This window comes from Lytechinus pictus, chromosome 10, assembly GCF_037042905.1.
Source record: "Lytechinus pictus isolate F3 Inbred chromosome 10, Lp3.0, whole genome shotgun sequence".
NCBI classification, from domain to species: Eukaryota; Metazoa; Echinodermata; class Echinoidea; order Temnopleuroida; family Toxopneustidae; genus Lytechinus; species Lytechinus pictus.
Genome location: NC_087254.1, coordinates 15236916 through 15297863, shown reverse-complemented (window position 1 = coordinate 15297863; position 60948 = coordinate 15236916). Strand labels below are relative to the sequence as shown.

At 36.4% G+C, this 60948-nt stretch overlaps 2 protein-coding genes across 2 annotated transcripts; one reads left to right on the top strand and one right to left on the bottom strand.

The window, feature by feature from the left end:
- The first annotated feature begins 9185 nt into the window (after positions 1–9185).
- LOC129269879 (uncharacterized) lies at positions 9186–17790 on the top strand. The gene is made up of 4 exons (XM_054907335.2): positions 9186–10239; positions 10658–10979; positions 15070–15746; positions 16112–17790. Exons 1-4 carry the CDS (start codon positions 9208–9210, stop codon positions 16565–16567), a joined length of 2487 nt encoding a protein of 828 aa, XP_054763310.2. The 5' UTR covers positions 9186–9207; the 3' UTR covers positions 16568–17790.
- A 1937-nt stretch (positions 17791–19727) lies between these two features.
- LOC129269877 (palmitoyltransferase ZDHHC4-like) lies at positions 19728–32459 on the bottom strand. The gene is made up of 6 exons (XM_054907333.2): positions 32403–32459; positions 29571–29758; positions 28577–28662; positions 28004–28308; positions 25679–25923; positions 19728–24347 (listed from the first exon to the last, which is right to left on the bottom strand). Exons 2-6 carry the CDS (start codon positions 29697–29699, stop codon positions 24012–24014), a joined length of 1101 nt encoding a protein of 366 aa, XP_054763308.2. The 5' UTR covers positions 29700–29758; positions 32403–32459; the 3' UTR covers positions 19728–24011.
- Between the last annotated feature and the right edge of the window lie 28489 nt (positions 32460–60948).

Genomic DNA, 60948 nt, shown 5'->3' with positions numbered 1-60948 from the left:
AAGAAACTTGCCTAAATAGATGGATACAGGATTTTTTATCCATGCATAATCAAAAAATATTAAAAGTTGGCGTTATCATATATACAATGAGAATATTAATAACAAATAACAAATACATACACAACTCGCTCTTAATTTAAAATCGAGCTCAAAATGTCCTTTTTTCAGATAATATAAAATTTTCGGCTCGCGCTTCGCGCTCGCATCATTTCTGTAGCAAAAAACCCATACTTTTCATGATTAAATAGGTGAACAGAATGTCCCGTTTTCCGTTCTAAACCTCAAAATAATCTTTAGTTGGATATATATCTTGTTTATTAAAAACGTCCATTTAACTTTCAATTTTTTCAGATCGCGCTCGCATCTATGGTTCTTTTAGATACCAATCTTAATCAATGGTACCAAAATTTCTTTGAATATCAAGCTTTCAGGTCAGAATATAAAGAAAATTCAGCTCGCTCTCGGCACTCGCATTATCTGTTTAGTGAGATATGAATCCTCCTCATGAGTTACTACAAACAGTCCTAAACAGGTACATTTTTCCTGTTTTCAGGTCAGTATACTAAAAAAATTCAGCTCGCGCTTCGTGCTCGCATTAATTTGTTGGTGAGATATGTGTCTCTTTCTCACGAGTCAAATATATAGGCCTAGTGTATGTTTGTGTGTGTGGGTGAGTTTGTTTGTTTTGTTTGATCGAGCGCCTTTGGAACGTTGATTCATGATTTTGCCCCCTCCCCCATCTGAAAAATGGATCGACGCCCCTGATTGTAACTAATGAGAAAGGCAAAATTTTCTAGCTAGATCGCTGCCCTCCTTGAACCTCTTTTTTGTAAATACGAAACTTCCTTGATATCATATTTTCATGCTTAGTATAAACGCTCACTTGGAAACACCTCTTAACACATTAACTCGAAAGTCTTATTGTGTTGGAGACAAAATTTGATGTATCACAAGTATTGTTTTCCTGCTCTCTCGCACGATTGGCTGGATTGTTTTAGTGTTTATTGTGTTGGGCTCAAAATGATACCTTTCTTTGGTGTAAAATACTTTATTATCATGTTTTATAAGTTCAAAATGCTATTTTTTTACTGTTAAAAGTACCTCTTCACTGGAATATCCAATTATTTCCCTGGCGTATATACAGTAGAAAGTCTTGCTTGATTGACAGCCACCCATCACTTTAATTGAATTTCTTATTGCATATCCTATTACAATACCAAAATACGAAGTACAAGATGAAAATGACAAATTTCCTTGCTCGGTCGCTACGCTCCTTCGCATAATTTTCTAGGATAGGCCTACTGTCACAAGAGACCTCGATCCTGGTTGCCGTTCTCTTCTCCCTTAATCGTATCCTAACTTGAAAAACTCAATTCAATTCAATTCAATAATGGTTTATTAAAAACATGCCTCGCAGCCAAAGGCTGAATAAAACATGTGTACAATTTACAACAATAGAATAATTCTCAAATACAAACATGAAATGATATAAAATTACTAGTACTTCGTATTATTATACAAGGAAATCACACATTTTCTGAGAGAGCTAAGAGAGGGCAACCTCCATAGGTGCCTCAACACATAGAAGACTCCAATAATGTGTACGAATTTATGTTACCCCCCCCCCCAAAAAAAAAGAAGACCTACTGGGGGCTACTGGGGCATACCTCTTCCACACCCTCTCACCGTGTAAATATTTGTCTCGAATCCTAGAATTGACCCCCTTCTACCATCAAAGGTGGAGGTGACTAGATTGATGAACTTGATTTTTTTATTCTGGCAGAAAGAATGACAAGAATGTCGCAAATATGGTGACTCATTTTTTTTGTCAGACAGAAATGCCCCCCCCCAAAAAAAAGAACTCTGTTTGGGCCCCTCCCCTAAGATAAATTTAGCCACAGTTAGGTTTGGTATTAACAAGGAAACAAACTTTTAGATACTGCATGACTTTATTTTCTTCCGATTTGATAATACCACGTGATTAGGATGGATTTCCTTTAAGATTTAATTGATCAAGTAAACTAGATCGCCAAGCAAAATAAATGAAGAAGATTTCTTTAAAAAAAAGGAACAAAAAGTATTACATCGTTTCCATGTGCGCGTTTTGCTGGTTGTGATTTGAAGCAATTAAAACAGCACATTGTACAGGATCTAAGGGCAAAATGAAAAAATGTGTTATTACTAACGATTGTTTAAAGAAACTTGCTCTATTCTATTGCGACAATATGAAACCAAGAATGAAGTTTGAGTCATAAAAAGCGTAAATTAAGCACGGAGTGACTATATTTACACATTTCCTCAATAATTAACCCTCAGCTCGTTTCAATGAAATCAAATGGAGGCCTGTGATATATTTTCTTACTATATATTTTTTTATTACTTTATGGGAAATATTATAAGCAGGGATAGTAGACAAATAGTATAGGTCCTCGAGGCTACGTACGGGTTGCGATTTATGTGTGTGTTTGGGGTGGGTGTATGCGTGTGAGAATTAGATATAAGAAATCCCCAATTTCATTCAGAAATGATGAAGGTTTGACAAGACTTAAGGAAATATCGTTATTCTGAAGAGGAGGTTAACCCTATTATATTCAATAATCAACATATTTGTATAAAAGGTAAAACAATTTTTGATAATGATCTTTTCAATAAAGGAATATTTAGCGTTGATCAAATCTTTGATAATGGCCACTTGAAGCCTGTGACTTTTTTTCAAAATCTCAGTATTACCGCAAATCAACTTCTCCAAATAATAGATATTGTGCACGTTATACTACCAAGTTGGAACAATTTTAATGGTTCAATAAAGTTTTAAAAAATTGATTTCGTAGACTTTGGGATAAGTATGAATATTGGAAAACAGGAAACAGCTTTGAAGTAATTAAATCAAAAACAATTTATAACTTGTTTATTACCAATCTACAACTTGTTTATTACCAATCTACAAGAGCTGTATAAATTAGCACTCAAGGATGGTCACAGTGATTTCAATTTTACTTATGTGAAAATTTGTAAATTATTTGGATATATCAGGAGTACAACTCTTATAAGAAAACAAAGGGAATTTCAGTTTATGCTTTTACATGGAGCAATATATACAAAAGAACATTTGATGAGATTTGGTTTCGTGGGAGATAATTACTGCTCGTTTTGTTGTACAAAAACTGAATCGTACTTTAATATACTCATGGATTGCATAAAAGTTAAACCTCTGTGGCAATTTTGTATTGATCATGTTTGTTTAGCTGAATTAAGAACTTTGAATTGGAGGGAAATATTTTTAGGATTACCTGGAAATTCTTGTAGAATTAAATGTGTCAATTCTGTTATTCTTTTTATTAAATATGCAATTTTTAATTCCAGAGCTGAAGGCCGGGTACCTTCATTCATTAAAATACACAAATATATTACGGGTTGTATAGAAGGAGAAAGTCGCCTGGCAACGAAGTCAGGCAAGTTAAGTTTAAATTTACAGAAATGGGATGAACTGAAAGTGAAAAGAGATTTGAATGTGAACAGGTGGGATGTGTCTAGTGTGGTGCGAGTGTGAATCCTGGTGTGAATGTTGATGATTTTCTTTTTTCTTTTTTTCTTTTTACTAGTTCCTTTCAATTTCCCCTTCTCTTGTATCAATATGATTTGCAGGTTTCTTTTCTTTCTGTATCCTATTTCGCCAAAATGTTAAACGTTCATATGCAGATTTGTATATATTATGTTTGTTTACGTATGCATGGTATGTGCATGTGTGTATGGGTGTTTGTGTGTGTGTGTGTGTGTGTGTGTATGTGTGTTAATTATGTAAAGTTATGTTGAAGCTTAATGTAAAATGGGATGCAATAATAATACATTTAGGTTGATTTCTGTTCTCCTGCAAATCATTTAGTCATTTAATATTAATTATTATTAAAATACATAGAGGGTTTGGGGCTCAGTTAAGTAAGTTTTTTTTTTAGATATAAAAGTATAATTTTAAGGAATTTCATTCCGTCCTTATTTGCTTCAGTTTTTGGTAAATTATATATGTATTTTTTTTTTGCATATCCTTGTTGATATAAAATGAAGATTTTATTTTTTTTGGTATTTTTTTGGAGTTATGTAATTCATTTGAATGAAATCCGTAATAAAAACATGTTGCAAAAAAAAAAGTGAGTGGGTGTGGGGTAAATGTGTGCACGCGCGCGTTGGATAATGAAATGCTATTTGATGAATGTTCTATTGATTAAAAGAAACAGTGAACATGGTGAAACTCCCCCGATTTTCTTCCAAACAAATTTGATACAATTATGTGTAACATTGGCAATAACAATTTTCTTTTATGGAGTACATATGTATTTCTCTGTTTATTTCTCTGCCCTCTATGTCATTCCTCCTACTCCTAAATATCTGCTCTCCCTACCCCCCCCCCTTGCAGGTAAATTTGACCATTCATCTTTTGCCACTCATCACATAGTCTACCTTCATTTACTCTAATGCCATTCCGTCCATCAAAATTGTGTCTATCAACCATTTGGTCCAATCATCACTTCGTCTAATCACCAGTTCGTCTATGACCATTTCGTCTTATAACGAGTTGATCTAATGTTCATTATTTTCATTCACTTTGTCCACACTGCAAAAAACTCTGGTGTTGATTTAACACCAGCCTGGAATTTATGTATGTCCACACCAGAGAAGTGTTAAACAACACCAATTTCGTTTTGGTCTAACACCTATCAACACCAATTAGTATCAAAACAGCATCGGTTTGATTCCAAACTGGTGTTGTTTCCATACTTCTCTGGTGTGGACATAAAAAGATTCCGGGCTGGTGTTAAATCAACACCAGAGTTTTTGCAGTGCAATAAAAACACTCAGTCCAACTTTATTAGACGAAAATGTGAGTAGATGAAATGGCAATTAGACGATGTGGATAATGGACGAACTGATAAGAGACCAAATGATAGTGCACACGTAGGTAAATGGACGAATTGGCATTAGACTAATTGAAATTAAACCGTCTGTAAGGTCAGATGATGGGAATTAAAGACAAAAATATGCCAAAAGCTGAAATGGTTTGGATGTTGAGATTTGTATATTTTAGTTGAGATTTAATCAACCAAGATGTATACATAATGTACAAGTATTATAGTATTGGTCAATACAAAATAGCAACATCCACCCAATTATTCTTTTTTTTTGCACCATGCATTCTTAAAGCAGATACGAACCAATATCGCAATCTCAAGTCCTCAACCACTCATACCTGGCCAGTTTCCTGACCCATAATGCTAGTGTAGTCTAGTAATATATTTTTTTGCAGGAGTTTCTGCATTTATTGTAAAGTCAATAATAAAATTTACAATACATAAACATAATCATTGAAAATATATTGTAAAGTGACAAATTTATAGCAATGTTATAACAAAATTTAGACATGAATACAATTTAAAGATAAGACAAAGTAGTGAAAAACAAATGCAGTGGCAAACTATATAAGCAAAAAAAATGCTTGAGTAATAGCAGCCAAAGGGGGATCAGGGGCTACATGGAAACCAAATATTCTATAGGTGTAGGTCTGGAAGAAAATCTTACGTCACAAATCATCAGAAAAGGAGAAAGAAGAAAACGAGAAAGAAGAAATGAAGTGTGCGCGTGTGTGCAAGTGGGTGAATGTGCAGGTGTGATATTTAAGAATACTTCGATAAAAGATATTTCTTTAATGAAGCTTTAAAAGAAAAGATAGATGCAGTGAGTTTAATATCATTGGGCAAATCATTCCAGATGTCTGGGCCATGATGTCTGATCGTTTTGTGTGCTAATATTGTTATCGGGTTTGTGAGGTGGATGTTGGATGAGTGGCGTGTAGGATATTGAATGAAAGTTGCTGTTGTAAACAAAAATATCTTGAAAGGGTGTAGGTATAGATTTAGTTGAGAACTTGTACATGAAAATGGCAGTTTGGAAAGTATGAATGTCATGAATTTTTAATGTTTTAACGTTCCGAAAAATAGGATCAGTATGTGCTAAAAATTGCGAGTGGGAGCAAATGCGGAGTGCTTTCTTTTGGAGGCGTAGAATTGAGTCTAGTTCCGTTTTGTTGCAATTACCCCACAGTATGTTGCAATATGATATATGTGACAAAATAAAAGAATTGTACAGCATAAATAGTGATCTTTGGGAAATACAATATTTCAGTTTGAATATTATGCCAATACCTCTGGCAACAAGTGTGCTAATGTAACGAATGTGGCTATTCCAAGTTAAATTAGAGTCAATTAATACACCTAAGAATTTCGTTTCTTGTTTTTCAGCAAGATGGTTGTTATCGATGTTAATGGAGCCACGAAATATATGATTAGAATTGATGTGTTTATAGACCCACATGAATGATAACTTATTAACTACTTAACACATTTATACCGGAATAATTATGTTACCAAGTCGCAAAACAATTACCTTTCCTCTCAAAAGAAATTATTTTCTCTATATACAAATACAAATATAGGTCAATTTATTCTCCGTAGTATTAGTAGATATCTAAAAACGTATATTTTAAGACTATGCATTTATAACACACAGTCAATGAGAGACCACACACAGTTCACTCCCCTTTAAAACAACTCAGTCAAATTGACTAGACCAGTAGTCAGCTGGGTGCAACTGATATGTCTAGTCACATTTCTGAAATATATTCTAGTCAGAAATAACTCTGTTCTAGTGAAATACGACTAGAAAATATTCGAATATGACTAGAATAATAGTGCACCCAGCTGACCCTATTAACTAGTCATTTTTGACTGATTTGTTTTTAGAGTGTGGACATACATATTTATCCCAGGCAAAAGAGACAAAGAGAATGGAATGTTAATGAGCTGATATACTGTTGGACTTGGAATGATTTTTATCTCTTGTTTCATGTGCATGGGAAATAAGCGTAATCAATCGTCCTTTTCCAGAAAAGACGGACAAAAGAGACGCTTATTATTTCTGAATTTATCTTCCTTGTATACTCATATTAATAGTTACTTATCCAGTATTCATTTCCTTTAAAAAACCCCAGTCTAATGGATTATGAAGTAATATATAGATGCGGCCCTTCACTAGATTATCTTAACACCTGTTCCCGATAGTAATATTAATATCTGTATTTATACTTGACTGCAGAATAAATATCACTTTGACAACTCAAATAGAAAATAATCTATTTTGATCGAGTGATTGCGGAAGACCTGTATACGTTTCTATTCTGTTCACTTCCTCAATGAGTATTTCATTAACAAATAAACATTTAAATCGGTTTTCATTACGAAATAGTCGTTGTAAATCTACAAATTCAAGATTTGTGCACATGCATGAGTCAGCAGGATTGAATAATGATGAGCGCAGTGACGAGGAATTGCATATTATTCTAATCAGAGCTAACAGGTTTTAAACTTACGTGGTGACCGCAAATTTGCCCTTTTCAAATGTTCTTAATTAAAGGGCTACTCCAGGCTGAAAATATGTAAATAAAAATAGATAGAGTGAAATTCATTGAGCAAAATGCTGAAAATTTCATCAAAATCGGATAACAAATAACGGAGAATTTTAAAGTTCAGCAATATTTTGTGAAAATATCACGTAATCATGAATATTCATTAGGTGGGCTGATGAAATAACATGCCCACTTTCCCTTTTCTTATGTTATTACATGAAATCATTATTGTTTCATTTTTCATACATATGTGAAAGTGTCTCCTTTAAAATAAAATAAGTTGCAGCAATGAATGCACTAAATCAGTTGTCGATCCAATTTTTTAGTTCATGGTAGATACAATTTGAATAAACCAAATTTCATATAATAAAATACGAAAGAACAAGTGGAGATACATGTATGATCTCGTCAATCTGCTCATTGAATATTCATAAATAGTAAACATGCAATGAACTTATAATGCAGATCTTTAAAATGCCATATCTGTGTTATTCCTTGTCCGATTCTGATAAAATTTTCAGTATTTTGATTGTCTTATTATTCTTTATCTGTTTAAATTATATTATTTCAAGCCAAGAGCATCCCTATAAATCGCGACCTTAAGCACCTTAGTTACATATCTGATTAAGTTTATGACATCTTACAATCTATCACACAACCAATGCCAAATGAACCATTGATTCCCCCCCTACTCATTTAATGTTTTTAAACAATGATCATTCCCTCCCCTTCCCCCTTGAACCCCCATGCATCCACTTTGAGCTCTGCAATGTAGGTATCCAATTAAATAAAAGTTCTCCAAATCGTCTCCTTTAATATCTTAAAAGTTGGTGATATGTCCATATCTTCGAGCTTGTATACTTTTATGAAAATGATTTCGAGCAACGACTCATTTATTAAATGTTGACACACGGACATCATAAAGAGTGAGGTACGTACTTTCCACACATTTCATATTATGGGTATTAAGATACTCATCATAACACTCATTATAAAGCACTAATTTATCCGTCAGTCACTCGATTAGCTCGCTGGTAGAAATAGGCAATAGAAAATGTCAGAAAAAGAGTCGTATTTGGCAGCTACAGTGATTAATGATGTGATTTATTTGAGCGAAAATGTGAATACAGCAAAATGATCTGACAAACCCATTTCTACAGAGAATGTAAAATGATCTGACTAACTCCTTTATACAGAGAATGTAAATAATCTAATCATGCTAATAGACCCGTGATGTAAGCTGACCTAGGACGGTAAAGACAGTTTTCGAAGGCAAACAGATTTTGGAAGTAAAATTCAATCGAAAAGAACTGTAAATGTAAAATATTTTGATAAATGATAATAACGAATGTTAGCGTGTACATAAAAGGACCGGTTAATAAGGCCCCTGCACAACGAATGATTGCAGGTAGGAAATTTCATAAAAACAATGAAATTGATATCGTTGTTCATACAAAGTTTATGATGTTTGGATAGCAAAACGATTGCCGGAACTATTGTTTTACACATCGTTTCGCTTCTAATTCTATAAGATTAGATATATAGTGGATAAATCTAACCGAAACGCAAATATTGATATTAATGTTTTTATTTTATTCCATCGTACTCCTTTTGGGGGTAATTATTTTATTTATATGCGATGATTACATTTAAATGCTCTGAATTTCGCAATTTTCCTTTCTAACTCTGAAAGTCCTTACACTGAGCTTTATTCACTTCCCTCTCCAAACAGGAAAAGCAGGAATGAAGCAAAAATGAATAGCGAATCGCTGACCGATGCAGAAAAGCACATAAGAAATGGAGCCATTCCGAAAAGCAAACGGAAGATAGCCTTTAAGGATGAATGCACCATTACAGGAAATCGCATGGACGGAAGGAGTGAAGATGATGTGTTCAGGTATGAAGTCGCTATTGGTCAAGTATCCCACTCTATCAATGGCTATCCTTCAGATTATGAGAGGATGGACCGTATCGGGGTGTCCTCGACCAGTAATGGTGATAGTGGCATCTTCATATACGAGACGCCAGAGAGATTGGAGAGCTTCCCGAATCCGATTGTTCATCATGTTCATGGAGACAGCACGAACATCGGACAGGCCTTTGGCGATCTTGCATGCAGTAACAGTCTTCGCAGAAAGGAAAATACTGGTGAGGATGCGGGCGTCGATCGCCAGGATTACTTTACTGGGGACGAAGGTTTGGAAGGTTTAAGAAGCAGTTCTATGACAAGTGAAATCGATTACGTGCTATCTTCTCAAAAGCGTAGACTCCCCGCGAAATATGGGAGTATTGGTGAAACCCCATGGGGGACCACTGAACGAGGGAGATCTAGGAACATCGATGAGAGCAAGACCTACCAGGAAAGAAGTCAAATAAAGGATGACCGGCAACATGGGTTGGGAAAACGGGATCAGAGTAATCAGGGTCACAGAGGTGACGAATTTCGACGGACCACCATGGGTGAAACACCTGCTGAAGGAACGCTCCATGAACAGCCTGGGCCAAAGAGCGGCAGGATGAGGACAGAGAGCGACAGGATGAGGACAGATACTGGTAGCAGGGGAAGGGATGAAGGTACTGCATCTTCAAGGAATCAGCGCTTGTCGAAGACAGTGGATGTGACTGAAGACATTTCGAAGAAGTGGCCATTTCTCCTATGGATCATGTTTAAGTTCCTGGGGCTGTTTTGGGCCAGACCCGTCATTGAGGAGCGATATTGCCACCAGTGTTACCGTAGGAGAATGGAGGAAGTCATCGACCTGGTCCACAGTCGGTCCCCAGAACAGGTAATGATCTATTTAAATAGGCCCTATTGTAATTAGAAGTTCACATAAGAGCAATTTCCAAAAGACTCATCAGGACATATACCTACAATGTAGGCTAGAGGCAAGTCCACTGTCATTTTATAGCCTTTAAAGGCTTTAGGGTTTCAAGAATATAAAGCATAACTGATAAATCAGCAATATTAATTGAAAGGTGAATGAATACTGACAAGATTTCAAAAATAAATTGAAACCCCAAAAAATTAAATGAAAGGAGATAAGAAACTTGCACTTTAAATTACAACTGGTAATCAACAATATTTTTTTTAGGGATAATATTCTTCATTTTGGAAATCATTCACGAAATAAGGCTTTTAACTATCACAATTTCTTTAAAAAATCAAACATCAATGAATTTTTTTTCTTAACCCTACTTTTCTAGAAACATGCACCATCAGGTCATCTCTCGTACTTCCACGCGCCAGAGATCGGCATCAATGATTCGATAATTGCCAAAAATCCAAACGAGTCGTCTGACTTTCGTCACGAGTGTGACTCGAATCCTCTGCTCAATGGTGAAGCCCAGATTGGCGACGCCGAGGTTGACCATGGACGCGTGCGCAGTGGGGGATACTGCGTCAACGACCACGACGGCGATGATGGCGTGACAGGGGAAAGGGAAAAGAGTGGGCGATGTCGAGTTTGTGACGCACTGTGGTGGACAGGGAAGGGACAATACTTTAAGTACACAGATAAATCAATTGGTAAGTACAACTACACATGTATAAGAACAGTCTCTATATCTTATGGAAGCCGCCCAGGTGTACAGATAATCTTCTCATTACGTCTACATCCGTTAGACTTAGAACAGTGGCGGATCCAGGGGCACATCCGGCCCATCCCCACCCCCCCTTTAGAAACATAATCATTTTAATGTAAATATGCCGTTCTTACTCTAGTGTGCCCCCTTTTGAAAGTTACAGCAAATATTTTCAATGGCAACATGTCGTTCAGTCACAATTAGTGATAACTTTTTTTTTTTGCTTGTCAAATTTTTCGTGGACGAAATGACCTTCAATTTTGGTGAAAGCATTTTTTTTTCTGCTTGTCAAATTTCCAATGGGAAAATGTGCCCCTCCCCCGCCCTTTGGAAAATCCTGGATCCGCCCCTGCCTTAGAAAACTTATCTTTATGTCTGCATCCAGTGGAAGGGATTCAAGGTGATGGAGTTACCAACTGTTAGTAGCTCCATGAGATTATAAGACCTTGGGTGTCATCATGTCTTCGCCTTTCAGAAGAGATGACAAGATCTCGAATTTCATCATGTACACATCCTGTAGACATGACGACATCTCAGATTCTGTCATCTGATCATCTTTTCTAAGGGAAGTAGTCATGATGATATGATTAGCTGAACATATGGGTGGCACTTTTATGCTCCCATTCTATCTCTCTCCCAACTATAGCCTAAGAAACGATTTGTCTTTCTAAGTCTTTTGTCCCTTTTAAATAAAACTGATGCAAAGCCTTTTCAGAAATAAAACTACGAAAGTTGGCAATTGATATCAAAGTTGACAGTTCAGCACAATGCTTTTATTTTTTTATAAACGCTCTTCCTCATCAAATAATTCTCTAAAATTCAAGAGTGGTGGAACTGCTAGTAAGGTGCTCCGAAAACAACTAAAACCTCCTTTAGTCATACCCATTCAGGCATTTTGCATTTATGTTACCACAATGAAATTGTATGGTTTTTATGTTACAATAAATAAATTTCATGGTTTTATAACAGTATGTTTCGGTTACAATATCTCCATTGGTAAAGCGAAATGTACATTCAGCAAAAGGCATACTTTTGCCCGTGTCAGCTAGGACACTCGTTTAACAACAAACATCATAATTTCAAATGCTGCAACTTAAAAGGTATACACAGCAAAAACTGTGGTGTAACCGGTGTACATAGAATACCACACTAGTCATTTTATTCTGGTATTAAATTTAGTGTTACTTCAAAACCCTTGAGATCGTTGTTACTTTAACACCGGGCTTTAACACTTTTTTGGTATTATGTTCATACTGTAGGTGCAAATTAAATAACTCGGGGTGCGATTCTCTGAGAACTATACAGTGCGTATCAAAAAAAAGTTTACACTTTGAAAAAAACCTGTAGAATTATACATTTGTAACATCCTGAACACTTTTCCACATCTTAACATTGGTACAGGTCCATTTAATCAAATGACGATATAACTCTCGAAAAATATTTCCGCTTGAGTGAGCACCACTTACTTTTGAAAAGTTAGTGAATAATGATTTGCGCAGAATTTTGAAATAGTTATGCGAATAAAAGTAGACCTTAATCATGAAGAACACGTATAATTTAGCTATTAAAATTGATTTGAAGATATCTTTTACCTTTTTTGACTTGTTTCCGTGCCCAAAACACTTCGAAGAGAGCATTTCACCCCACCCCTCTCCCCCACATACCGAGGCCATCGTGACGATATTTGTTTTACACTGAGCTGTGATTTACATGGAATGGCTTAAGCTTGATTTTCATTTTGTTAATCATTGCCAAGCTTGGGAAAAGTGTGGAGAAACAAGTATTAAATGAAAAATGAAATGTTAACCCACTTTCAATGATAAAAACTGAGTGAAATAATGCTGGAGATGTCTGATTTAAACTTTTGTACAGATTCAGTTATGTCCTCAGATCCAGCTGGCACAAAAAGGGTAAAGGTTGTGCTTACTAAGTGCTGAAATTTCGATTTGGGTGGCAAAATTGTTACAAAATGCTTGAATGTATCCGTTTTATTTCAACTGACTAAAAGTGCAAAGGAAATGTATGAGAAATGTTTCACAGGGTAAGTTTGATTTCGCCGTTTCCCCTTAACACAGCGTGAAAACGAGCATTTCTGCGCAAACAGATTTCTGCGAGCTTTACAAAATGAACAGTGTTCACTCAAGTGTAACATTCTGACAAAACTTTTACTTTCATTGGATAGATGAGACCCAAACCCAAGATTATATGTGAAAAAATTACCCACATGTTGTATATTTTTTAATTCCCAGGGCTTTTTCAAAGTGTAAACTGTTTTTTGATACGCACTGTATAGTGTCAATTTTAACACCCAATTTTTAGAGTGTTTCCCTCATGACATTGAAGACAACAATAGGTCATATCATAAGTGAACACTGAACATCAACTTGTTCAAAAATTCATGTATCACCAAATGCACAGAATTTGATCTTTTTAAACTGAATATTGATTTTAATTGTATATTTGTATGATGGGATTATGCAGTGTTTTTCGATGGTCTTCTGTGAATTTTTGCATGTTTCTTAGCAACAGAAAAAAAAATCGTCATTCCTCTCTTGAATTGTTCAGGTGGGTGTTTCATAAAGCTGTTCGTAAGTTACAAACAACTTTAAGAATGAATGGTGAACATTTCTTCCGCGCTAAGTAATCACCAATGAACATATTTACCACAAGAAATGATCACCCGTCGTTCTTAAAGTCGCTCTTAATTTACGAACAGCTTTATGAAACGACCCACTGGTACTTATACTGAAACAGTTAAATAGTGTTCTAGTACTTTGTATACTTTGTCTGTTTTTATGGCCGAACAAAAAATATTAAAGACCCACTAAGCTTGTACTGCGTAGGCCTAATATAATATTTTCTCAGTGATTACAAGATACATTTTGCTATCGTTAAAATACTTTATCCATCTTTGCAAATTTTAAAATAAGATCCCTGACTTTGTTTGCTTTAAGCCTTTCTTAACGAGTATCAAAGAAATTGAATATAAAATTTCTAGAAAGAAGGGTAAACTTTCTGCTCACTTTCGTAAATGGAGGTTTGACTTTTGAACATTCTCTGTCTGTACTCTTTATGCACTGTAAATTTGTTCATTATTATGCATGGTCGTAATTCTATTTATTTATTTGTAATTTTGTGTTGAATGATTATGTATACCTACTTAATTATTAAAACAAAAATACATTCGACTCCACTGACGTAAAGATAGGGGGCTTGGGGGCATGGACCCCCTAAGATTTTCACAACCAAGAAAAAAGGAGGAAAATACAGAATTGGAAAGGAAAATGATTACATGTGATTTATTCTGAATATATCAAAATCTATCACAAAATTAGATATTTGCATTAAAAATGCTTAATATGTTGTTCACTCACTTTCCTCACTGCCCTGTAAGTCTTGCCCCCTCAAAAATGAAAATTTTACATGTACTTCATTATGCTACTAATTGCCTGATAACTGGAAACTGAAATTTAGTTTAAACTGGTAATCAAAACTTGCATCAATGCATTCAAGCTTATATTTAATTTAATTAACAAAACATTGGACTTTTGTCCGATGAGCGGGCTTATGAATAGTACGCCTCCAAGCGGGAAACTGCATAATCGACCTTCCATAAGTTGTATATTCACCCATTTGTTTTTAAGCCATATCATGCAAAGCATGCAATACATATAAAGTTGAAAAGATTAGTATGGTCCTAAATGATTTCTTTTTTTAACGAGATGCAGTGAAGAATTGAACAATACCCCAACTGGCCATCGAGGTACACTCCGACCTCTTTCATTTTCTTTACGACTTTGGTCACCGAATGAAGTTCCCCGTCTGCAATGCACTCGACCCAGGTGAGGGGAATTGGTAACAGCGGGAAGGAACCTGCTCCACCCCCTCCCACCACACAAAAAAAAAACGTCGTGAACACTGAAATCAGTGCCAAGTTCAGTAGGGTGATATAAGAGCGCATTGAGCACCTGACAAGATGAATTTGTGATCAATATAAATACATTATTAGAATTTTGTTAAATAACTCAATGCAGGTCTGAAATCATGGAACCACAGAGGAAGTGGGATTCTGTCGATGTTCCTCCTTGTTACTTACCTCTCCCTCATTCTCTACGATGCTGGCCACTACGGAAGCATCTACTGGGGCAAGAAAGAGGATCTCATCCGATATATCAGCTACATGTCGTACCTGATCTTTGCGGCAAGTACCCCAGCAGTCTGCCTCCTCGCTCTCATCCGGAATGCCGTCACTAACCCTGCTCAGTGTTTTAGCCAATGGCCACGCACCCTCGACATCAGGTACGTGGTGCGGAGACTTCAATATCTGGACCTTGAGAGAAGAGGGCTTCCTAACAAGCCATTCCTGCTGGCCTGCACAGTATTCCCACTCCTTATTGCCATCTACAGACTCATGTTCTATGTTGTACTCTTGAAAACCAGCGTAAAGTTTCAAAGATATTTGGCATGTGCAACAACTGCCATTGGGCTCTCGCTCTATGGTTTCTTCTCCTACTTCATCTACCTTATGAGGATCTCATTCAAAGCTCATCTAAAGCTCGACATTCACTTCATACGGAACCATGTTGGCCAGTTGGACGTTTGCAGGGCAAAGATGTCAACCACGGTGCAGGACTTTCTCAATTTACGACAACTTGCCAACGGGTTCATGGTGATGGTCTGTGGTGTAACAACATGGGCCATTGCAACACAGGTAAGGCACATCACCAAATACTCCAGCAAACTTTGTAGTATATAGAATTTATTTGTATAAGTATATAGTTCATAAAGATATTCTGTTGTGTAACTGTTTAAGTAGCTGAGCCTACAATGTCATCACAGAAAAAGTTTCAAGTTCCCCGCAAGACTGGAGACTACTGTATGTTCTGTGAAGCTATGCTTAGCTGACCTGTAATAAGGGTGCTAGCAACATAACAGTTATAAGATTATTGTCTACAACTTTAAAATATACTACAAGCCATTCATCTGGTTATCTGCGTAATCCTAAATGTAAACTTTCTTTTCCTCTCGTCTTCACTTTTATCATATGTTCATCATGTTTATTTCCTTTCGAAACAGATAACCTGGAACTACTTGTTATTCAGTGGCGTCTACCTGGACCCCAACGAGTCTCGCTACAACTGGAGCATCCAAATGTATATTAACGGCCTCATGGCGATGGAGAACACCTTGTTCTTTTTACTTCCATGTTTCGCCATTGGCGGCTTCAGCGTCAACATCATCTGGATCCGCTTCAGGTACCGCCTGCTAGAGCTCCGACGTGCTCGTCACGAGCATTTCTGGTACCGTCTTCTGCAGTTCATCAAGGAGCAGGACCCCATCAAGAGTTCCATGCAGGTGACCATGCTCTTTACCCTCATCGGTCTGTTTGTAGCACTTCAGTTTGGAGAGCAGAATATCTATTACTATTTCAGTAATGTTACAGCCCATAATATCATGCCGATTCCTCCTAAGTTTTTGCACAACCTTCCTCCCCAGCCTGAAGGTGGATTACAGCATGTGTTATTGCCCTGAATATTAGCCCATTGTTGCTTGGCTGATTATGCTAAAACAGGCATTTTCAATCCAATGGATTAGCATGGATGGCAGCAGTGGGATATGAGCCCATTGCATTGTAATGACTAGTCAGTGAATTTTCCTTCATTAAAGGTCAAGTCCATCCCAGAAAAATCAAAATTTTGCTGAAAATTTCATCAAAATCGGATGTAAAATAAAGTTATGTCATTTCAAAATTTCGTTTATTTTTCACAAAACAGTGATATGTACAACCCAGTGACATGCAAATGAAACAGACTATGATGTCCCTCACTATTTTTTTTTGGTCGTTTTAATTCTACAATATTTCATTTTTTTACAGATTTGACAATAAGGACCAACTGGACTGAACCATATAGTATTAAACAAAATTGAATGCTTATTCCACATGTTCAGGGAGAAATAAATCGTTGTTTCACTTGACAAAGAGGAGAAAATGAGAATATTTCATATAATGAAATAGTGAGTGGATGATGTCATCAGTCTCCTCATTTGCATACACTGACCAGGATGTGTATATAACTGTTTTGTGAAACTAAGAGAAAATTTAAAATGTCATAACTTTCTTATTTTACAATTACATCCAATTTTAATGAAATTTTCACTGTTATGCTTGTTGGATTTTTCTCTATTTATGCAAATCAACTTTTTGTTGGGGTGGACTTGTCCTTTAACGTTGTGGCAGGAGTGGGATCAAAACCCAAAGCATTGAAACTAGTTAGTGGATTCTCGATCGTCCATTAAAATGGTGGCAGCAGTGGGATAGACCCATTGCATTGAAATGACTAGTGAATTTTATGGTGGCAGCAGTGGGATAGCCCATTGAATTGAAATGACTAGATAGTGGATTCTCCTTCATTAACTTGGTGGCAGCGGTGGGGTAGAAACCTATTGCACTGAAATGACTAGTTAGTGGATGCTCCTTCATTAACATGGTGGCAGCCATGGGATCTATTGCTTTGAAATGACTAGTTAGTGGATTCTCCTTCATTAACATAGTGGCAGCGGTGGGATAGTCCTATTGCATTGGAATGACTAGTTAGTGGATTCTCCCTCATTAACATTGTAGCAGGGGTGGGATAAAACCCATTGCATTGAAATGACTAGTTAGTGGATGCTCCCTCATTAACAATGTGGCAGTGGTGGGATACAAACCCATTACATCAAAATGACTAGTTAGTAGATTCTCTGTTTTTCATCACGAAAATAAAACAAAACTGTTTATAAAACTCCAAACCCTTTATCATAAGCTAGAGAATTATTACACATATGACATCAACTTGTTAAGTAGTTTCAATTTCAATGAAATTTAATGACAAAGTAAACAAAAGAAATACTTTCAATACAAAAAATATACATAAATAAATATTTTTCAAAATAATTGACAAGACTGCAACTGAGATGGGTCTCTTCTGAAAATTCAGGTTCCTGGGCCCGTATTCCATAAACGAGATAAGCATGCTTAAGTCAAAAATCTAAGCATTTTGTCTTAGTTTTCTGTGTAAGACAAAATTCTTAGCCAAAACGCGTATTCCATAAAGAATTGGCTAAGAATTTTGTCTAAGTATTTGTCTAAGTATTTGGCTAAGAATTTTTGCGCGACTAAGACAGATTTAGGATGAATGGCTAAGTAACTTTTCTTAAATATGCAGAGTCTGTATTTCATAAATTCTACATGGCTAAGAATTTTGCCCTAACTTTAAGACAGTTGTGAGTTGTCTTAATTGCTTTAAGACAACGTTTAAATCCAACAAATCATGGCCAATTTTTTTTTAGAATTTATACCTCTATTGCATTTCGAGCTACTTCCTCAGTTTTTAACCAATTTTCATGAAATTTGGAACACACATTGGTCTTAAGGTAAGGAGGTGTAAGAATTTATTTTTTGCTTTTTCAGAAATTGTGTTGCCATGGTAACAGTATATTATGGCCAAAATTTAAAATTTAAATTACTTCATCGGTTTTCTACCAATTCTCATGAAAGTTGGCTCACACATTGGATTTGAGGAAAAGATGTGCAAGACACAATTTTGCATGTGTCGGAAATTGTGTTGCCATGGTAACAGTATATTATGGCAAAAAATATGTATAAATCTTGCTATTCCAACTACTTCCTCAGTTTTTAACCAATTCTCATGAAATGTGGCACAAACATTAGTCTTGATGTGAAGATGTGCAAAACATATTTTATGCCTATATACAAAAATTGCGTTGCCATGGTAACAACATATTAAATAACGAAAATTAGGTGGAAAATTTGTGGTTTTAACAAGTTTACAATATTTCAACCACTTCTCATGATGTTTGCCACAGACATAGGTCTTGAGGTAAAGATGTGCAAGACACATTTTCGCATGTGTCGGAAATTGTGTTGCCATGGTAACGGTATATTAGGGCAAAAATTATGTAAAAATCTTGCAGTTCCAACGACTTCTTCAGTTTTTAATCAATTCTCATGAAATGTGGCACAAACGTTAGTCTTGATGTGAAGATGTGCAAAGTATATTTTATGCCTTTATAAAAAATTGCGTTGCCATGGCAACAAATAAAATAACAAAAACTAGATGAAAATCTTGTAATTTGAATTACTTTATCAGTTTTCAACTGGTCAATTCTCCTAAAATGTTGGCGCACACAATAGTCTTGAGTTGAAGATGTCTAAGATATACTTTTGCCTGTATCATAATTCGTGTTGCTATGGTAACAACATACTATATAAAGAAATTAGGTGAAAATCTTGTGCCGGTTTGAATCCCTTTATTAGTTTTACCAATTCTTATAAAAGTTGGCTCACACATTGATTTTGAGGTGTAGATCTGCAAGACATATATTTGAAAATTTGTTGCCATGGTAACAGCATATCAGATCAATAAATGTGTAAACAGCATGATGTGTATTGAACTACTTCTTCATTTTATGACATTGGCCTATATGTCCATGAAATGTAGGTTTTGAGCTAAAATAATCTGCAAGACACATTTTCTCATTCATCAAAATATGTGTTTGTATGATAACTACATGTATACGCCAAAAAAGATTAAGACAATGGTCAATGCTAACTTTTGTTTGGCTACATAGTACATAGAGAACTACATGTAGCTGAGGGCTTAGTTCTATTTTTTTTTTTTTTTTTTTTTTTGGGGGGGGGGGGGGGGCTAGACCTCAAGATTTCGAACTACAGCCCCTAGTTTAGATCTAAGCCTAGATCAAGATTCTTTAGTCCTAGAAATAACCCAATGCTAGATCCCTAGCCTACTTCCTTTCTCAGGCCTAACGTTAGATGAGTAGAACTAGACTAGATCTAGCCTACATTTACTATTTTTAGATCTAGAATCTACATTGAGATAGAGTCTACAGGTCTCTAGATCTACACCTATTACTATGACCCTATGTACACCTAGATTGGTATAGTTCTAGATCTAGATAGGGTCTAACTTTTAGTCTAAGTGAGTAAGTCATTTATTCTAGATCTAGGCCTAGGTTAGAGATTTCTAGATCAAACAGTAGACTAGATCAGCCAGTCCTAACGTTAGGGCTACCGGATAGGCTAGAAATAAAATCTAGAATGAATAGAAGAAAGCACAGGCTAGGCCGCCTAGGCCCTAGATCTAAATTCTTATATAAATCTAGGCCCTAGTCTAGACTGAGCTGTTGCCAGTGTTGGTCTAGGTTTAGGCCTGTTTTCTAGTCCTGGAAACCTAGATCTAAACAAGTCCTCAAAATGTATAAAATAAAAACTCCAAACAAACAGATGGACCTAAAGCAGGAGTAGATCTAGATAGATGTCTAGACTACTACTAGGACTAGATCTAACTTTAGGCATAGTTGGCAAGCAATGCATAGCGATATATCTAGCACTGTTGACAGGAATAACCGTCGTTTCTGGGGATTTATTTAAAAGTTTCTGACATTTACTGTCATATCACATTGGTGAGACTAGGCCAACGTAACGTTAGACTGTTTAGTGTCGTAATACTAAAATAGCGGAACAACCAAAATACAGTCGGAGACTGAAGCTTTTGGTCTAAGTCAGATCTATTCTAGACCTACATGTAGATCTAGATAGATCTATCCCTGTCTTAAGGCTAAGCCAGGCTAAGTCCTGCATGTTCTAGGCCTAGACCAATACTAATATAGGTCTATCGTTAGATCTAGGCCTAGTATGTAGCTTCAGTCTCAGTTGCTCCACTACGGCACTAGACTAACAAAGTTACGTTTTGATTCAGCCTTCAGGAAAGTAAAAAGTAAAAACAATGTTCAATTCTCCTCCAAACAGACGGATATTAGTTGTAGATCTTGGGCCTAGGCTAGATCTAGGCCTAATGTTAGACCCAAGACTAGTCTCAAAAGTTACAAATGTTTTCCCTTAGACCCTAGGTCTACTTCAACTGAAGTAGAATAAAGATGTCGAGAGGAATCTACCCTATCCCATTTAGATTTTGACAAACAATACATGAAAAGTAATGAATGGGACTGATACATAAAAAACTGTGCAAGTCACTCGGTTTGGGATTGAAATGTTTTGGTAATTAACAAAATATAGAAGAATCTGAATAAAGAATTCTTACCATATATGGGTGATGAATGCTCTTCTTTTACTACAATAGTTGTAATTAGTTTCAATAAAATCAAACTTGTTAAGAAAAAACAACTTCAATTACATTTTTGCTATTTTGTTGCAGTCACCCCTGCAGCAGTTTAGAAGGTCATAGAATTTGACTTTGAGACTTTGGCTTAGCCATATCGTCTGACTTGAGACAAATGTCTTAAAGTTTATAGAATATCGTTAGGGAAGATTTCTTAGACAAGCAAAATGCTAAGACAAATTGCTAAGACTTAAGCAAAAAGCTTATCTCGTTTATGGAATACGGGCCCTGATCATCAAACCAATTCCTCAAATTCAAGGATATATTCTCTTGTCAGTGACGTACTCCTGGGACCTACATTTAGCAATATGGTTCTCTAACTGAAAATTGACCAAATATTAAGTCTTAAGCCCAGACTTCTGTGGTTACAATCTTTGTTGAAACATTACATAATTTTACATTAAATATGCATACAGTTGTAATGGCTGCATGGTAATAGATCTGTTCGCTAGAATTGATGTATTGCACTTCTTAAAATACAAAACAAGTATTTTTTCATTTCATTTAATTTAATTTATTGGTTTCTGCAACACTTTTTCATACACACATGAACAAAGAAAATACAATAATAATAAACGTAAAAAATGATAAGCAAAACATTGAACATAATTGCATTTTCTATTAATATATATTGATTGTTAGAAGGTTGCAGGGGTTGCCACTATAAGCTAAGCTTGACTGCGTGGCAACCCCAGTAATGTATCAAAATCTGATGACATAACAAGCGTAATTTGCATTCTAACTATATATATACATGTATATGTTTCCAAGCATTTAAATGGAACAAGTTTTATGCAAAAACATTGTAAAAAATACTTATTATGTAATTTTGCAAAGGGCTCACTGATAATTAATTTATTCAAATATCAGTATTAAACCAGATGATTGATCGGCACAAATATATTTATACGCTTTTTAGACCTTGAAGAAGTGTCAGATTAGTAGATTAGTGTCCACAGATTAAAAGAGGAAATTAGAATGAGCAAGAGCATATATATCACAATATAACCCAGTCCACAGCAATTGATTGTAAAACTGATCATGGCTATTTATGTAAAATGGAACATGAAATTTACCGATAATGTATGTTAAAATGATGTACAATGATGTAGCAAGTTAGTGGGAAACAAGAAGTGCAACATGTATCAGTATATCAAAGTTTCAGAATATCGGAGGAATTTATCAATGAAGTACCAACTACAATATCAATTCACTGCAGAATGATAGTTGTCTCTTATTAAAGATAAATACCAGTAATGGTAACAATCTCAAAATGAGTTCGAACAGAATCCAATTAAATAACCATCAAAGCGTATATATAAAAAATAAAATACACATGTGCCCAACAGCTCTGGAAGAAAATGCGGAATTGCTGAGAAATGAGCAAAATTAGCACGGAATTTCATCAAATGTCGGGTATTTTCGAAGAAATATTATTTACACTGTCTCACATATGCTTTTCCGTGTTGGTGATCATCAGAATTATCAATTGTGAGTTGAGATTTAATGATTTTACAAAGTTTACATAATGTACCAGATCTTGAAGTATGATATTTTTACGATGAACCTTGATTTAAATGACTTTCTCATAAAAATAATTGTTTGCTGTAACTACTGTCTTTTTCCTTCAACTTTAGATATAACTGTTGTGTCAATGGTTAGGCAGGGCTGCACAAATGTTTGCATATTATATTGCTGCCAGCTGTAATATCACAATTAGGCCTGAAAGTAAAACTTGAACAATCAATGGATTCAACCAAATATTACATTTCACATTAATCAAATGTTCTCTAGATGTTGATTTCTGATATGAGATATAAATTCAATTATCAAAAGGACATGGCTACAATCTTTTATATTTGACAACAAAGAGAAAGATATAACAAATTAAATTTATACTTAAATCTAAATGAAATTCTGAACATTTTGTAACCTTTTCAAGACACGAAAATGATGACCATGTCAGCGACTGTGCATCATTTAGGAGGGTTGATGTGCATGTCATAGGTGCTCTACTGGGTGCACTAGACTGAGTCAGCTCTCTCATGCGTGAACACTTATTGGTCATTTCAATAGGTCAAGTTTTTTGTGACTTCTGATAATCCACGAATCTAAAACTGTTTTGATTGTTTACCCTTGCCAACGATCAAATGGGAAAAAGGGCATTCGTCCCAAGGGGCTGTTTCACAAACCTGTTTGTAAGTTAAAAATGACTTTAAGAACGACTGGTGATCCTTTCTTGTGGTAAATGTTATTCACCATTATATGTTCACTGGTGAAGAAAGGTTCATCAGTCGTTCTTAAAGTTGCTCTTAACTTGATACGAACAGCTTTATGAAACAACCACCAGGCCTAATTTCAATTAAGTTGATCATCCCCCATCTATAAATGTACAATACATTCCATTTTTTCTGCCATTGGACTAGCATACTGACAAATCAGAAGAAAAAGTTGGTTAGTTTCAAAGCTTTTTTGACCTATTTACTTGGCGAGTTGTAATGGCCGGCTGGAACTGAATTTAATGCAAGTTTAACTTTTTCATTTAACGTCTGAAAACATATCAAATGTCTATATTGTATCATGGGAGGTAATATATTGGTTCTGTGTTTATTTTCATATTATTTGCACAACCCTATTGTTCAGTATTGGAATGTCAACAATGTGTTTCAAAGCTAACAGAACAAATTAAAAAATAATCGCTTCCTTAAACTCCAAACTGTAACACAGAATACAATACAGAAGAATAGGTATATGGCTGTTTAGCTTCCCCCATAATGTCATCTGTTACAAACTGGAAAAATAATTTCACATAAATTCTTTATAAAACCTTTATTGTATATATTTTTGCATGAAGAATAGTCTGAATGCTTACTATTATCTTGCTTGGAATGTGATCTTTTGTGACTGTTGCCCCGTTTAGAGCATCTGCTTGATGAACTGCAGTGCTGACGAATTTCCTGCACATCGATATGGGATCGCTTATAACGCTCATTGGTGGTTTGGTTTGTTACGGCAAGGTAGATGTGAAAGAACATGAATGCTGCCACCAAGAGGCTCAGTAGTGCCAGTGACATCATGATGAACACAGGCATCGGTCTCTCCATAAATAAATGCTGTTGAAATAACCACATTTAATTTTTTTCAAATTAATTCATTTATCTGTTTAAAGAGATAATAACATTTGAACAAGAGCTAAATGGAACCATTCATGCACAAGCACCTTGCAAGATAATTTTGATTTACAATGTAATTTAGCAACGGTATGAGCAAGAGTGATCAGGGATTCCATCCCCTCAGACCAAGTTTTTACTGCTGGTGGAGGTGAGGGTGACTTGAAAAAAAGCTCTATATAAAGCAAAGTCTTTTATTTACTTATTTGTTGAGACAAAAAGATGGAAGGATATGCGGTAGCTTATACTAATATTGGCTTGATTTGTAATTATATTTGATTTGCATTTGTTTGATGTGATGGAAATGAAATAAATTTCTTGAATCTTGAATAGTCAGTGAACTTCAGTGATTATTATTTTTTCATGGAATGGTTTACCAGGATCTCTGCTGTTTTGTCTCAGCAGAAGAAATTAGAAGGTGAGAATGTAACAGATGCTGAGTGAGACTCCTGCTATCAGCAACTACAAAAGTGACCCTGATTTTGTGAGGGCACCTGAAGTCTAGAATTAGATTCACAGGTACACTGTAAACCGCCGATTCGTCTATTGCCAACTCGTCCACTTATCACATGGTCTACCTTCGTTTGGTCTAATGCTATTCCGCCCATCAACGTTTCGTCTAACAACCATTTGGCCCAATAACCATCTGGTCCAACGGCACTTCGTCTGATCACTAGTTTGTCTGAGATCATTCCGTCTTATAACCAGCTGGTCTAATACCCATTTTCTTTTCATTCATTTTGCCAAATAAACACTATTTCAATTAGACCAAATGGTGTATGGACTAAATGGCTATTGGACCACCTGAATATTAGACCAAATGGTGAACGGACAAAATGGCAATTAGACCATGTGGATAGTGGAATAACTGATGGTAGATCAAATGATAGTAGATGAGTTGGTAATTGAATGAATTGGCTTTAGACAATTGGAAATAAACTGATTCAAATGAGTAATTCCATTGAGATGGGGCCAAAAAGGACAATGGCCCAAATTCTTAAGTCAGGTTTTCATCAAGCTTCTGGTCTCAAACTGCGGTTAAACAATGGATAGCCAATAGCGACAGGTATAACAAGTTCGTTTTGTCTGCTCATTTGACACACAAATCACTACTAATGTCAACTGACAGGGGATACTAAAGTGGTAATCATTCCGGTAGTGCAGCGGAAAGCTACCTTGCTGAGGTCCTACAGGAGTTACATGTACTTCCACAGAAATAGAAACAGTGCTTATAACACACAATCTAAACCAAACAAAGGAAAACTAAATCTCACCTGCACAGCAACTCGGAAGGTCACCGGCCAGAGCTTCCCATCGGGTCCTACGTAGCTGGACTCCAACAAACGGGACACCTTGGCATACTGACTCAGGGTAGACATGATACTGTAAGATACAAAACCTGTCCCAAAGAACAAGGACGTGACCAGAGCAAGAAAGTAGCGGTGGTTGAATCCCCCGATGCAATTGTTTAACCAGGTGCAATGGTGATCAAAGCGATGAACACAATGGTTGCATGTGCCTGGAATACATATGAATGGAAAATAATGCATACAAATAAATATATCCACATATGTGTGTATTCATCTGTACACAGAAAATTGAATGTTCCTATGCAACACACTATTCAAAATTATCCATAATTTTATTTCATTCATCCTATTGGTATGATTGACAAATTGGCAGTGAACAAGGATATGAAGTCAAATAACCATGAAGGGTTCTGATATTTTTCTAATCAATTTTTTTTTAATGAAGACAATACTAATTTTCACTTTATTATTGAAAAGGTGGTTCAGCAAAATGGCATTGCAACTGTAGTATCTTAATATTTAATGGAAGTGAGAGACTTTTGATTTGTTCAACTTCACTATTTACGGCATGGTTCGTGTAGATCCATGAAAGCAGCAAGATCCAGGGGAGAAAGATCCTTGAGGATACGGGTGACTGGGGCTTTGGAGTTAATTTATTTATTCTGTAAAAGTAAAATAATCCTGATGTCAGCTATAATTGTAATCAATGCATTGGAATAAGAGTAAAATCATATAGATTTGGCAAAAAGCCCTCAAAGAATATCAGAGTTTTGTGACCAACCACCCCAAAACCACCAATAAGTTGCCAAGGAAGGTTCTCTGTTAATAACCAAAATAATAAATCGGTCTTCAAACTTAAAAACTTAGCTTTAATATGAAGGAGTGTTTCTTCATCTTTATACAGTACAAATTTTGAGTTGTAAAGTTGAATAAAAACAAAATACTAGAGTTTCTGTGACACAAGTTTTTGCAGAATGCTTGGCAGTTTCCTTGAAATAGCAGTGTGCACATCTCATGCTTGGGAGAACACAAACTTCAAATGTTATTTTCTCCAATATTTTCTGAAGCTCTCACTTTGTTTTCTCCTGCATTCAATCAAGTATTTGTGTGAGTTATTGTTGATCAAGTTTGACAAATCATATATCATTTTAAAGCTTAGGATGTGCTTGTTCAAACTCAATAACAAGTGGAGCGCCTCTGGCAGCCTCACCTGCATCACGCGATTCAATATAGCAGCAGTGCTGACTATGAAAACTACTATAAAATAATTATTCACAAAAAACACCATTTATATAATGATACAATACTATCTTCATTTACAATAAATGACATTTGACCTTGATCATGCGACCTAAGACTTGTCAATGATACTTGATTACCCCTACATGTATATCCATATAATTAATAAACTATATGATCTATAAACTTTGAAAGTTATGACAGCAATCTAATAATTACCTCCAAAATGGCCAAAGTTCATTAACCTTAAATGACCTTTGACTTTGGTCATGTGACCTGAAACTCACATGAGATGTTCAGTGATACTTGATTACTCTTATGTCCAAGTTTCATGAATCAGATCCATAAACTTTTGAAGTTATGATGGTAATTCAACAGAGACCCCCAACATGGCCAAAGTTCATTGACCTTTGACCTTGGTCATGTGACCTGATATTCACACGGATGTTCAAGGTTACTTGATTGCTCTTAGGTCCAAGTTTCATGAACTAAATCAATACAATTTCAAAGTTATGATGACAATTCCTCAATACCCCCAATATGGCCAATGTTTGTTGACCCTAAGTGACCTTTGACCTCAATCATGTGACATGAAACTCAGGCAGGATGTTCAGTAATACTTGATTAACCTTATGTTTAAGTTTCATGAACTAGGTCCATATATTTTCTAAGTTATGATGACATTTCAAAAACAACCTTAGGTTAAGATTTTGATGTTGATTCCCCCAACATGGTCTAAGTTCATTGACCCTAAATGACCTTTGACCTTGGTCATTTGACATGAAACTCAAGCAGGATGTTCAGTAATACTTGATTAACCTTAATTCAAAGTTTCATGAACTGGGTCCATATACTTTTTAAGTTATGATGTCATTTCAAAAACTTAACCTTCGGTTAAGATTTGGTGTTGACGTCGCCGCCGTCGGAAAAGCGGTGCCTATAGTCCCACTCTGCTATGCAGGTGAGGCAAAAATATCAAAATTCATTTAGGGTGATTTATTAATGGTTTTGGGGTGGCTGGACACATTTTTTGTTAGTGTCCAATCTTACCACAGTGTTTGGATCTGGCTGGCTTTTCAAATTTACAAGTCCAGCAATCAGCGCCCTTCTGATACAGCACATAGTCCATTTCATACACATCTCTGAATGAATGCAGTGTCGCCATGGTGATGACCCCTGGGTCACTCTTAGAGCAGATGACAAAGAAGACGAAGCATGAAGCAAAGCAGAAATAAGAGATGACGATGATTGACGGAGGGGTGCCGACGGTTAAAGCTAGAGGAAGAACATCAACCGTGTAGAAGTATAGGGCAAGCAAGAGTACCATGATGTAGAAGTATTGAAAACAAGGATTTCTGAAACAAGAGACAATGCAGGATGAGGACCTATTTATTCATGTAATTCAATGCCAAAACATACTTTTTATCAATTTTAAAATGAAATAAAAATCACAAATCATGGGGAAATGGAATCGTACAGGAATTCAAAAATGCTTATTTACTTGGGTGTTATAACCACCTGTGCCTCATATGAGCCACTCAGACTTATGCAATATAAACTTGTCATGGCATAGCCACCCTCCCCTCCCATATTTTAAAAAGAGAAATTAAAATTAGAACCAACCTTTCATGGATAAGGTAGTTGATTATTCTGCTCACCAAACGTTGAATAGCTTCAGGGAGGAGATTCTCGTGCATCCATTTCACCGTCTGTGAATAACAAAACAATGTTCACACAAATTTATTTCTGATAATTGTTTCACAAGCCCCTTGCAGAAATAAATACAATATCATTGCGCCCTGAACGTTTTTTTTAGGCTCTTTCAATTTGCATATATGTGTTGTCAAGTTAACTGGTTCACAGTCAGAAGGATAATAAATTTAGTAGTTTATCAACCATAAATCAAATCTACAGGCAACCTTCTGCAATGAAATAATAACTTTTCATGAATTGTTGGGAGTTCTTATTTTCTAAGATTACTGGAGATTTCAATATTCTGGGCTCCGTAACACAAAGATTAGCTAAATGAACTGACCAATCAAGATCAATATTACATGCGGATTTTGCGCAAAATACTGACCAGGAACCAATCAGAAGTGTTCTCTCATATTTGCTATTCATCGCTAATCTTTGTGTTACGGGACCCAAGTGATTAAAGAAATGCATTATATCTGATCTTCTAATAATAGTTATTGTTTTCTTATGAAATGTGTTTCATTCAGGAGCAGGTGTGGAATGATTTGTATGTTAATATACAGAAGGTACAATAAAAACAATTTCAATTTTTTTGAGAAAATGGCATTTCATTGATTTCATTTACTACATGTTAAACGGGGACACTCCTCGGATATCGTGACATCCGAAAAAAAAATGAAAAATTCTAATAACTCTTGTATTCTTTGGATTTTCATTATACCTTCACCAAAAATTTCCATAATTTTTCTGCTATTTTTACAACAAATATATCATCGCGGTGAATTTCCCCTTTAAGGTTCTCCCTTACTAGTGAAGGACCTAAAACTGAGGGTCGCCAGATTGTGAGACAACCGCTCTACTAACTGAGCTATCATGCCTCCACAATTACCATAAATACTACAAGAAATTGAAGACAACATACCTGCACAATAGCTTGTCTCAATTTCCCAATAACACCATTTCGATGATACCTGCCATCACCAAGCAGGAGAATGTAGGAAAACGATGCAAATGTCACTCCATAAGCTACAATTAGTATAAAGAAATCCATCACTGATCAGGCTTAGGATCTGATTCTTTTACAAGAGAAGCCTTCATATCTTCATGAAACTGAACATTAAAAGAGAAAAGAATGCATATTCTAAGTAGGCGATTGAATCGATTCTTTGAAAGCATGAAAAATGAGGCACACAGTAGCAACTAGCATCATTTAAAGGTCAAGTCCACCCCAGCAAAATGTTGATTTGAATAAAAAGAGAAAAATCAAACCAGCATAACACTGAAAATTTCATCAAAATCAGATATAAAATAAGAAAGTTATGGCAGTTTAAAGTTTTGCTTATTTTTTACAAAACAGTGATATGCACAACTCAGTGTCATGCAAATAAGTCAATCGATGAGGTCCATCACTCACTATTTCTTTGTTTTTTATTGTTTGAATTATACAATATTTCATTTTTTACAGATTTGACAATAAGGACCAACTTGACTGAACCATATAGTATTAAACAATGCTAATTCCACATGTTCAGGGAGGAACTAATCATTTTTTCACTTGACAATGAGGAGAAAATTAGAATATTTCATATTTCATATAATAAAATACAAAAGAAATAGTGAGTGGATGATGTCATCAGTCTCCTCATTTGCATACTGACCAGGATGTGCATAGAACTGTTTTGTGAAATTAAGCGAAACTTTAAAATGTCATAAATTTCTTATTTTACATCCGATTTTGATGACAGTTATGCTAGTTAGATTTTTCTCTTTTTATTCAAATCAACTTTTTGTTGGGGTGGACTTGTCCTTTAAATAAGTGGAAAGCCCAGTCTTGCGTACAGAGGGAGATAAATAGTTGGATTGTTTTACTTTGGGACATTGAAATACCTTGAACCAGAAAGTTAAAATGAAATATCTATCTGTGGCCTTTCTTTACTCACAGGCTTTGAATAACCTAAGTTTTTGGGTAAAAACATGGAAATATACATATTTCTAACAATAAAATAGTCCAGAAATTATGTTTGTTGCCAATCACAAGTTTTTTCAAAGTTACTCAAAAATTTCATGGCCAACCTCCAAATCGAAGAATGTTTGTAGGAGTTTATTTTAACACAAAGAATTGAATATTTCTAATTTTGCTATTTCCTTTGATTTTACCTTTTCTTTGATCTCACCACTTCTTTATTGACTCCTTTATTTCCATCTCATGCTTGACATTTGTAGCTCATGTTTCGCATTCTCTCTTCATTGCCATCTTTTCATATCCTGCTTTACATTCCCTAAATATTTGCAATGTTCTTTTCTTCATGTTCATTGCATGGTTCAGTACTTCAGTTGATTCACTCTGAATGGTCTAGCCTTTAGATGCTTCATTCTCATTTATATTTGATGGAAAGTCATTTTTATACATACATGTACTTTTTTTTACATACAAATAATCTTATTTGAATATCTGTTATTTACCACTCATTCAATGAGCAAGGTTATGATATAACCTTGTTCTCTGTAACTATTCTGTGTGTGGCAAATTAAGCTTGGCAATGTTTGACTTATTTTCTCTTGTTTTGGGGGGCAAATACTTGATTTTTTTACACTGTCAGTTTCCACTGCAACTATTCATCATATGACTTGGTTCTTTATCAAATTGTAGTCTTTTAATTATTTTTCTGAATTAAAAATAGAGATTGAAAAATTACAATTTTCTTAAAATTTTACTTTCAACCAAGAGAGGGCCAGCACAAAAATATGCCCTAAATTCAATTATTTTAGCACTCCAGTGAATAAATTTTAACTACATTGTGGTGAAATTTGAATGAAATCTACTGATGCTACCTGTGTTTTTATGTCCGTTTCGATGTTGTCTGTAATTTTTGGCAATGCCAGTCCAGAATAAGTGGCTTTGCTAGGATTTCGTTTTAGGGGGCGGGAGTGAGCACACACTTCATAATGAGCGTGCGAAAGGCGCTCCATATTATAGGGAGAGTTTCCCCCTCCCTCCCGCGCGAAGCACGGAAGCTCTGACGTTTTCTTCGAATTGTTCCTTGCCCGCTCCTGCTCTTCTTACGTTCTCTGCTTGTAGTGTTAACAATAACAGAGAGGGAGATGAGAAAAATTTCGAATTGCAGAAGCTCCGTTTCTTTGAATCGTTCCTTGTCTGCATCTGCTTTTCTTACGTTTTCTGCCTGAAAAGGGGAGGGGCACAGCAATAAATTTCCCGTTAACTAAGTATAAAATTAGTGGCGAAGCTAGGATTTAATTCAAGGGGGCGGTAGTCAGCACACGAAATCCCCACTCACACGTATTGCGAGGTTAGTATTACTATTATTAGTAATAGTATACGAAATCCCCAGACCCCAGAAACGACTGTTATTCTTCCTGTCTAGATTCAGGCTTAATAGAAAATTAATAAACTGTAATGTTAACAAACAAAATACAGGTGGATCAAAAATATACAGATAAAACAGCAAGTCAATACAACTTACAAGGTAAACGTAGGATTAGATCTAGTAACTTTATTTTAAGTAAAAAAATAACGTTTGAATTTCTCAGCTCTAGCAAACGTAGAATAGAGCAGGTGGGACAACACAAAAGACAAAAACAGGTTGTAGCGATGTCGAGACGAACTTCAATACAATACACTCGACTTGACAGGTGGAGGACTTTCAGGCAAAAAGAAATGTTTTTCGAAATGCGATTATTACATTCATTGTTTAATAAAAATGCGTGCTTGACAGCATTATTCTGTAAAGATTACCTTCTCTTTTCTCCAGTCCAGAATTTGCTTACCGAACTATTCTGGTTTTGAGGAGACAAATAAAAAATGCAATAAAAACGTGCATACGGTACATCGTACGTGGTGAGGGCCGCGGGGGGGGGGGGGGGGGGGGCACCTCATTACATACAGGTTAGACAGTGTCGAATGTGAGGGTCAATTTTTTTTTTCTTTATTATCTGTATTACATTTCTTAAATTTCTTTCAGTGGAATAGAACAATGAATGGTTGAATTGATTTATGATAATGTATATGTTTATTATGAAATACTTATTTCTGGTACTATTATTTTGAAATTATTTGTCAGTGCATGTTTGCATTTCACTACTGTTTGTAAATGTCACTGGCAGAATCAATGAAATAACACTTTAAAACAAAAACAAAAAGTGTTCGTTAATTCACGGACTAACAAAATGGACTAGAAACAAGTCATCATCTCTCTCTCTCTCTCCCTCTCTCTCTCTCTCCCTCTCTCCTGTGTTCTTCCTCTGCTAAGGTCGGAGATCAACGTAACGGCACCGTTGGAAGGGCCGCAATTCATTGAAGGCTCTAAGTTGCAATCATGAAGAAGTATCCATCGAGTATCCAATTTCTAAAACAAAAATCTTGACTTGATTTTGGACTCTAAATTTCATGATAAACCATGCAATAACTTGTAACCTATATATAGAGCGTGAAAATTGAAAAGTAATTGTTTTTATACCAAGGAGGAGGAACCAGTTCCAACTGCATGGCCCAACCGGTTGAGTTTCGGCTTATGACGATCGTCTGCGTTCGCGGAGCGGGGATGACCTCACCCTTTCGTGAAAACCGGGGGGGGGGGGGGGGCTTTTCTAGAAAGGTTGGGTTGAGGGAGGGGAGTCAAATTAACGCACCCTTTCGGGAAAACGGGGGGGGGGGGGGGGGGCTTTTCTGGAAAGGCTGTGTTAAAGAAGAATGAAACTCTTGGAGCAAGTTAGCTTTTGTGAAAGCAGAAAAATCAAAGAATAAGATCAACAAAAGTTTGAGTAAAATAGGACTAGCAATAGAAGAGTTATGAGCATTTGAATGTCGAGATCACTAATGCTATGGAGATCCTCCCATTGGCAATGCGACCAAGATCTATGATGTCACAGATGAACAACTCTCCCCTCTTGGACGCTGAAAATATACCCCAAAACATCTCTTTTTTGCTCATTCTAAAGTATACATCTCTATGTTCTAATCATATGACAAACGATTCATCAATGATATAATGTTGTGAAAACTCTGTACTTGTCCTCTCATAAAGAGAACACATCACCTTGTGATAGACTCTATAAAAGTGAGAATATAAGTGAAATAAGTACTAAAGTATATAATGAGGGAGTTGTACGTGTGTGTACATCACATATCTTGGTCGCATTGCCAATGGGAGGATCTACATGGCATTAGTGATCTTAATATTCAAATGCTCATAACTTTCTTATTATTCATTCAATCTTCCTCAAACTTTCAACAATATGTTTCTTTGATTTTTCTCTTTGATATGGATTCAGCTGGTTTCAAGGGTTTCATTCTCCTTTAAGTAGTTTTCTGAACCAGTCGTTTGTATGAAAAATTATTCATTAAATAATAATAATATAATATCAATAGATTATGAGAAAAAGAGGAGAGCTTGCATTTATTGTTTATTTTAAAGTACATAATTCTGGAACCCCCCCCCCCATCATTAAAGAACAATTGAATTAAGAGAAATAGCATGTTTTCTATTCTGAAAAAAATTTGCATAGAAGTTTAGAAGCTCCATCCAATAATATCGGAAAAGAACAGAATTAAACCAGCCTTAACGCACATAGGCCTTCTTCAGCCAGCCCTTATAGATATTTCTCCTCAAAACTTTGTTCAGCGAGGACTGTAGAACCGAAGCGGTGCTACCAGGCCGGTGGTTAGGGAACTATATACCATCCCCTATGCATGGGTGTCGATCAATGTTCACAGTTGGGGGGTTGACTGACACAAATATTGTTCTTTGTGAGGGATTCTTTATTTTAGTTTTCGGCGGGGGGGGGGGGGGGGGGGGGGGGGGTCAGTGACTTTACGAGTCTAAAATTTGTAGGGGGCAGACATGGCGTAAAAGGCCATATTTATTTCTATGAAAAGCTGCGAGTGAGCAAAAAAAATTGACCTTTTTTTAAGCAAAATCTAATTTTGTGATAGATTTGGACACAATTTCACCCTTTTTCTTTTCCTTTCTTTCCTTTCTCCTTCTTTCTTGGTCGTGAAACTTGTTTGGGGGTCCATGGACTCCAAGCCCCACGTCGAACTCTACGCAGGTGGGGGGGGGGGGGGGACAGGGAAGTCTTTAGACCGAAGTTTTAAGTATGCACGTAAGCTTTATTTCTACAACAAGACTATGTACTTCTGAAATTAGAAAAAAATGGACTTAAAAATTAGCCATTTTGAGAACTCTTCGGTTTACACGGTTATTTCCCATTTATACACTCTTTTAAATTTCAATTATGTTTTTTCTCTTTTCCTCACTTATCTTAATCACGATCCTGAATAAAGAAACTAACAATGATTAAGTGATATTCAAAAGGGTGTTAAAATATTCGGGACACACCCCATGCGCTTGGTTGCGGGGAGGGGTAAATAAAAAAATAAAAAGATGTATTTGGTATAAAAACATGAACATGCTATTCTGTTTCATCTTAGATTTTCTTTTCTTTCTCAATCCATCTGTTTGTAACGATTTCTGAACGGAATGGTTTCATTCAATAGCAATAAACATAAAAAATGATGAAAAAAAAACAATGGACATCATGCGTAATCATGCGTAAGTACGATAACCATCACTGTAGTCATCAGGATAATCATTATTTTCATTATTAATTAATAATTATTATCATACCTTAAATTATTGGGGTGATAAACAGGCCACCCCACCTAAAATATTTGGGCAGATATATCCCCACAGCAAACCAATTTCAGATTCTTCGTAGTTTACCAAAATTCCAACACTTTTGTCCCCAGCTTTAAGAGATTTTTAATTTCCTTTGTTTAAGTATTATGTCTTCATGTTTTATGTCATAGTGCATTCGTTACAAGCTTGCTTATATTGAGCATCCTGTTAACTCCATTGATTAGGCCTATAACTTTTAGAAATGTATTGATGCCTATACCTTTGAAAATAAAAATTAATGTTGAATTTAAATGTTGCTCATCACTTATGAAGACTTGAAATCTCAAGAGCTTCAAGCTAGTAATTTCAGTTTGAGTGATTTATGATTTAGTTATACCGCATACTTTCGCCACCCCCCCATGTCACATACCCTATTATGTCAAAAGTTATCAATACCAAGGAGCAACAGCGGTGCCCATGCATCCCCCCAAATTTTTTTTTTAGAAGTTTCAATGTCGAATATTCCTTGCAGACACATATAAATCATTTTGCGGGGGTTGACCGAGGTCACTTAATATATTACAGAATCATAGGATATTGTATATACAGGGGAATGATTGTCCAAATGGTGCTGTATACAGATCACATTACAGAAATAGGTCTACACTCTAAAAATAGTTGGGCAAAATGCCCAAGTTTTCACCAACCCTGGGCAACATACTGTCCACACAACTATTGGTTAAAATCTGTCCAAATTGGGTAATAAAAACTAATAATTGGGTAATAAATTTGCTCAATTTGATAATATTTTTTTTACTCTTCAATTGTCATCATGCCACTGTTAGCTCCCAACTCTATGAAAGATTTGTGTTAATCATAAATCTTTCTTATTATACAAAATTCAAAATTTTGTTCGCGCTTCGCGCTCGCAGTGGCTGTCGATTGAAATAAATAAATGTGCTCAATAGGATATGGGACTTTAAAATCCAGTTTCAAGTCGATTTGCACAAATTCCTCTTCTAGATATTCGAGTTTTCATTATTTGTTTTTGCAAGATATACGCATCCTGCATGTTCATAATTGAAAATAAAATTGCCAAATGTTAAACATTTTCAGCTACGCGCTCGCATTCATTGTTTAGTGAGATACCCATCTTTTTCATGGTTGCAAAAAAGTGCTCATATAACGTCAAGTTATCATATCCGAATGTTTTTAACTAGCGCTTTGCACTCGCATTATACATGTATATTGGAAAGATATCATCTTAGTTAACAGTTCTTAACAGGCCCATTTTTCCAGTCAGTAGTGCATTAGAAATGTTTCTCGCGATTTTTTGAAACAGGCAAAAAATTAATGTTCGCCTTTGCCCCCCCCCCCCATTTGAAAATCCTGGTGCCTCCACTGGGAAAAATAAATTCCTTCAATTGGTCAGCAGATAGTCAGAAGGGGGCCTACATGTGAAACGATCCCCTCCCACACGCCCCCAATAATGAAAATGTATCTATAGGGCCTAATTAGTAACAATTTCATTAGCAGTACACTATTATTATTATTAGTAGTATTATTATTGTTATTATTATTATCATTATTATTATTGTTATTATTATTATCATTATTATTATTATTTTGCTTTCATCCATATTCTTCTTCTTCTTATTATTATCATTGTTATTATTATCATTATCATTATTTTTTTTATTTTTATTTTTTTTATTTTTATGATTATCAAGTCCTGTTTATACAGGGTAGGTCTATAGCCTGCAGACTGCTCTCTCAGAGGGTCATGCTAGATGTCCACAAATACAAAAAGTAAAGGACAAAAAAAAGAACGATACAACAAAAAGAAAATAGGCTTATAAAACATATTATATTGTAGGTTTTCAAAAAGACAAAATACAAATTAAGAAGACAACTTATAATTTTCAATAAAAAGAAAATATCTTATGGTAGCACTTGGAGCTAATAAGGTTTATAAATTAATCAACTACGTCTCGTAAAAGCAAAATGAATAAAAAGGGCTGTATACCTGGAAGATTACACGACTTAAACTGCATGCAGGTAGCCTATGACATCATGTGAATTATAGGTTTAGATTAGCACAAGAACCTTTTTTTATATGAAAAAAATCGAAGAACGTGATTGTGTAAACCAATATAGCGATGGAAAATAATATTTAGAGTGAGAGAGTGCCTTTGAAACTCGTGGTTTTCTTGACAGTTGAGAAAATTGAAACTTGAGGGATGGAGTCCATGTCAAGGGCCGCGCGGAAGCGGGGGGGGGGGGGGGGGGCTGGGGCTTTAGCCCTGCACTTTTTTCCTAAACCGTGTACAAACGTCAAAATGACCATTATGATTGTGATTTTTTGCATGGTCAGCCCCACCCCCCCCCCACTTTGAAAACCGTTCCGCAGCCCCTGCATGTACAAGAGAGAGTGTGCTTGACTGCTTTTCCATTAATTCCTTCATGTACAAAAAAAAGGTTATCAACCAAAACCGGACCACCAAATTTTTTGACAAGCCAAAAAAAATAGCTTATCAACACAAAATTTAGGGTGGTATCGTCCCCCACCTCAAATCTAGGGGGGACAGGACCCCCCCCCCCTGCTTACACCGCCTATGCCAGTTGCGTCCCCTGTATTTTATTTTGATTAGTAATGTTGCTTTCGTGTGTATGTAACTTTAATTACACCTACGGCCCCCTAAAAAGCGAATAAAAAAATCTAACCTAAAGTGAAGGGAATTAAAAAGCAAAAAGTTGGATAAAAAGTCATTCTCGAAAATTTTAAATCAATATATCATTTTCGATGCCATATAGGCCTGCAGATTGTGGGAATTTATTATATATATTCCTATGAGAAAAAAATCAACACGTACACCAAATAACACAAATTTTAACAGTAATGGTGTAACGGTAGGCTCACCAAGAACAATAATGAGATGCATGCCCTTTATATATACTTGCATGCTAATATAGCGCATATACTTATCAAATATCAGAACACTAACAAATTATTTATAGAAATATGATAGGTCTATATTTCATACAAAATAAAGCAAGTTACATATTGTAGGCCTATATAGAAATTACAAAATTATATCCAACATAAACATATTGGTCACGATCGAGAACATAGAATCAAAGGACGAGAATGAAGGAAATGTGGGAAAAGGAGGGTGCAGTTAAAGGTAAGGAAATCCAGAGAAGATGGGCTAATTCACTGTCTTTTTAATTGTCAATCTTTCTATTAATGTCCGTTGAATGTTTTTATTTATTTATATGATATTATCAACATTGTTATCTTCTATCATCTGTTATAGGCCTATGGGTATAAATGCAAATTATTTAGGAGAATTTCATCCCGAGAAATCATATATCTCTATGGTAAAAAGACGTCTTAATTTCATGGGCCTAATTACAACAGAAAGGCTAAATATATTCATTCGACCCAACCCATTCCAATTTTTTCAATTTGATATTGCTGATTGACAAAAGTGTGTGAATATGATTGAAAATCTAATACTAATTCTAGAAATGGTAACTACTGACCATCCTTTTTCCAAACTGGGAAGATATATCAATGACTTTGGAACTATTTATTGACTGGCGGAAGAATTAGGGCTATTTTACTGTTTCAGTTGATAAGTTTGATCCAATCATAGTTATGTCCATAAATGACGATTTATTTTTAAAATGAGCTGGCTACGATACCCTTTTCTGGTCAGATACATATCCTATCCAATGGTAGTAAACATTCCACCCTCTAATTTCACGTTTATTTTTTAGGATTTTAACATACTATGGGTAATGTTTTACGCGCATGACACCTGTATGCATTAATTCTAATGTTACGAGTGGCATCGCATGGACCATACTTCATAGTGTCCACATAATAAAAAAAACTCGTACAAGTTCACAAGGCTATCTCAGGACCAGGCGATGAGAGGTGTATTGGAGGGTACACTGCAAAAACTCCGGTGTTGATTTAACACCAGCCTGGAATCTATATAATGTCCAAACCAGAGAAGTATTCAAACGACACCAGTTTGGAATCAAACCGATGCAGTTTTGATCCTAATTGGTGTTGTATAAACACCTATCTGGTGTTAGACCAAAACAAAACTGGTGTTGTTTAAAACTTCTCTGGTGTGGACATATATAGATTCTGGTCTGGTGTCAATCAACACCAGAGTTTTTGCAGTGTATTGGCGAACTAAAAACTAAATCCAATCATAGTTATGTCCATACATGACGATTTATTTTTAAAATGAGCTGGCTACGATACCCTTTTCTGGTCAGATACATATCCTATCCAATGGTAGTAAACATTCCACCCTCTAATTTCACGTTTATTTTTTAGGATTTTAACATACTATGGGTAATGTTTTACGCGCATGACACCTGTATGCATTAATTCTAATGTTACGAGTGGCATCTCATGGACCATACTTCATAGTGTCCACATAATAAAAAAAAACTCGTACAAGTTCACAAGGCTATCTCAGGACCAGGCGATGAGAGGTGTATTGAAGGGTACACTGCAAAAACTCCGGTGTTGATTTAACACCAGCCTGGAATCTATATAATGTCCAAACCAGAGAAGTATTCAAACGACACCAGTTTGGAATCAAACCGATGCAGTTTTGATCCTAATTGGTGTTGTATAAACACCTATCTGGTGTTAGACCAAAACAAAACTGGTGTTGTTTAAAACTTCTCTGGTGTGGACATATATAGATTCTGGTCTGGTGTCAATCAACACCAGAGTTTTTGCAGTGTATTGGCGAACTAAAAACTAAATCCAATCATAGTTATGTCCATACATGACGATTTATTTTTAAAATGAGCTGGCTAAGATACCCTTTTCTGGTCAGATACATATCCTATCCAATGGTAGTAAACATTCGACCCTCTAATTTCACGTTTATTTTTTAGGATTTTAACATACTATGGGTAATGTTTTACGCGCATGACACCTGTATGCATTAATACTAATGTTACGAGTGGCATCGCATGGACCATACTTCATAGTGTCCACATAATAAAAAAAAACTCGTACAAGTTCACAAGGCTATCTCAGGACCAGGCGATGAGAGGTGTATTGAAGGGTACACTGCAAAAACTCCGGTGTTGATTTAACACCAGCCTGGAATCTATATAATGTCCAAACCAGAGAAGTATTCAAACGACACCAGTTTGGAATCAAACCGATGCAGTTTTGATCCTAATTGGTGTTGTATAAACACCTATCTGGTGTTAGACCAAAACAAAACTGGTGTTGTTTAAAACTTCTCTGGTGTGGACATATATAGATTCTGGTCTGGTGTCAATCAACACCAGAGTTTTTGCAGTGTATTGGCGAACTAAAAACTAAATCCAATCATAGTTATGTCCATACATGACGATTTATTTTTAAAATGAGCTGGCTACGATACCCTTTTCTGGTCAGATACATATCCTATCCAATGGTAGTAAACATTCGACCCTCTAATTTCACGTTTATTTTTTAGGATTTTAACATACTATGGGTAATGTTTTACGCGCATGACACCTGTATGCATTAATTCTAATGTTACGAGTGGCATCGCATGGACCATACTTCATAGTGTCCACATAATAAAAAAAACTCGTACAAGTTCACAAGGCTATCTCAGGACCAGGCGATGAGAGGTGTATTGGAGGGTACACTGCAAAAACTCCGGTGTTGATTTAACACCAGCCTGGAATCTATATAATGTCCAAACCAGAGAAGTATTCAAACGACACCAGTTTGGAATCAAACCGATGCAGTTTTGATCCTAATTGGTGTTGTATAAACACCTATCTGGTGTTAGACCAAAACAAAACTGGTGTTGTTTAAAACTTCTCTGGTGTGGACATATATAGATTCTGGTCTGGTGTCAATCAACACCAGAGTTTTTGCAGTGTATTAGCGAACTAAAAACTAAATCCAATCATAGTTATGTCCATACATGACGATTTATTTTTAAAATGAGCTGGCTAAGATACCCTTTTCTGGTCAGATACATATCCTATCCAATGGTAGTAAACATTCGACCCTCTAATTTCACGTTTATTTTTTAGGATTTTAACATACTATGGGTAATGTTTTACGCGCATGACACCTGTATGCATTAATACTAATGTTACGAGTGGCATCGCATGGACCATACTTCATAGTGTCCACATAATAAAAAAAAACTCGTACAAGTTCACAAGGCTATCTCAGGACCAGGCGATGAGAGGTGTATTGAAGGGTACACTGCAAAAACTCCGGTGTTGATTTAACACCAGCCTGGAATCTATATAATGTCCAAACCAGAGAAGTATTCAAACGACACCAGTTTGGAATCAAACCGATGCAGTTTTGATACTAATTGGTGTTGTATAAACACCTATCTGGTGTTAGACCAAAACAAAACTGGTGTTGTTTAAAACTTCTCTGGTGTGGACATATATAGATTCTGGTCTGGTGTCAATCAACACCAGAGTTTTTGCAGTGTATTGGCGAACTAAAAACTAAATCCAATCATAGTTATGTCCATACATGACGATTTATTTTTAAAATGAGCTGGCTACGATACCCTTTTCTGGTCAGATACATATCCTATCCAATGGTAGTAAACATTCGACCCTCTAATTTCACGTTTATTTTTTAGGATTTTAACATACTATGGGTAATGTTTTACGCGCATGACACCTGTATGCATTAATACTAATGTTACGAGTGGCATCGCATGGACCATACTTCATAGTGTCCACATAATAAAAAAAAACTCGTACAAGTTCACAAGGCTATCTCAGGACCAGGCGATGAGAGGTGTATTGAAGGGTACACTGCAAAAACTCCGGTGTTGATTTAACACCAGCCTGGAATCTATATAATGTCCAAACCAGAGAAGTATTCAAACGACACCAGTTTGGAATCAAACCGATGCAGTTTTGATACTAATTGGTGTTGTATAAACACCTATCTGGTGTTAGACCAAAACAAAACTGGTGTTGTTTAAAACTTCTCTGGTGTGGACATATATAGATTCTGGTCTGGTGTCAATCAACACCAGAGTTTTTGCAGTGTATTGGCGAACTAAAAACTAAATCCAATCATAGTTATGTCCATACATGACGATTTATTTTTAAAATGAGCTGGCTACGATACCCTTTTCTGGTCAGATACATATCCTATCCAATGGTAGTAAACATTCCACCCTCTAATTTCACGTTTATTTTTTAGGATTTTAACATACTATGGGTAATGTTTTACGCGCATGACACCTGTATGCATTAATTCTAATGTTACGAGTGGCATCTCATGGACCATACTTCATAGTGTCCACATAATAAAAAAAAACTCGTACAAGTTCACAAGGCTATCTCAGGACCAGGCGATGAGAGGTGTATTGAAGGGTACACTGCAAAAACTCCGGTGTTGATTTAACACCAGCCTGGAATCTATATAATGTCCAAACCAGAGAAGTATTCAAACGACACCAGTTTGGAATCAAACCGATGCAGTTTTGATCCTAATTGGTGTTGTATAAACACCTATCTGGTGTTAGACCAAAACAAAACTGGTGTTGTTTAAAACTTCTCTGGTGTGGACATATATAGATTCTGGTCTGGTGTCAATCAACACCAGAGTTTTTGCAGTGTATTGGCGAACTAAAAACTAAATCCAATCATAGTTATGTCCATACATGACGATTTATTTTTAAAATGAGCTGGCTAAGATACCCTTTTCTGGTCAGATACATATCCTATCCAATGGTAGTAAACATTCGACCCTCTAATTTCACGTTTATTTTTTAGGATTTTAACATACTATGGGTAATGTTTTACGCGCATGACACCTGTATGCATTAATACTAATGTTACGAGTGGCATCGCATGGACCATACTTCATAGTGTCCACATAATAAAAAAAAACTCGTACAAGTTCACAAGGCTATCTCAGGACCAGGCGATGAGAGGTGTATTGAAGGGTACACTGCAAAAACTCCGGTGTTGATTTAACACCAGCCTGGAATCTATATAATGTCCAAACCAGAGAAGTATTCAAACGACACCAGTTTGGAATCAAACCGATGCAGTTTTGATACTAATTGGTGTTGTATAAACACCTATCTGGTGTTAGACCAAAACAAAACTGGTGTTGTTTAAAACTTCTCTGGTGTGGACATATATAGATTCTGGTCTGGTGTCAATCAACACCAGAGTTTTTGCAGTGTATTGGCGAACTAAAAACTAAATCCAATCATAGTTATGTCCATACATGACGATTTATTTTTAAAATGAGCTGGCTACGATACCCTTTTCTGGTCAGATACATATCCTATCCAATGGTAGTAAACATTCGACCCTCTAATTTCACGTTTATTTTTTAGGATTTTAACATACTATGGGTAATGTTTTACGCGCATGACACCTGTATGCATTAATTCTAATGTTACGAGTGGCATCGCATGGACCATACTTCATAGTGTCCACATAATAAAAAAAACTCGTACAAGTTCACAAGGCTATCTCAGGACCAGGCGATGAGAGGTGTATTGGAGGGTACACTGCAAAAACTCCGGTGTTGATTTAACACCAGCCTGGAATCTATATAATGTCCAAACCAGAGAAGTATTCAAACGACACCAGTTTGGAATCAAACCGATGCAGTTTTGATCCTAATTGGTGTTGTATAAACACCTATCTGGTGTTAGACCAAAACAAAACTGGTGTTGTTTAAAACTTCTCTGGTGTGGACATATATAGATTCTGGTCTGGTGTCAATCAACACCAGAGTTTTTGCAGTGTATTAGCGAACTAAAAACTAAATCCAATCATAGTTATGTCCATACATGACGATTTATTTTTAAAATGAGCTGGCTAAGATACCCTTTTCTGGTCAGATACATATCCTATCCAATGGTAGTAAACATTCGACCCTCTAATTTCACGTTTATTTTTTAGGATTTTAACATACTATGGGTAATGTTTTACGCGCATGACACCTGTATGCATTAATACTAATGTTACGAGTGGCATCGCATGGACCATACTTCATAGTGTCCACATAATAAAAAAAAACTCGTACAAGTTCACAAGGCTATCTCAGGACCAGGCGATGAGAGGTGTATTGAAGGGTACACTGCAAAAACTCCGGTGTTGATTTAACACCAGCCTGGAATCTATATAATGTCCAAACCAGAGAAGTATTCAAACGACACCAGTTTGGAATCAAACCGATGCAGTTTTGATACTAATTGGTGTTGTATAAACACCTATCTGGTGTTAGACCAAAACAAAACTGGTGTTGTTTAAAACTTCTCTGGTGTGGACATATATAGATTCTGGTCTGGTGTCAATCAACACCAGAGTTTTTGCAGTGTATTGGCGAACTAAAAACTAAATCCAATCATAGTTATGTCCATACATGACGATTTATTTTTAAAATGAGCTGGCTACGATACCCTTTTCTGGTCAGATACATATCCTATCCAATGGTAGTAAACATTCGACCCTCTAATTTCACGTTTATTTTTTAGGATTTTAACATACTATGGGTAATGTTTTACGCGCATGACACCTGTATGCATTAATACTAATGTTACGAGTGGCATCGCATGGACCATACTTCATAGTGTCCACATAATAAAAAAAAACTCGTACAAGTTCACAAGGCTATCTCAGGACCAGGCGATGAGAGGTGTATTGAAGGGTACACTGCAAAAACTCCGGTGTTGATTTAACACCAGCCTGGAATCTATATAATGTCCAAACCAGAGAAGTATTCAAACGACACCAGTTTGGAATCAAACCGATGCAGTTTTGATACTAATTGGTGTTGTATAAACACCTATCTGGTGTTAGACCAAAACAAAACTGGTGTTGTTTAAAACTTCTCTGGTGTGGACATATATAGATTCTGGTCTGGTGTCAATCAACACCAGAGTTTTTGCAGTGTATTGGCGAACTAAAAACTAAATCCAATCATAGTTATGTCCATACATGACGATTTATTTTTAAAATGAGCTGGCTACGATACCCTTTTCTGGTCAGATACATATCCTATCCAATGGTAGTAAACATTCGACCCTCTAATTTCACGTTTATTTTTTAGGATTTTAACATACTATGGGTAATGTTTTACGCGCGTGACACCTGTATGCATTAATTCTAATGTTACGAGTGGCATCGCATGGACCATACTTCATAGTGTCCACATAATAAAAAAAACTCGTACAAGTTCACAAGGCTATCTCAGGACCAGGCGATGAGAGGTGTATTGGAGGGTACACTGCAAAAACTCCGGTGTTGATTTAACACCAGCCTGGAATCTATATAATGTCCAAACCAGAGAAGTATTCAAACGACACCAGTTTGGAATCAAACCGATGCAGTTTTGATCCTAATTGGTGTTGTATAAACACCTATCTGGTGTTAGACCAAAACAAAACTGGTGTTGTTTAAAACTTCTCTGGTGTGGACATATATAGATTCTGGTCTGGTGTCAATCAACACCAGAGTTTTTGCAGTGTATTAGCGAACTAAAAACTAAATCCAATCATAGTTATGTCCATACATGACGATTTATTTTTAAAATGAGCTGGCTAAGATACCCTTTTCTGGTCAGATACATATCCTATCCAATGGTAGTAAACATTCCACCCTCTAATTTCACGTTTATTTTTTAGGATTTTAACATACTATGGGTAATGTTTTACGCGCATGACACCTGTATGCATTAATACTAATGTTACGAGTGGCATCGCATGGACCATACTTCATAGTGTCCACATAATAAAAAAAAACTCGTACAAGTTCACAAGGCTATCTCAGGACCAGGCGATGAGAGGTGTATTGAAGGGTACACTGCAAAAACTCCGGTGTTGATTTAACACCAGCCTGGAATCTATATAATGTCCAAACCAGAGAAGTATTCAAACGACACCAGTTTGGAATCAAACCGATGCAGTTTTGATACTAATTGGTGTTGTATAAACACCTATCTGGTGTTAGACCAAAACAAAACTGGTGTTGTTTAAAACTTCTCTGGTGTGGACATATATAGATTCTGGTCTGGTGTCAATCAACACCAGAGTTTTTGCAGTGTATTGGCGAACTAAAAACTAAATCCAATCATAGTTATGTCCATACATGACGATTTATTTTTAAAATGAGCTGGCTACGATACCCTTTTCTGGTCAGATACATATCCTATCCAATGGTAGTAAACATTCGACCCTCTAATTTCACGTTTATTTTTTGAGATTTTAACATACTTTGGGTAATGTTTTACGCGCATGACACCTGTATGCATTAATTCTAATGTTACGAGTGGCATCGCATGGACCATACTTCATAGTGTCCACATAATAAAAAAAACTCGTACAAGTTCACAAGGCTATCTCAGGACCAGGCGATGAGAGGTGTATTGGAGGGTACACTGCAAAAACTCCGGTGTTGATTTAACACCAGCCTGGAATCTATATAATGTCCAAACCAGAGAAGTATTCAAACGACACCAGTTTGGAATCAAACCGATGCAGTTTTGATCCTAATTGGTGTTGTATAAACACCTATCTGGTGTTAGACCAAAACAAAACTGGTGTTGTTTAAAACTTCTCTGGTGTGGACATATATAGATTCTGGTCTGGTGTCAATCAACACCAGAGTTTTTGCAGTGTATTAGCGAACTAAAAACTAAATCCAATCATAGTTATGTCCATACATGACGATTTATTTTTAAAATGAGCTGGCTACGATACCCTTTTCTGGTCAGATACATATCCTATCCAATGGTAGTAAACATTCGACCCTCTAATTTCACGTTTATTTTTTAGGATTTTAACATACTATGGGTAATGTTTTACGCGCATGACACCTGTATGCATTAATACTAATGTTACGAGTGGCATCGCATGGACCATACTTCATAGTGTCCACATAATAAAAAAAAACTCGTACAAGTTCACAAGGCTATCTCAGGACCAGGCGATGAGAGGTGTATTGAAGGGTACACTGCAAAAACTCCGGTGTTGATTTAACACCAGCCTGGAATCTATATAATGTCCAAACCAGAGAAGTATTCAAACGACACCAGTTTGGAATCAAACCGATGCAGTTTTGATACTAATTGGTGTTGTATAAACACCTATCTGGTGTTAGACCAAAACAAAACTGGTGTTGTTTAAAACTTCTCTGGTGTGGACATATATAGATTCTGGTCTGGTGTCAATCAACACCAGAGTTTTTGCAGTGTATTGGCGAACTAAAAACTAAATCCAATCATAGTTATGTCCATACATGACGATTTATTTTTAAAATGAGCTGGCTACGATACCCTTTTCTGGTCAGATACATATCCTATCCAATGGTAGTAAACATTCGACCCTCTAATTTCACGTTTATTTTTTAGGATTTTAACATACTATGGGTAACGTTTTACGCGCATGACACCTGTATGCATTAATTCTAATGTTACGAGTGGCATCGCATGGACCATACTTCATAGTGTCCACATAATAAAAAAAACTCGTACAAGTTCACAAGGCTATCTCAGGACCAGGCGATGAGAGGTGTATTGGAGGGTACACTGCAAAAACTCCGGTGTTGATTTAACACCAGCCTGGAATCTATATAATGTCCAAACCAGAGAAGTATTCAAACGACACCAGTTTGGAATCAAACCGATGCAGTTTTGATCCTAATTGGTGTTGTATAAACACCTATCTGGTGTTAGACCAAAACAAAACTGGTGTTGTTTAAAACTTCTCTGGTGTGGACATATATAGATTCTGGTCTGGTGTCAATCAACACCAGAGTTTTTGCAGTGTATTGGCGAACTAAAAACTAAATCCAATCATAGTTATGTCCATACATGACGATTTATTTTTAAAATGAGCTGGCTACGATACCCTTTTCTGGTCAGATACATATCCTATCCAATGGTAGTAAACATTCCACCCTCTAATTTCACGTTTATTTTTTAGGATTTTAACATACTATGGGTAATGTTTTACGCGCATGACACCTGTATGCATTAATTCTAATGTTACGAGTGGCATCGCATGGACCATACTTCATAGTGTCCACATAATAAAAAAAAACTCGTACAAGTTCACAAGGCTATCTCAGGACCAGGCGATGAGAGGTGTATTGAAGGGTACACTGCAAAAACTCCGGTGTTGATTTAACACCAGCCTGGAATCTATATAATGTCCAAACCAGAGAAGTATTCAAACGACACCAGTTTGGAATCAAACCGATGCAGTTTTGATCCTAATTGGTGTTGTATAAACACCTATCTGGTGTTAGACCAAAACAAAACTGGTGTTGTTTAAAACTTCTCTGGTGTGGACATATATAGATTCTGGTCTGGTGTCAATCAACACCAGAGTTTTTGCAGTGTATTGGCGAACTAAAAACTAAATCCAATCATAGTTATGTCCATACATGACGATTTATTTTTAAAATGAGCTGGCTACGATACCCTTTTCTGGTCAGATACATATCCTATCCAATGGTAGTAAACATTCGACCCTCTAATTTCACGTTTATTTTTTAGGATTTTAACATACTATGGGTAATGTTTTACGCGCATGACACCTGTATGCATTAATTCTAATGTTACGAGTGGCATCGCATGGACCATACTTCATAGTGTCCACATAATAAAAAAAAACTCGTACAAGTTCACAAGGCTATCTCAGGACCAGGCGATGAGAGGTGTATTGAAGGGTACACTGCAAAAACTCCGGTGTTGATTTAACACCAGCCTGGAATCTATATAATGTCCAAACCAGAGAAGTATTCAAACGACACCAGTTTGGAATCAAACCGATGCAGTTTTGATACTAATTGGTGTTGTATAAACACCTATCTGGTGTTAGACCAAAACAAAACTGGTGTTGTTTAAAACTTCTCTGGTGTGGACATATATAGATTCTGGTCTGGTGTCAATCAACACCAGAGTTTTTGCAGTGTATTGGCGAACTAAAAACTAAATCCAATCATAGTTATGTCCATACATGACGATTTATTTTTAAAATGAGCTGGCTACGATACCCTTTTCTGGTCAGATACATATCCTATCCAATGGTAGTAAACATTCGACCCTCTAATTTCACGTTTATTTTTTAGGATTTTAACATACTATGGGTAATGTTTTACGCGCATGACACCTGTATGCATTAATACTAATGTTACGAGTGGCATCGCATGGACCATACTTCATAGTGTCCACATAATAAAAAAAAACTCGTACAAGTTCACAAGGCTATCTCAGGACCAGGCGATGAGAGGTGTATTGAAGGGTACACTGCAAAAACTCCGGTGTTGATTTAACACCAGCCTGGAATCTATATAATGTCCAAACCAGAGAAGTATTCAAACGACACCAGTTTGGAATCAAACCGATGCAGTTTTGATACTAATTGGTGTTGTATAAACACCTATCTGGTGTTAGACCAAAACAAAACTGGTGTTGTTTAAAACTTCTCTGGTGTGGACATATATAGATTCTGGTCTGGTGTCAATCAACACCAGAGTTTTTGCAGTGTATTGGCGAACTAAAAACTAAATCCAATCATAGTTATGTCCATACATGACGATTTATTTTTAAAATGAGCTGGCTACGATACCCTTTTCTGGTCAGATACATATCCTATCCAATGGTAGTAAACATTCGACCCTCTAATTTCACGTTTATCTTTTAGGATTTTAACATACTATGGGTAATGTTTTACGCGCATGACACCTGTATGCATTAATTCTAATGTTACGAGTGGCATCGCATGGACCATACTTCATAGTGTCCACATAATAAAAAAAACTCGTACAAGTTCACAAGGCTATCTCAGGACCAGGCGATGAGAGGTGTATTGGAGGGTACACTGCAAAAACTCCGGTGTTGATTTAACACCAGCCTGGAATCTATATAATGTCCAAACCAGAGAAGTATTCAAACGACACCAGTTTGGAATCAAACCGATGCAGTTTTGATCCTAATTGGTGTTGTATAAACACCTATCTGGTGTTAGACCAAAACAAAACTGGTGTTGTTTAAAACTTCTCTGGTGTGGACATATATAGATTCTGGTCTGGTGTCAATCAACACCAGAGTTTTTGCAGTGTATTGGCGAACTAAAAACTAAATCCAATCATAGTTATGTCCATACATGACGATTTATTTTTAAAATGAGCTGGCTACGATACCCTTTTCTGGTCAGATACATATCCTATCCAATGGTAGTAAACATTCGACCCTCTAATTTCACGTTTATTTTTTAGGATTTTAACATACTATGGGTAATGTTTTACGCGCATGACACCTGTATGCATTAATACTAATGTTACGAGTGGCATCGCATGGACCATACTTCATAGTGTCCACATAATAAAAAAAAACTCGTACAAGTTCACAATGCTATCTCAGGACCAGGCGATGAGAGGTGTATTGAAGGGTACACTGCAAAAACTCCGGTGTTGATTTAACACCAGCCTGGAATCTATATAATGTCCAAACCAGAGAAGTATTCAAACGACACCAGTTTGGAATCAAACCGATGCAGTTTTGATCCTAATTGGTGTTGTATAAACACCTATCTGGTGTTAGACCAAAACAAAACTGGTGTTGTTTAAAACTTCTCTGGTGTGGACATATATAGATTCTGGTCTGGTGTCAATCAACACCAGAGTTTTTGCAGTGTATTGGCGAACTAAAAACTAAATCCAATCATAGTTATGTCCATACATGACGATTTATTTTTAAAATGAGCTGGCTACGATACCCTTTTCTGGTCAGATACATATCCTATCCAATGGTAGTAAACATTCGACCCTCTAATTTCACGTTTATTTTTTAGGATTTTAACATACTATGGGTAATGTTTTACGCGCATGACACCTGTATGCATTAATACTAATGTTACGAGTGGCATCGCATGGACCATACTTCATAGTGTCCACATAATAAAAAAAAACTCGTACAAGTTCACAAGGCTATCTCAGGACCAGGCGATGAGAGGTGTATTGAAGGGTACACTGCAAAAACTCCGGTGTTGATTTAACACCAGCCTGGAATCTATATAATGTCCAAACCAGAGAAGTATTCAAACGACACCAGTTTGGAATCAAACCGATGCAGTTTTGATACTAATTGGTGTTGTATAAACACCTATCTGGTGTTAGACCAAAACAAAACTGGTGTTGTTTAAAACTTCTCTGGTGTGGACATATATAGATTCTGGTCTGGTGTCAATCAACACCAGAGTTTTTGCAGTGTATTGGCGAACTAAAAACTAAATCCAATCATAGTTATGTCCATACATGACGATTTATTTTTAAAATGAGCTGGCTACGATACCCTTTTCTGGTCAGATACATATCCTATCCAATGGTAGTAAACATTCGACCCTCTAATTTCACGTTTATTTTTTAGGATTTTAACATACTATGGGTAATGTTTTACGCGCATGACACCTGTATGCATTAATACTAATGTTACGAGTGGCATCGCATGGACCATACTTCATAGTGTCCACATAAAAAAAAAAAACTCGTACAAGTTCACAAGGCTATCTCAGGACCAGGCGATGAGAGGTGTATTGAAGGGTACACTGCAAAAACTCCGGTGTTGATTTAACACCAGCCTGGAATCTATATAATGTCCAAACCAGAGAAGTATTCAAACGACACCAGTTTGGAATCAAACCGATGCAGTTTTGATACTAATTGGTGTTGTATAAACACCTATCTGGTGTTAGACCAAAACAAAACTGGTGTTGTTTAAAACTTCTCTGGTGTGGACATATATAGATTCTGGTCTGGTGTCAATCAACACCAGAGTTTTTGCAGTGTATTGGCGAACTAAAAACTAAATCCAATCATAGTTATGTCCATACATGACGATTTATTTTTAAAATGAGCTGGCTACGATACCCTTTTCTGGTCAGATACATATCCTATCCAATGGTAGTAAACATTCCACCCTCTAATTTCACGTTTATTTTTTAGGATTTTAACATACTATGGGTAATGTTTTACGCGCATGACACCTGTATGCATTAATTCTAATGTTACGAGTGGCATCGCATGGACCATACTTCATAGTGTCCACATAATAAAAAAAAACTCGTACAAGTTCACAAGGCTATCTCAGGACCAGGCGATGAGAGGTGTATTGAAGGGTACACTGCAAAAACTCCGGTGTTGATTTAACACCAGCCTGGAATCTATATAATGTCCAAACCAGAGAAGTATTCAAACGACACCAGTTTGGAATCAAACCGATGCAGTTTTGATCCTAATTGGTGTTGTATAAACACCTATCTGGTGTTAGACCAAAACAAAACTGGTGTTGTTTAAAACTTCTCTGGTGTGGACATATATAGATTCTGGTCTGGTGTCAATCAACACCAGAGTTTTTGCAGTGTATTGGCGAACTAAAAACTAAATCCAATCATAGTTATGTCCATACATGACGATTTATTTTTAAAATGAGCTGGCTACGATACCCTTTTCTGGTCAGATACATATCCTATCCAATGGTAGTAAACATTCGACCCTCTAATTTCACGTTTATCTTTTAGGATTTTAACATACTATGGGTAATGTTTTACGCGCATGACACCTGTATGCATTAATTCTAATGTTACGAGTGGCATCGCATGGACCATACTTCATAGTGTCCACATAATAAAAAAAACTCGTACAAGTTCACAAGGCTATCTCAGGACCAGGCGATGAGAGGTGTATTGGAGGGTACACTGCAAAAACTCCGGTGTTGATTTAACACCAGCCTGGAATCTATATAATGTCCAAACCAGAGAAGTATTCAAACGACACCAGTTTGGAATCAAACCGATGCAGTTTTGATCCTAATTGGTGTTGTATAAACACCTATCTGGTGTTAGACCAAAACAAAACTGGTGTTGTTTAAAACTTCTCTGGTGTGGACATATATAGATTCTGGTCTGGTGTCAATCAACACCAGAGTTTTTGCAGTGTATTGGCGAACTAAAAACTAAATCCAATCATAGTTATGTCCATACATGACGATTTATTTTTAAAATGAGCTGGCTACGATACCCTTTTCTGGTCAGATACATATCCTATCCAATGGTAGTAAACATTCGACCCTCTAATTTCACGTTTATTTTTTAGGATTTTAACATACTATGGGTAATGTTTTACGCGCATGACACCTGTATGCATTAATACTAATGTTACGAGTGGCATCGCATGGACCATACTTCATAGTGTCCACATAATAAAAAAAAACTCGTACAAGTTCACAATGCTATCTCAGGACCAGGCGATGAGAGGTGTATTGAAGGGTACACTGCAAAAACTCCGGTGTTGATTTAACACCAGCCTGGAATCTATATAATGTCCAAACCAGAGAAGTATTCAAACGACACCAGTTTGGAATCAAACCGATGCAGTTTTGATCCTAATTGGTGTTGTATAAACACCTATCTGGTGTTAGACCAAAACAAAACTGGTGTTGTTTAAAACTTCTCTGGTGTGGACATATATAGATTCTGGTCTGGTGTCAATCAACACCAGAGTTTTTGCAGTGTATTGGCGAACTAAAAACTAAATCCAATCATAGTTATGTCCATACATGACGATTTATTTTTAAAATGAGCTGGCTACGATACCCTTTTCTGGTCAGATACATATCCTATCCAATGGTAGTAAACATTCGACCCTCTAATTTCACGTTTATTTTTTAGGATTTTAACATACTATGGGTAATGTTTTACGCGCATGACACCTGTATGCATTAATACTAATGTTACGAGTGGCATCGCATGGACCATACTTCATAGTGTCCACATAATAAAAAAAAACTCGTACAAGTTCACAAGGCTATCTCAGGACCAGGCGATGAGAGGTGTATTGAAGGGTACACTGCAAAAACTCCGGTGTTGATTTAACACCAGCCTGGAATCTATATAATGTCCAAACCAGAGAAGTATTCAAACGACACCAGTTTGGAATCAAACCGATGCAGTTTTGATACTAATTGGTGTTGTATAAACACCTATCTGGTGTTAGACCAAAACAAAACTGGTGTTGTTTAAAACTTCTCTGGTGTGGACATATATAGATTCTGGTCTGGTGTCAATCAACACCAGAGTTTTTGCAGTGTATTGGCGAACTAAAAACTAAATCCAATCATAGTTATGTCCATACATGACGATTTATTTTTAAAATGAGCTGGCTACGATACCCTTTTCTGGTCAGATACATATCCTATCCAATGGTAGTAAACATTCGACCCTCTAATTTCACGTTTATTTTTTAGGATTTTAACATACTATGGGTAATGTTTTACGCGCATGACACCTGTATGCATTAATACTAATGTTACGAGTGGCATCGCATGGACCATACTTCATAGTGTCCACATAATAAAAAAAAACTCGTACAAGTTCACAAGGCTATCTCAGGACCAGGCGATGAGAGGTGTATTGAAGGGTACACTGCAAAAACTCCGGTGTTGATTTAACACCAGCCTGGAATCTATATAATGTCCAAACCAGAGAAGTATTCAAACGACACCAGTTTGGAATCAAACCGATGCAGTTTTGATACTAATTGGTGTTGTATAAACACCTATCTGGTGTTAGACCAAAACAAAACTGGTGTTGTTTAAAACTTCTCTGGTGTGGACATATATAGATTCTGGTCTGGTGTCAATCAACACCAGAGTTTTTGCAGTGTATTGGCGAACTAAAAACTAAATCCAATCATAGTTATGTCCATACATGACGATTTATTTTTAAAATGAGCTGGCTACGATACCCTTTTCTGGTCAGATACATATCCTATCCAATGGTAGTAAACATTCGACCCTCTAATTTCACGTTTATTTTTTAGGATTTTAACATACTATGGGTAATGTTTTACGCGCATGACACCTGTATGCATTAATTCTAATGTTACGAGTGGCATCGCATGGACCATACTTCATAGTGTCCACATAATAAAAAAAAACTCGTACAAGTTCACAAGGCTATCTCAGGACCAGGCGATGAGAGGTGTATTGAAGGGTACACTGCAAAAACTCCGGTGTTGATTTAACACCAGCCTGGAATCTATATAATGTCCAAACCAGAGAAGTATTCAAACGACACCAGTTTGGAATCAAACCGATGCAGTTTTGATCCTAATTGGTGTTGTATAAACACCTATCTGGTGTTAGACCAAAACAAAACTGGTGTTGTTTAAAACTTCTCTGGTGTGGACATATATAGATTCTGGTCTGGTGTCAATCAACACCAGAGTTTTTGCAGTGTATTGGCGAACTAAAAACTAAATCCAATCATAGTTATGTCCATACATGACGATTTATTTTTAAAATGAGCTGGCTACGATACCCTTTTCTGGTCAGATACATATCCTATCCAATGGTAGTAAACATTCGACCCTCTAATTTCACGTTTATTTTTTAGGATTTTAACATACTATGGGTAATGTTTTACGCGCATGACACCTGTATGCATTAATTCTAATGTTACGAGTGGCATCGCATGGACCATACTTCATAGTGTCCACATAATAAAAAAAAACTCGTACAAGTTCACAAGGCTATCTCAGGACCAGGCGATGAGAGGTGTATTGAAGGGTACACTGCAAAAACTCCGGTGTTGATTTAACACCAGCCTGGAATCTATATAATGTCCAAACCAGAGAAGTATTCAAACGACACCAGTTTGGAATCAAACCGATGCAGTTTTGATCCTAATTGGTGTTGTATAAACACCTATCTGGTGTTAGACCAAAACAAAACTGGTGTTGTTTAAAACTTCTCTGGTGTGGACATATATAGATTCTGGTCTGGTGTCAATCAACACCAGAGTTTTTGCAGTGTATTGGCGAACTAAAAACTAAATCCAATCATAGTTATGTCCATACATGACGATTTATTTTTAAAATGAGCTGGCTACGATACCCTTTTCTGGTCAGATACATATCCTATCCAATGGTAGTAAACATTCGACCCTCTAATTTCACGTTTATTTTTTAGGATTTTAACATACTATGGGTAATGTTTTACGCGCATGACACCTGTATGCATTAATACTAATGTTACGAGTGGCATCGCATGGACCATACTTCATAGTGTCCACATAATAAAAAAAACTCGTACAAGTTCACAAGGCTATCTCAGGACCAGGCGATGAGAGGTGTATTGAAGGGTACACTGCAAAAACTCCGGTGTTGATTTAACACCAGCCTGGAATCTATATAATGTCCAAACCAGAGAAGTATTCAAATGACACCAGTTTGGAATCAAACCGATGCAGTTTTGATACTAATTGGTGTTGTATAAACACCTATCTGGTGTTAGAACAAAACAAAACTGGTGTTGTTTAAAACTTCTCTGGTGTGGACATATATAGATTCTGGTCTGGTGTCAATCAACACCAGAGTTTTTGCAGTGTATTGGCGAACTAAAAACTAAATCCAATCATAGTTATGTCCATACATGACGATTTATTTTTAAAATGAGCTGGCTACGATACCCTTTTCTGGTCAGATACATATCCTATCCAATGGTAGTAAACATTCGACCCTCTAATTTCACGTTTATTTTTTAGGATTTTAACATACTATGGGTAATGTTTTACGCGCATGACACCTGTATGCATTAATTCTAATGTTACGAGTGGCATCGCATGGACCATACTTCATAGTGTCCACATAATAAAAAAAACTCGTACAAGTTCACAAGGCTATCTCAGGACCAGGCGATGAGAGGTGTATTGAAGGGTACACTGCAAAAACTCCGGTGTTGATTTAACACCAGCCTGGAATCTATATAATGTCCAAACCAGAGAAGTATTCAAACGACACCAGTTTGGAATCAAACCGATGCAGTTTTGATACTAATTGGTGTTGTATAAACACCTATCTGGTGTTAGACCAAAACAAAACTGGTGTTGTTTAAAACTTCTCTGGTGTGGACATATATAGATTCTGGTCTGGTGTCAATCAACACCAGAGTTTTTGCAGTGTATTGGCGAACTAAAAACTAAATCCAATCATAGTTATGTCCATACATGACGATTTATTTTTAAAATGAGCTGGCTACGATACCCTTTTCTGGTCAGATACATATCCTATCCAATGGTAGTAAACATTCCACCCTCTAATTTCACGTTTATTTTTTAGGATTTTAACATACTATGGGTAATGTTTTACGCGCATGACACCTGTATGCATTAATACTCATGTTACGAGTGGCATCGCATGGACCATACTTCATAGTGTCCACATTATAAAAAAAACTCGTACAAGTTCACAAGGCTATCTCAGGACCAGGCGATGAGAGGTGTATTGAAGGGTACACTGCAAAAACTCCGGTGTTGATTTAACACCAGCCTGGAATCTATATAATGTCCAAACCAGAGAAGTATTCAAACGACACCAGTTTGGAATCAAACCGATGCAGTTTTGATACTAATTGGTGTTGTATAAACACCTATCTGGTGTTAGACCAAAACAAAACTGGTGTTGTTTAAAACTTCTCTGGTGTGGACATATATAGATTCTGGTCTGGTGTCAATCAACACCAGAGTTTTTGCAGTGTATTGGCGAACTAAAAACTAAATCCAATCATAGTTATGTCCATACATGACGATTTAATTTTAAAATGAGCTGGCTACGATACCCTTTTCTGGTCAGATACATATCCTATCCAATGGTAGTAAACATTCGACCCTCTAATTTCACGTTTATTTTTTAGGATTTTAACATACTATGGGTAATGTTTTACGCGCATGACACCTGTATGCATTAATACTAATGTTACGAGTGGCATCGCATGGACCATACTTCATAGTGTCCACATAATAAAAAAAACTCGTACAAGTTCACAAGGCTATCTCAGGACCAGGCGATGAGAGGTGTATTGAAGGGTACACTGCAAAAACTCCGGTGTTGATTTAACACCAGCCTGGAATCTATATAATGTCCAAACCAGAGAAGTATTCAAATGACACCAGTTTGGAATCAAACCGATGCAGTTTTGATACTAATTGGTGTTGTATAAACACCTATCTGGTGTTAGAACAAAACAAAACTGGTGTTGTTTAAAACTTCTCTGGTGTGGACATATATAGATTCTGGTCTGGTGTCAATCAACACCAGAGTTTTTGCAGTGTATTGGCGAACTAAAAACTAAATCCAATCATAGTTATGTCCATACATGACGATTTATTTTTAAAATGAGCTGGCTACGATACCCTTTTCTGGTCAGATACATATCCTATCCAATGGTAGTAAACATTCGACCCTCTAATTTCACGTTTATTTTTTAGGATTTTAACATACTATGGGTAATGTTTTACGCGCATGACACCTGTATGCATTAATTCTAATGTTACGAGTGGCATCGCATGGACCATACTTCATAGTGTCCACATAATAAAAAAAACTCGTACAAGTTCACAAGGCTATCTCAGGACCAGGCGATGAGAGGTGTATTGAAGGGTACACTGCAAAAACTCCGGTGTTGATTTAACACCAGCCTGGAATCTATATAATGTCCAAACCAGAGAAGTATTCAAACGACACCAGTTTGGAATCAAACCGATGCAGTTTTGATACTAATTGGTGTTGTATAAACACCTATCTCGTGTTAGACCAAAACAAAACTGGTGTTGTTTAAAACTTCTCTGGTGTGGACATATATAGATTCTGGTCTGGTGTCAATCAACACCAGAGTTTTTGCAGTGTATTGGCGAACTAAAAACTAAATCCAATCATAGTTATGTCCATACATGACGATTTATTTTTGTAAATGAGCTGGCTACGATACCCTTTTCTGGTCAGATACATATCCTATCCAATGGTAGTAAACATTCGACCCTCTAATTTCACGTTTATTTTTTAGGATTTTAACATACTATGGGTAATGTTTTACGCGCATGACACCTGTATGCATTAATACTCATGTTACGAGTGGCATCGCATGGACCATACTTCATAGTGTCCACATTATAAAAAAAACTCGTACAAGTTCACAAGGCTATCTCAGGACCAGGCGATGAGAGGTGTATTGAAGGGTACACTGCAAAAACTCCGGTGTTGATTTAACACCAGCCTGGAATCTATATAATGTCCAAACCAGAGAAGTATTCAAACGACACCAGTTTGGAATCAAACCGATGCAGTTTTGATACTAATTGGTGTTGTATAAACACCTATCTGGTGTTAGACCAAAACAAAACTGGTGTTGTTTAAAACTTCTCTGGTGTGGACATATATAGATTCTGGTCTGGTGTCAATCAACACCAGAGTTTTTGCAGTGTATTGGCGAACTAAAAACTAAATCCAATCATAGTTATGTCCATACATGACGATTTATTTTTAAAATGAGCTGGCTACGATACCCTTTTCTGGTCAGATACATATCCTATCCAATGGTAGTAAACATTCGACCCTCTAATTTCACGTTTATTTTTTAGGATTTTAACATACTATGGGTAATGTTTTACGCGCATGACACCTGTATGCATTAATACTAATGTTACGAGTGGCATCGCATGGACCATACTTCATAGTGTCCACATTATAAAAAAAACTCGTACAAGTTCACAAGGCTATCTCAGGACCAGGCGATGAGAGGTGTATTGAAGGGTACACTGCAAAAACTCCGGTGTTGATTTAACACCAGCCTGGAATCTATATAATGTCCAAACCAGAGAAGTATTCAAACGACACCAGTTTGGAATCAAACCGATGCAGTTTTGATACTAATTGGTGTTGTATAAACACCTATCTGGTGTTAGACCAAAACAAAACTGGTGTTGTTTAAAACTTCTCTGGTGTGGACATATATAGATTCTGGTCTGGTGTCAATCAACACCAGAGTTTTTGCAGTGTATTGGCGAACTAAAAACTAAATCCAATCATAGTTATGTCCATACATGACGATTTATTTTTAAAATGAGCTGGCTACGATACCCTTTTCTGGTCAGATACATATCCTATCCAATGGTAGTAAACATTCGACCCTCTAATTTCACGTTTATTTTTTAGGATTTTAACATACTATGGGTAATGTTTTACGCGCATGACACCTGTATGCATTAATACTCATGTTACGAGTGGCATCGCATGGACCATACTTCATAGTGTCCACATTATAAAAAAAACTCGTACAAGTTCACAAGGCTATCTCAGGACCAGGCGATGAGAGGTGTATTGAAGGGTACACTGCAAAAACTCCGGTGTTGATTTAACACCAGCCTGGAATCTATATAATGTCCAAACCAGAGAAGTATTCAAACGACACCAGTTTGGAATCAAACCGATGCAGTTTTGATACTAATTGGTGTTGTATAAACACCTATCTGGTGTTAGACCAAAACAAAACTGGTGTTGTTTAAAACTTCTCTGGTGTGGACATATATAGATTCTGGTCTGGTGTCAATCAACACCAGAGTTTTTGCAGTGTATTGGCGAACTAAAAACTAAATCCAATCATAGTTATGTCCATACATGACGATTTATTTTTAAAATGAGCTGGCTACGATACCCTTTTCTGGTCAGATACATATCCTATCCAATGGTAGTAAACATTCGACCCTCTAATTTCACGTTTATTTTTTAGGATTTTAACATACTATGGGTAATGTTTTACGCGCATGACACCTGTAT

Bases quoted from the DNA above. Each gene is read 5' to 3' on its own strand.
- LOC129269879 (XM_054907335.2), top strand. From the start codon at position 9,208: ATGAATAGCGAATCGCTGACCGATGCAGAAAAGCACATAAGAAATGGA. The intron at 10,240-10,657 runs GTAATGATCTAT...CTACTTTTCTAG, and splicing joins ACAGTCGGTCCCCAGAACAG to AAACATGCACCATCAGGTCA. The intron at 15,747-16,111 runs GTAAGGCACATC...CTTTCGAAACAG, and splicing joins CATGGGCCATTGCAACACAG to ATAACCTGGAACTACTTGTT.
- LOC129269877 (XM_054907333.2), bottom strand. From the start codon at position 29,699: ATGGATTTCTTTATACTAATTGTAGCTTATGGAGTGACATTTGCATCG. The intron at 28,309-28,576 runs GTTGGTTCTAAT...CTCTTGTTTCAG, and splicing joins AACTACCTTATCCATGAAAG to AAATCCTTGTTTTCAATACT. The intron at 24,348-25,678 runs GTGAGATTTAGT...TTATTTCAACAG, and splicing joins CCTTCCGAGTTGCTGTGCAG to CATTTATTTATGGAGAGACC.